The sequence below is a fragment of the Stegostoma tigrinum genome, chromosome 32 (assembly GCF_030684315.1).
Source record: "Stegostoma tigrinum isolate sSteTig4 chromosome 32, sSteTig4.hap1, whole genome shotgun sequence".
In the NCBI taxonomy this organism is placed as follows: domain Eukaryota; kingdom Metazoa; phylum Chordata; class Chondrichthyes; order Orectolobiformes; family Stegostomatidae; genus Stegostoma; species Stegostoma tigrinum.
Window position 1 is genome coordinate 257,397 of NC_081385.1, and position 61,247 is coordinate 318,643.

The following is a 61,247-nucleotide window of genomic DNA, read 5'->3' on the forward strand; positions in this document are numbered from 1 at the left end:
CAGAAAAGGGGGATGGGGAAAGGGTTCTGAAATAAATAGGGAGAGGCGGGGGAGGCAGACCGAAGATAGAGGAGAAGTTAGGTGAAGAGGAGAGTATGGGTGGGGAGGTAGGGAGGGGATAGATCCGTCCCAGGAGGACGGACAGGTCAAGGAGACGGGATGAGGTTGGAAGGTAGGAAATGGAGGAGCGGCTTGAGGTGGGAGGAGGGGATAGGTGAGAGGAAGAACAGGTTAGGGAGGTGGGCACAAGCTGGGCTAGTTTTGGGATGCAGTGGCGAGGGAGGGGAGTTTTGAAGTTTGTGAAATCCACATTGATACCATTGGGCTGCAGGGTTCCCAAGTGGAATATGAGTTACTGTTCCTGCAGCCTTTGGGTGTCCATCATTGTGGCACTGCAGGAGGCCCATGATGGACATGTCGTCTAAGGAATGGGAGAGGGAGTTAAAATGGTTCATGACTGGGAGGTGCAGTTTTATTGACACCCGGCACCTTCCCCTGCAACCGCAGGGAGTGCTACACTTGCCCCCACATCTCCTCCCTCACCCCCATCCCAGGCCCCTGTCCATCCTCCCCAGACTGACCTATACCCTCCCTACACTCTCATAGAACATAACAGCACAGTACAGGCTCTTCAGCCCTCGATGTTGTGCTGACCTGTCATAACCGATCTGAAGCCCATCTAACTTACACTATTCCCTGTACTTCCATATGCTCTCCTCTCCACCTATCGTCTCCTCTAGCCATGTTCAGGCCGCCTTCCCCTCTCCCTGTTTATTTCACAATCCTCTCCTCAGTCCCCTTTTCTGATGAAGGGTCTAGGCCCAAAATGTCAGCTTTTGTGCTCCTAAGATGCTGCTTGGCCTGCTGTGTTCATTCAGTTCCACATTTTGCTATCTCGGATTCTCCAGCATCTGCAGTTCCTACTATCTCTGAACCAGGTCATAGTCCAACATATTCGGAACACAAACAAGGTGCTGGAAAAGCTCAGCAGGTCTGGCAGCATCTGTGAAGGAAAAGACAGAGTTAATGTTTTGGGTCCAGTGACCCTTCCTCAGATTCTGTTCCTGATTTACAGCATCTGTAGTTTTTTGGTTTTTAATTTAGGTTTATTTGAAATCTGAATCTTTCAGAGCACAGCCCCTTTGTCAGGTGAAGTCCTGACACTTTGGTGTAAGGACATGGGAGAAGGTGCCTCAATATCAAGTTCAGTAATTTTAGGGCATGAATCCAAGTGGAAAAGACGTTGCTGTTCCTCCCGCTTCCACCGAGTTTCACTGGAACACGACAGCAAGCCTGAGGCAGATGTTGGCCAGGGAACAGGGTGGTGAAGTGGAAGTAACAGGAAGCTCGCAGTCATTTTTGCAGGCAGAATGTAAGTGATCTGCAAAGCGATTGCCCAGTCTGTGTTTTATCTTCCCCCTGTACAGGAGACCTTACAGTGAACAAGTGAATACATTAGATTAGGTTGAGTGAAGTACAGGCAAATCACTGCTTCACAATGGAAGGTGGGGCTAGGGCCTAAAAGGAATTATATGGCCAGGTGCTACACCTTCAGCAGTTGCAAAATAAGGTGCCAAGAATGGAGGAGGAGCGGACCTATGTGTCCTGGAAGGAATGGTCCCTGCAGATGGCTGACAAGAGAGGGAAGGGGTGGTGTCCGAGATTCCTACAAAATGGGAAAGGGCATAGAGACAGAACTGAAACCGAAAACTTAAAGATTTAGTTTAAAAAAACAACTTTATTTTTGAAGTGTACAAAATTCAGTCAGGAGTTCCGATCCCAGGACATACAATCTCAAATATTAACAAAACATCACCTAACAGAATAAGTTAAACTATGGAAGGAATTGGAAGACTGATATTTGAACCATTAAGTATGGTTTTTATTAATTATACAGTTAGTGAAGCTGCTGCATTAAACCCTTCCCCCGAACATAGGCCACACTCTGGAGCACACCCAATTCTGGTTATTTCCACTCCCCTCACTATCACAGATCATCTGAAACTTCAGGCACTGAGGACTAGTTTTATTTCTGAGACTTCACCCAACCTGTTCCAGGAGCCAAGAGCATTTCAATTTGCTTTCGTTTTTAAAATCTGTTCAGCCAACTGGCCTAATTCCTATTGTACTTCTAAAGTTCATAGCACGATTGGAGAGAGTGATTTAGAAATGACACCAATGCAATGATATGGGAACTGCAGATGCTGGAGAATCCAAGATAATAAAATGTGAGGCTGGATGAACACAGCAGGCCCAGCAGCATCTCAGGAGCACAAAAGCTGGCATTTTGGGCCTAGACCCATCAGAGACCATCTCTGCTTTTGTGCTCCTGAGATGCTGCTGGGCCTGCTGTGTTCATCCAGCCTCACATTTTGTTATCTCCAATGCAATGATAGCTGGATTTGGAGAAACCAAATCTATCACTGGCTAAAGCAGTAACATTCTCCCATTTTATGGCTGGAGACGAACTGTCTAACAGCCTACTCCATTCAGCTCCTAACAATTGAGGCTTCCTAAAGTTTGAAAGGAGGAGTGGAAATAGAACCCCGTAGTTCTCCCATGCTCCTGACCCCATCCCTGTTACCATTGAAAGGAGGATTGTTACAATGGGGTTCAGAGGCAACAAGCTTGGGATGAAGGGTCGAGGCCCGAAACATCAGCTTTTGTGCTCCTGAGATGCTGCTGGGCCGGCTGTATTCATCCAGCCTCACATTTTAATCAACAAGCTTGGGAACTGATTTTTGTATTGCTTGCATTCTATTTCAGAGTGGTACATCCCTGTGGCACAGGATCTGCTGAGTAATAATGTGTTTCCCCAATCAAGTTCAGTTATTTACAACTATCCTCAACCACAGAACATAAAAATGACATAAGTGAGACAATTATTCATGGAACATGCTATTGTACCATACACATTGGTAATGCTTCACTTTCTGAAAGCAAGTAATAACTTCATGTAAAGATATACACATTTATTGAAAAAGGACATTTCATAAAGAACAAGATTCAAAGGATGCAGAAACACTTCAAAAAGACCTAGTCATGATAAATACAATCACTTTCACTAGGTGGACACTGTTTTTAAAAACTGAGCATTGAATGTGCTTGCAGCAGGAACAGAAGGGTCTTTTATTAAAGAGTAATTAAATGAGTGGTAAATGTAATAGTTACTTCTCAAACAAACAGGTAGAACTGGGGAATAATTCCAACAATGTCAATGTTAAAAAGTCAGTCAAAGTAGACAACACAACATGCAGTGGAATAGATTCAGCAGGCAGACCTTGCAAACCAAAGCCAAGATAATAGCTGTAGTTTTATATTGTAGGGCTAAGATAAACGATTAGAAGAATTTCATCCACCCTCATGATGCTACTAGTTTATTACATGTTCTACAGGCTAGGGAACAGTGGCACATGATAATTCTAGGGCAACTGTCTGGGCCAGAGGTGAATACAGTCTGGATGGGACATTAACGGCTGTGATTACAGCCTCGGAAGGTTGGCAGAATTGTTCATGTTTATAATGGTGAGAAGGTTGAATATGCTAAGACTATTTAATAATTAAGCTTTATGTAGATTTCGAAGATCCAGGTTTAACATTAGAACCCTAGACTCAATTTTTAAACTTAAAAATAGATTTATCCTGTGACCACTCCTCCCTGGTGTACTTTATTAACACAGACGGAGCTAAACCAATCACAAATACAAAGGCAACGGCAGTGATGCATACAATATCAAATTCTAATTTAAGTAGAATGGAGTTCACCTCAATTAGTTGGAGTTCCTTAAACACCACCTTATGTTACATGAAATGCAGGTTTAGGCCCATACAAAAAAATTGTTATTCGATATTAATAGCAGATGGTAACAGTTTTAATAGCTGATTGGACCAGAAAAAAATAAAAATAAATAGAGTGCACATTGATGAATCCAATGGAGAATTACCACTAACTGCTTTGCATTCTTTTCATAAAACTCATTCTAAAACTCTGGTACAAAAGATGGTTTGTTGTGTGTCGGTTTGGTCCAAACATTCCTCACTGAATGACTAGACACTGGACATGGTAGAAAGTCGAAGGCTAAAAATAAATTAAAAAGGTGTTGATGAGATGGAGCCAGAATGTTCAATCCTCAGTGCAAGAATGAGGTACCATTCCACCAGAAACGTGAGCTGGAAAACAAGATAAATAAGCTGTTTATAATGGAGATCTATACTGCGTGTTGCCATAGGATCTGGAAGCTAATTAATAAAGGGGGATCTGCAGAGATCATCCATAATTTGACAGAACTATCCCTCCCGCCACAAAAATAGGAGGAGACCATTCAGCCCCTTGAGCCTGTTCAGCCATTCAATGTGATTATAGCTGATTATCCAATCTATAATTTATTCTAATTTTCTCCGATCCCCTATTAGCTTTTCAGGCTAAAAACACCTTCCTGAAAACATTTAATGTTTTGGCCTCAACCAGTTTTTATGGTAGAGAATTCCATGTGCTTACCAATCTCTGGGTGAAGAAATTTCTCCTAAGCTCAGTCCTAAATGATCTATCCTATATCCTTAGACTCCGATCCCTGGTTCTGGACTCGATTGTCAGGAACTTCCTTCCTGCATTTACCTTGTCTGTTCATGTTAGAATTTATAGGTTTCTAGGGATCTACCCCCTCATTCTAAGCTCCACTAAATATGGTCCTAACTCAGTTGTGTTCATACATCAGTCCTACTACAGCAGACCATCAAAGACGTCGGAGGAATGCTCACTGGACCAAAAACATAGCATCTGAAGAAAACAGGGTCAACCAGAGCCAGAGCCTTTCCAGCAACTTCTGCTTTTGTTGCCAATTTACAGCATCTGCAGTTCTTTCGGTTTAGTAAACTTTAATTGCACTCTGTATGTAGCCAGAACATCCTCTCTCAGATCAGGAGATCAAAACTGCACACAGTACTCTAGGGTGTGGTCTCAAGGCCCTATACAACTGCAGCAAGACATTCCTGCTCCTGCACTCAAATTTTTCTCACTATGAAGGCCAAAGTAACATTTGTCTTCTTCACCACCTGCTGCATCTGCATACTTCTTTTTAGCATCTAGTGCACAAAGACACCTAGATCTCACTGCACCTCCCCTTTCTAGTTGCCAGAGAGTAATCCATCTTCCTGTTTTTTTTCCCTCTTTCCAATGTGAATAACCTCACGTTATACTGCAGCTGCCACACATTTGACCACTTGCTCAGCACGTCCAAACCACACTGAAGCACATCTCCATCCTGCTTACAGTTCACCAGACCACCCATTACTGGGTCATCTGAAAATTTGCAAGATATTATATACTAGTTCCTTCATCTCATTCATATTTTGGGAATTTCTGAGCTCCAAAGCACTGATCGCTGCAGTACCCCTTAGTCACTGGCTGCCTCTAGAAAACAGGCTTGTTTATTTCTGCTTCCTGTATACCAACCAGTTCTCTATCCATGTCAGTACACTATTCCTAATTTCATGCACGTAGGCAACATCAAAAATGACAGCCATCTCACTCCCAGCCCTTCCTGGTTTGATGGTGACTGTGGCAGGGTCAGAAGTGTTTGAGCTCGGTGTCAGTACTCTCCCGCTCACCTGGCCTGCCACTTTCTTCTTCAGTTTTATTTTTCCCATTTTGTTTCTTCATTTTTCCTGAGTATCAATGCTCACCTTTTCTTCTCAGTAGAAGAAGGTGGCAATAGTGAGGGCGTGTCTCAGCACCAGCGTGATGGATCCAGATGTCTGTTTTTGGTGGCCATCTTGGCTGCAGCTTTATCGCAGGCCTCACTGCCATTGGGTCTGGTCCGTTGCTCCTGCAGCAGTGGTAGTGGCAGCAGCATGGTGGTTCTGGTACATTCCTCATGGATACAGCAGCAATGTGGCAGCAACTGAAGTAGTGACAGCTTTAGGCTCAGCGACTTGGTGGATCCATTCTATCCCTCCTTGCTATGGCAGCAATGCAGGGGCTTTAGCAGTGGCAGCATTATGGTTCCAGTCAGGACATCCTTGCTTTGGCAACGTCACAGGCAACTTCAACAGTGGCATCTTGTAGTCACTCCAGAAACCCAGAAGCCATGGTCGGGGGGGGGGGGGGGGGGGGGGGGGGCAGGACAAAAAAAATTGACTTTGTCCTATCTTTGTCGCAATTATTTCTTTTTAAAATTGCTGTAACTAAAATGGTGCTAAATTGTGATGACATACACATCTTGCTGTATTTTCTTACATAAGTGGCAATAAATTGCTATTTTACTTCAATTTTGCATGCTAATTTCTTATGCGGGACTTCATTAAAAGTCGTCTGAAAAGTCCAAGTAAACCACCTTCACCGGTTTCCCCTGATCAATTCTACCAGTTACTTCCTTGAAAAACTGATTCTATTTGGTAATTAGAATGGGTGGGTAGTACAGTCAGGTTTACACCTTTGAGAAGCTAAAGCCAATTGCATGTAGTGTGTGCAATCACAGTAACAGCACAATAAAGTACACACTGACTTTTCAAGTCATTAGGGACATTTCTAAAATCAGTGCTCTCAGCTTGTTTGCTTTACAAAAATGCCACCCTTGTTGGGTGAAAGAGGCGGAGGTCAGTTGTGAAAGGTTTAAGGTACAGAACAGTTGGCCTATTTTCCCTAAAGGAAAAGTGAAAATTGATCTCGTCAAAACAACATTCAAAGAGCTCATCTCACTAGGCCACAGAGAAAAGTATTTTCATGACTGGGGAATCTTCAACAATGTAGTTGTCTTACAGTAAGGGACAGGCATTTAGAACTCAGGAGATGAAATGTCTTCATTGAAAGGATTGAGAGTCTTTGTATTTCTGAAGCTCACCACAGTAAAACATATTCAAGTGAAAGTTGACAAGTTTTTGTGTTAAAGAGATATGGAGATAGTGTAGGAGGATGGAGTGGAGGTGAAATCCAGCCACAAGTTTAAGATGAGCAGAGTTGGCCAAAGGACCAAATGATTTTCCAACTCCCACTTCCTATATTAACAATTCTTCAACTGTGTAGCTCCTTACCTTGGAGTGGTGCTGAGCCCAGTCTGACTGCTCAGTGAGGTGTGGACATTCCCAGTGGATGCGGTGACTGGTGATGGTGGTCTGCTGGATAAACTAGAAGAAACTGCTGAGAGGATTGGGGTGGGGGTGGGGGAGAAAAACCCATAGAATCACCCTCTATTTGAAAATTGAATGTCAGGGAGCATAATCTTCTCTGTTACATATAAACATGCAAATTATGAGCATGAGTAGGCCATTTGGTCCCTTTAGCCTACTCTGCCATCTGTAAAGATCATGGTTCATCTGATTATGGCCTCAACTCCACACTCCTGCCTATCCCAATAACCCTGGACTCCCTTGTAATCAAGAATCTAATGCCACCTTAAAATATAGAACAACCTTGCATCTTCCACAGAATCTCAACCCCAGAAAAGAGTGCCTCTGTCTCAAATAAGATTCCTTTTTGAACAATGTCCCTTAGTTCTAATCTCTCCCATAATGGGACACCTCCTTCTAGCTTCTATACTGTCACGCCCCCTCAGAATCCTGCATTTTCATAAATAAACTCATTCTTCTAAATCCCATGGATACAGTACCAAAATTTCCTCATAGAATAACCCCTCATTCCAGGAGAGAGGGGAGTCAACCTTATCTAAGTTCTTCACTTGCATTTATATCCCCTTTTAAGTAAAAGGAGAGGGGAGAGGAGAGGAGAGAAACTGTCCAGAATGGGCCAGATGTGTCCTTACCAAAACCTGCATGATCATAGCAAAACATTCCCTATAGCCATTCCCCTTGTAATAAATTACAACATTCCATTTGCTTTCCTAATCACTTGACATGCCTACATACATTTTTTAATTTGCAATTCAAGTACCAGGGCACCTAGATCCCCCTGTTCAGAGTTTTGCAATCTTTCTCCATTTAAATAAGATGCTGCTTTTCTATTCTTTCTGACAAAGTGGCAGAGTTCACATTTTCTCACACTATACCCCATCTGCCATCTTTTTCCCCACAAATGACAGAGTCTACAAATAGATATAGATTATAGATATAAAAGAAGGAGTGTAAGTTGTTGATAGGGTGTAACTGATTTGTCATTAGCAATATCTCTTCATCCAAGTCACTGAATATGACAAGTCAAAGTCCTAGCACTGATCCCCAAGGCATTCCAATGGCTACCTCTTCTAAACCTGAAGATGATCTATTTATGCCAACTGTTTCCTGTTAATTAATTATCCTTCTATCCATGTTAATATATTAATCCCTACACACTGAGTTTGTAATGTGCAGTAACCTTTGGATTGGCACCTGGTCAAGCATCTTCTGAAAATTCACCTATACCACACCTACAGGTTCCCCTTTATGCACTATTAGTTATTTGACGAAGTAGCTATCAATGTTAGTCAAAACTGGTTTTCTTTCACAAAACCATGTTAATTTTTCCCAATCGCATATTGATCTAAGTGCCTTGCTTATAACCATCTTAATGCATTCCACCATTCCTCCCCCCACCCCCACCTCAATAAATTCAGTTAACTGGCCTGCAGTTTCTTACTTTGAGTCTGCTGTCAAAGGTCAGAATGACACACAGTCACTATTTTCCAACCTGATGGAACTCACAGTTTGGAGTACTTTGTAAAATTGAAACCAATGCATACTATTTCTCAGCAGTCACATCTCTTAGACCCAAGTCCAACAAGATGTGGGACTGGTCAGCCTGGTAATTTGTTCAGTACCCTTTCCCTGATGACTAACAGTTTTCAGTTTCACCTCCCTGTCCTAGTTAGCAGATCACATTTTTCTCTTATTCTGCAGCAGCTGTACCCAAACAATAAAGGAACTCCCTTGGTCAGGGCAGGAGGACACCAACAGGGAAATTAGTTACCCCCAGTTTGATGACTGAAGGATATTGTTTACAGCTGAGCCAGAAATATTTATCATCCTCACAATCTTTGTCCAGTTAGAACACAAGACACCTAGTTCTGGTTTTAAGTGGATCATAATAAATGATAAATCTACACTGTCTCATCAGTGAATTTCTGACCTGAGGTTCGATAAACCAGTGATAATCAGAGCAGTTTTTACCTGTTGCACTCAGACTGTTGTGCACTTGTGTCACAATCAGAGGGTCGAGGGATCCTGACGCAGAAACCTACAACAGTGAAGTTCCAACTCAATTAGGCCGTAGGTTAAATACATTGTGCTTTATTAAATCAGTTCATTGGAAAAGGCACAGTTCCTGCTTTGTGAATGAGCAGCAACATGGACCTAATAACTGAGGTAGATTCCACATTTAACTAATTAGTGGCAGAAATGTAATTCAGTTTGAAGCAATGTAGAGTCATAGGAATAATGCCAATGGGTTAATCACTGCCAGTCCTTCCGGGATAGAAAATTAACCATTACAAATGTGCATTCCTCCAAGTTTTAATTGTGGAGACTTTTTGTACAAAATGTGATTTTTTAAAAAATGTATCATAATCAAATCTCATCCCCATGGTATATCTGATTGTTTTTGTTCAGATGTGCCAATCTAGAATGTAACAGTCAATCAAATTAGATTGGAGGCTTAAAAAAAACTGTAATGATCAACTAGCTTCAGAGATAACGGGAACTGCAGATGCTGGAGAATCTGAGATAACAATGTGTGGAGCTGGATGAACACAGCAGGCCAAGAAGCATCTGCGATAGCTCCTAAGATGCTGCTTGGCCTGCTGTGTTCAAACAGCTCCACACTTTGTTATCTCATGATCGACTAGCTTGCCATGTAGAGGTTAATAAAATGTGAGGCTGGATGAACACAGCAGGCCAAGCAGCATCTCAGGAGCACAAAAGCTGACGTTTTGGGCCTAGACCCTTCATCAGAGAGGGGGATGGGGGGAGGGAACTGGAATAAATAGGGAGAGAGGGGGAGGCGGACCGAAGATGGAGAGTAAAGAAGATAGGTGGAGGGGGTGTAGGTGGGGAGGTAGGGAGGGGATAGGTCAGTCCAGGGAAGACGGACAGGTCAAGGAGGTGGGATGAGGTTAGTAGGTAGCTGGGGGTGCGGCTTGGGGTGGGAGGAAGGGATGGGTGAGAGGAAGAACCGGTTAGGGAGGCAGAGACAGGTTGGACTGGTTTTGGGATGCAGTGGGTGGGGGGGAAGAGCTGGGCTGGTTGTGTGGTGCAGTGGTGGGAGGGGACGAACTGGGCTGGTTTAGGGATGCAGTTGGGGAAGGGGAGATTTTGAAACTGGTGAAGTCCACATTGATACCATTAGGCTGCAGGGTTCCCAGGCGGAATATGAGTTGCTGTTCCTGCAACCTTCGGGTGGCATCATTGTGGCACTGCAGGAGGCCCATGATGGACATGTCATCTAAAGAATGGGAGGGGGAGTGGAAATGGTTTGCGACTGGGAGGTGCAGTTGTTTGTTGCGAACTGAGCGGAGGTGTTCTGCAAAGCGGTCCCCAAGCCTCCGCTTGGTTTCCCCAATGTAGAGGAAGCCGCACCGGGTACAGTGGATGCAGTATACCACATTGGCAGATGTGCAGGTGAACCTCTGCTTAATGTGGAATGTCATCTTGGGGCCTGGGATGGGGGTGAGGGAGGAGGTGTGGGGACAAGTGTAGCATTTCCTGCGGTTGCAGGGGAAGGTGCCGGGTGTGGTGGGGTTGGAGGGCAGTGTGGAGCGAACAAGGGAGTCACGGAGAGAGTGGTCTCTCCGGAAAGCAGACAGGGGAGGGGATGGAAAAATGTCTTGGGTGGTGGGGTCGGATTGTAAATGGCGGAAGTGTCGGAGGATAATGCGTTGTATCCGGAGGTTGGTAGGGTGGTGTGTGAGAACGAGGGGGATCCTCTTGGGGCGGTTGTGGCGGGGGCGGGGTGTGAGGGATGTGTCGCGGGAAATGCGGGAGACGCGGTCAAGGGCGTTCTCGATCACCGTGGGGGGAAAGTTGCGGTCCTTAAAGAACTTGGACATCTGGGATGTGCGGGAGTGGAATGTCTTATCGTGGGAGCAGATGCGGCGGAGGCGGAGGAATTGGGAATAGGGGATGGAATTTTTGCAGGAGGGTGGGTGGGAGGAGGTGTATTCTAGGTAGCTGTGGGAGTCGGTGGGCTTGAAATGGACATCAGTTACAAGCTGGTTGCCTGAGATGGAGACTGAGAGGTCCAGGAAGGTGAGGGATGTGCTGGAGATGGCCCAGGTGAACTGAAGGTTGGGGTGGAAGGTGTTGGTGAAGTGGATGAACTGTTCGAGCTCCTCTGGGGGGCAAGAGGCGGCGCCGATACAGTCATCAATGTACCGGAGGAAGAGGTGGGGTTTGGGGCCTGTGTAGGTGCGGAAGAGGGACTGTTCCACGTAACCTACAAAGAGGCAGGCATAGCTGGGGCCCATGCGGGTGCCCATGGCCACCCCCTTAGTCTGTAGGAAGTGGGAGGAGTCAAAAGAGAAGTTGTTGAGTGTGAGGACGAGTTCAGCTAGGCGGATGAGAGTGTCGGTGGAGTGCTCCTGAGATGCTGCTTGGCCTGCTGTGTTCATCCAGCCTCACATTTTATTATCTTGGAATTTCCAGCATCTGCAGTTCCCATTATCTCTGATGCCATGTAGAGGTTGCTGTGTCATTTCTAGCTTCCACTTGCAGCAACTTGAAGAAAAAATGGCAGACTGAAGGGACAGGATAAGTCTGATTCACGCTGGACAATGTATTTACTGATGACATGTCCCAGAAAGGTGTGTAAATATTCAACAGGCAATATGGGAATGGAACAGTTGCATTACAGAAGGTAGGTATATCTAGCGAAGCAAATTTTAAGAGGACAGAACACAGTACAATATAAACGCATCAATAACAAGAGAGCAAGACTCACCAACCGCGAGCTATACATTGGAGGTTTGATGGCTGGAGTAGCTGGATAGTTGATCCTCTTCTCTTTCTGGCGTCGGTTACAGAACCAGACGCGAACAACTTCCTTCTCCATTGATAACTGCTCTGCAATCATCACAATTTCCTCAGAGCTGGGCTTCGAGTTCTAATGTGAACCAGATATACAATTAGCTAATTTCAGAATTATAAACTGTTATGATCTGCCTAACAGTTTTACTGGGGGCCTGAGGTCAGGAGGGAAAGACATGGTAAACATGCAAGGGAGATTACTTGGAAGCATATAGCTGCATTGCAGGCAGTTCACAGAAGGTTCACGAGGTTGATTCCAGTGATGAAGGGTCTTAGGTTGAGCAGTTTAGGCCTATACTATGAACAGTAGAAGAACGAGGGGAGATCTAAATGAGGTATAAAAGATGACAAAGGGAACCGACAAAGTAAACAGAGAATGCGGTTCCTCATATGGGGCAATCTAGAATGAGAGCTTTGGGACAAAGGGTAGCAGATTTAAAACAGATGGGAAGAAATTTCTTCTCTCAAAAATATTGTGAATCTGTGGAATTTATTACCAGAGTGTGGTGGATGTCAGGACAGACTAAATTTGAGGAGATTATGGTGAGTGGGCAGGAAAGTGGAGTCCAACCAGCAATGAAATGAACCATGAATGTATTTAATGGTGGAGCAGGCTGAAGGGGCTAAATGGCCTACTCCAGTTCCTAGTTCTTCTATTATGTTCTTAGAACAACCTTCCTTGTTCTTATATTCCATGCTTCTATTAACACTACCTAGAACACCATATGTTTTATTAGCCACACTCTCAACTATCTTTAATGATTTATGCACACTTATGGGGGAATGTGGTGAATAATGCTTAATTTTTTTACATCCTTGTTTCTCTGAAATCTTTGTACCCAAGTACCTTGGTGAGATCTGAATCCCAGGTCTTAAACAAAAAGCTAGTGTAATGGTGACAACCACTAATTGTTGCAAAAACACATCTGGTTCACTGATGTCCTTTAGGGAAGGAACTCTATTATCCTTGATAATGGGAACTGCAGATGCTGGAGAATCCAAGATAATAAAGTGTGAAGCTGGATGAACACAGCAGGCCAAGCAGCATCTCAGGAGCACAAATGCTGACGTTTGGAGCCTAGACCCTTCATCGCCTAGACCCTTCATCAGAGAGGAAACCCCTCTGATGAAGGGTCTAGGCTGGAAACGTCAGCTTTTGTGCTCCTCAGATGCTGCTTGGCCTGCTGTGTTCATCCAGCTTCACACTTTATTATCTTGAACTCTACTATCCTTACCTGGTTTGGATGACATGTGACTCCAGACCCAAAACAATGTGAGTGACTTAACTGCCCTCTGGGTAATTAGGGATGGAAAGTTCAGAAATAATCACATTTCCTAGTGTTCGCCTTTAACCAATTTTTTTTATTACCCCTTCAAATAATTCTAATAAATTTCTCAGGAATGATTTCCCTTTCTTGAAGCCATGCTGACCCTGACTGAACATCTTATGAATTTCAAAATGATCTACTATTACATTTCTTATAACTGGTCCTAACACTTTTCGCAACGGCCAATGTTAGCCTACCAGCCTATAGTTACCTTTATTTTCAAAAAAACTCACCTTTTGGAATAAAAGATGTTATACTGAGTTTCCAATTGTCAGATTTTGGCAGAAGCTAAGGATTCCTGGAATATTACTCCACTGTATCCACCATCTCTGCAGGTATTTCCTTTAAAGCTCTATGATGCAACCCATCAGATCCAGAGGACTTATTGACCCTCAGCCACATTAATTTCCACTTGTACAAGCTCTATACAGATAGTTACTGTATCTATTCCCTCCCCACCTTTCCCTTTTCTTTACATATTTAGTATTTTTGGAATTTAAGTATCTTCTACTGTCAAGATTAATGCAAAGAATTTATTCAACTTCTCTATTATTTCCTGGTTCCCCATTATTCTTTTCCCAACCCTATTCCTTAAGGGACCTATGTTCATGTTGGTATCTCCCTTCCTTTTTATATAAAGATCTTACTATCATTTTTAGTATTACTTGATACTTGACCTTCAAAGTTTACTTTCTTCCTCTGTAATTTTCAGTCATCTCCAGCTCATTCAGAAAACATTTCCAATCCTTTGGCTAAAAAGTGTTTTTTTTTTTCTTTCAATGTGATACCACTCTCAACATCCCTGGCTAACCATGGTTGGTTGATTACCTTTCATCCATCCTTCTTCCACACCGGGATATAAATATTTCTTGTGGTTCATTAACTCATGTCTGCCATGGTTCAACCACCATCTTTTCTGCTAAACTCCAGCTGGTTCTACCATCTTCCTTTTTAAATTACTCTTACTTAGAAGAGTAGTACTGTTGTTTCTGACCGAAGTTCCTCCCTCTCAAACTGAATACCAAATCCTAATACATTATGGTCACTGTTTTCCTGGGGGTTTTTATAAGCCTGCTTCATCACACATTTCTAGGTCCAAAAGAGACAGATCCCTGGTCCCATTTACACCATATTGTTCTCAGAAAGTGCATACATTTCAGTAAAGAGTCTTTATTTTAAAAAAAACTAAAATACTACCCCACCCCAATTTTGCTTCTCTCTTTTGTTTGCACACTGTGCCTTCCATTCTATTCTAGTTAAAATACCTAAAAAGCTGATCTGCAATGCTTCAATATCCTTTACTTTGTACGCCTGTGTATTCCTCTCCCCCTGCAATTTAGATTAAAACACTCTTTACGGCCTTACCTATTCAGTTTGCTAGGACACTGGTCCCAGTATTATTCAAATGAACCCTGTCCCCCAAGAACAGCTCCTTTCAACCCCAGCGCTAGTGCCGGTGCCCCACAAGCTGAAACCCATCCCACTCACACCAATCTTGGAGCTCCGCATTTATATTCATTGATTTTATTTACACTCTGCCAGTGCCTGCTGCTCAGATAGCAATCCCAATGATTACCTTGAATGTTCTGCTTTTCAATTTAACTTTCAACTCTTCAAATTCTTTTAGTGAAACCTCCTTTCTAGTCCTCTCCACAGAGGCTGCCAGATCCAGGTTTTTCCCCAGTATTTTGTTTTTATAATTATTACTAATGGAAAGTGCAGATAAGGGTCACAGAGGCGGAAACACAGACTTTTCAAAAGCCATGAGTCAATACATTAGTCGGAACAAATTTTTTGCCATGCAAATAAGAAATCTATTCACTCCCTTATCCTGGAGCTGACCAGGGATAAATATTCTTGATCTGTTCACCTCACGAAAACGCTTCTCCAGTGTTACCCGAATATTGGTCTCAATGCTCGTCCGTTTCTTCCTTTTGCGGCCAAGACCCTCCAACCCAATCAGTTGTGTGGGGAGAGAAGTCAGGCTGTTCAGTGTGGAATCAGAAGGAACGTTTTCTGCCAAAGGAAACAACCATCCAAGTATGAATATTGCGTATGTAAAGGTGGGAGAGAACAGGAGAGCACAAGAGTTGAAGAGAATGTGTGAATTCATCCAGTTAGAAATAACCGAATTGCTGACCAGGATGCTGGTAACAGCTAAGGTCACAGGGAAGAAAGTAATAACTGCACAAAACCCGAATGACCCAGCAAAACAAAATCCCAGCCCTGAAGAGAATGCAGGGCAGGTCCCAGTGTGAAAAGGGGCAAAGATCAGGAAAACATTAATAGGGAATTAAATGAAAGGATTAATCCTAAATAAGAATACAGGAATGTCATTTAGATTACAGAAGGAAAGACAGGCATGCATTCATGTGGCACTTTTCATGTTCACCGGAAGTCTTATTTAAAGCCAATGAAGTACTTCTAGAATGTAGTCACTGTTGGCTGTTGTCACAACATGCGTTTCGCAGGATTCCACAAACACAGGACCATGCAATTGCAAGCGGTAAGTTTAAACCTCCCTCCCACCACCCCAAGGTAAAAATATTTCAATCAGGGCAGTTGACTTTGGAAGAATTTGCTGCAAGACATTTCAGAAATACCAATGCGAGAGAATCAGGAAGGTTAACTCTAATGGTCGACCGGTACCTCCCAACTAGAGTTTGCATACCTGCGTCACTCAGCCATTTCTCCAACAGCGGCTTGAGTTTACACATGTTCTTGAAGCTCAGGTTCAAAGCCTCGAAACGAGAAATGGTCGTTTGACTGAAATCGTTTCCATAGAGTTTTCCCATTGCTAATCCCACATCACCCTGCAAAGAATCAAAAAGGATTGTAGCAACACAGAGACTAATTGTAAATTTTTTCGTGATGACATTGCCAGTTCCCTCCCTTAAATGAGGGGAATGGGTTTTGACAATGTTAACAATCTGAGCAGTGTAACTCTGATGGGCATTGACTGTAATTAAGTACAGAAGGAAGCTCCTATAGGCTACAGCCCAAATTTAAATTTGTGGGCAGGCCGAGTTAACTGATGTCACACCAATACAAATTTGCACATGGGAAATTATTTAACCTAGAGTAGCAAGTAATTTAAAACACAGGAGGCCATTCAGCTCATCAAACCCTTGCTAGCTCTCCACAAGCAACTCAGTTGGCTCCACACCTATACTTTTCTCCTCCAATATCTAACTCTTTACAATTACCCAATTCATTTTCTCAAGGCCACAATTGATCCAACTCCACCACACCCAGAGTGCATGTCCAATCCTAGCCATTTGTTGTATAAAAACATTTTGGTTTGTTTGCCATTCCTTTAAAGCTGTTTTCTCTGGTTCTCCATTTTACCACTCAATTTCTCTTCAAGTGTGTTCACACCACTCAGGATTTTGAGCACTCCTATCAAATTTCATATCCATTTTCTCCAAAGTCAACAATCCCAGCTTCATGGATTTATCCACATAATTTAAAGCCCTCATCACTAGAGCCACATTACAGAAAAGATCAGACGCTGTCTCTAATTGCCTTCACATCCTTCCAAACGAATCATGGTGCCCAGAATTCGACAATATTCAAGTTATGGCAGAACCAGTGTTTGATGACCATAACCGCCTTTCTTTGGTACCCCCATGCCTCAATATTAAAATCCTATCACAACACAGTGGGGGACCATTCTGGAAATCACAAGCCAACACAAATGTGGAATTGTTTAAATCAAACTATTCAAAATCCCTCATGTAGTTGGCTGTCAAAAAAAACTCCCATCAGGTTTTTGCACTCAAAATTGTTTCTAGTCAGTCCTTGGTTAAAATACAGATTGTTTATGTATAACTCTATGATGCCACCCCTTTATATTAAACAAAATACCTGCACACATACAGTCAGATATGCAGAGACAAAGCATATCACAGGCAAGAAGGAACAAAAAAAATACCCAATCACCAAAGGCACAATTCTAGCACAAATCTTATTACAGATGTTGATGGAACATTTACTTTTGATTCCGAAGTCACAAGGTTGCATCAATTCTCAACCTTCCATTCATCAACTGATGATTCACCAGTGTCTCTCAGGATGGAAAAGAAAACAAAGGAGAGTAGTTAGTTGCTCTGGATTTTCTTTTACTTCTCTACACAGAAAAGGGAAATGTTTTAACTTCATATGCTTCTGTTGTATTATCCAAACCACGCTGTAGCCATTTACCAAAAGAACCAATCAAGTTGTTACTGTGTTTGAACACTTCTACACACACAGCTCTTCGGTTTTTCAAACACGATCTGTGAAACTGAACACCCCCACAGAGGAGAGGTATCTAACATCTCTCCAAGTGAGTGTGATGGCATCGCAGGCAGAACGCAGAGTTCAGATAACTTCCTTCAAACTGTACATCTTCCTTGGACTAAAATCTGTATCTTTTTCCACTTTAAGTCTACAGTCCAGAAAATGAAAGTGGTGTTCACAATCCCAGAATTGTGTACAGCTTGTTAATCACTTTCTCAACCTGCTTTACCACCCTCCTTTATCTGTGCACATGTATCCTCAGGTCTCCTTGCACACTGTTTTAACATATTAAACTTTATTTATAGGATCCTCCACTGTGCTTTCAGTAAAACTATTTCAGACTTCTTGGCATCAAATTTCATTGGTCACATGACTGTCGATTTCACTAATATGTCAGGTGTCTCAGTCACGGGACATGGGTGGCTGGGCCATTGCTTACTGTTCTTGTAAGGAGATACTGGGAACTGCAGATGCTGGAGAATTCCAAGATAATAAAATGTGAGGCTGGATGAACACAGCAGGCCAAGCAGCATCTCAGGAGCACAAAAGCAGACGTTTTGGGCCTAGACCCTTCATCAGAGGAGGCAGATGCTGGAGTGGGAGACAACTCAGGGTGGAGCTGGAGGAACACAGCAGGCCAGGCAGCATCAGGGGAGCAGGAAAGTTGATGTTTCGGGTCAGGGCCGTAGAATCATACAGCACAGAACCAGACCCTTCAGTCCAACATGATCCCAAACTAAACTAGTCCCATCTGACTGTTTCTGGCCCGTATCCCTCTAAACGCTTCCTATTCATGTACCTATCCAAATGTCTTTTAAAAGTTGTAATTGTACCCACATCCACCTCTTCCCCAGGACGTTCATTCCACACGTGAACCACCCTCTGTGTAAGAAATTTGCTCTGCATTTCTTTTTTTAAACTCTCTCTCCTTTTGTCTTAAAAGTGTGTCCCCTCACCTTGAAATCCCCCATTCTAGGAGTAAGATGAATACCATTAACTCTATCTATACCTCTCATTATTTTATAAACTTCTATCGGGTCACCTCTCAACCTCCTACACTCTAGTGAGAAAAGTCCCAGCCTTTGTTCATAATGCAAACCTTTCATACCCAACAACATCCTGGTAAATCTCCTCTGAATCCTCTCCAGCTTAATAATATCCTTCCTATAACTGAGCAATCTGTGCTGGACACACTACTCCAGAAGAGGCATCACCAGTGTCCTGTACAACCTCAATGTGACTTCCCAACTCAAACTTTTAGAACAACCAGTAATCAGAGTTTGAGTGGCAGATGACTTGGAGCCAAAGGGTGTTCAGATACAGCATTTGCAGGCAACAAGAGGTTGATTGGTCTATGGACTAGTGACAAGTATCAAAGACACAGACTGCTTCACATGCCAAGAACAGAGCAATTGGTTCCCAGGTAAGTGAACAGCTTAGGGCTGGAACGGGCAAGAGGGGATGAGAAAGAACGAAACAAATGCTATTAGCATCCATTTGCTGTGCATAGATCCTCACAGCAGCTATATATACACACACAGTTTAGACAGAATGTTGGTTGTGAGGACCACTTTAACCATAGAACCTGGGAACAAAGACAACTGGAATGTCTTTCCAGTTTGTCCTCCTCTGCCCATAACTCTCAAACAGCATGAAATAGTTTCAGAGGATTTGCGTTTTAATTAATAAAGTTGCCTACTAACAGTTGTAACCATTTGCTGGCAGCTGAAGCCTAATTACTTGTAATAAATAGTGATTTCTCTTCAGTATGAAATCCTGGTCTTGTTTTCTGTCAATTTGGGTCTGAAAGTTGGTAAATTAAGAAACTGTGTGTACTTTTTAAAATCTTTACTTTCAATGGCGACTCTGGATGTAGCAGGGTTTGATTTCCAGCACGGCACCCCAGTGACTCATAATCACCCACCCTAGCTGCCCTGGAGAAGGTGATGGTGACCTGCCTTCTTCAAACTGTTCAGTCCACAATGCAGTTCAGGAGGGAATTTCCAGGATTTTGACCCAGCAACAGTGAAGGGAACAAGGGTGGTTTGTGGTTTGGAGGGGATCTTGCTGGTAGTGCTGTTCCCAAATATCTGTGTACTTCTAGATAGTAAATACCATTAACTCTATGTAGGACTTCTGAGGAAGGGTCACCGGACCCGAAACGTTAACTCTGTTTTCGCCTCCACAGATGCTGCCAGACCTGCCGAGCTTTTCCAGCAACTTTGTTTTTGTACTTCTACATAGTAGTGGTTGTGGGTTTGAAAGGGGCTAAGAGTACTTGGTAAATTTCTGTGATGCATCTCGTAGAGAGTAGATACTGCTACAACAGCGCCAATGGGAGCAGGAGTACCAATCAAGCAGACTGCTTTACCCTGGATGGTGTCAAGCACCTTGTGTTGTTGGTGGAAAGCAGGTTTGTAGATAGGGGACAGGCTTGAGGGAAGTCAGGAGATCAGTCACTCAATCCAGGATTCCTAGCTCCTGACCTGCTTTAGTAACTACATTATTTAAATGGCTGTTCCAATTCAGTTTCTGGTCAGTTTCCTGGGTCTGGATGGAGGGAATGTCAGCAATTGTAATACCATTACAAGTCAAGCAGTAATGGTTAAATTCTCTTCTGCTGTAGATAGTCATTGCTTTGCACTTGTGAGAATCAAATGTTACTTGATACTCATCAGCTTAAACCTGGATATTGTTCGGAGCTCGTGCATTTGAACAGGGACTGCTTCAGAATCTGAGGAGTTGCAAATGTGCGATCATCAGTGAACATCCCACTTCTGACCTTATGATGGAGGGAAGGTCATTAATGAAACAGGTGAAGATGGTTAGGCCAAGGATACTAAGCTGAGGAACTCAGGGAGATATTCTGGAGCCGAGGTGACTGGCCTCCACAACAACCACAATTATCTTCCTGTGTGCCAGCGACAACTCCAACCAATGGTGAGTTAGAGATGGTGATTGAATATAATTCTTTTGCTGCTGATAGTTCAAAGCACTTCATGGACAACCAGGTTTGATTCGTTACATTAAAAGTTGGAACATATCCCAGTTAGAGAACAAATGGGAAAGTCTCTGGAACTTGGCTCTCTCCTGATTGGTCAGGCATGATCAGCAGGTTGACTGGCCCCGACTGTGCCCAAGCATTCCTCAGAGTGCAGAATGCTACCGAGATAACAAATCTCCACCATTCACCAAGTTTAAAAGGTTCCAGTTAATCAGATACAAGTAGAGCCCCTATAGTTCCCCAAACCCCCAAACGCCATCCTTTTACCTGTGTGAATCCCAGTTTAATCCGCCTTTGCTTGAATGTTTTTGCAAACTGTTCGAGCTCCTCCAGGTCACTGGGTTCATCTGTCTGGACAGATGTAACATGCTTTGGGGCAATGTGTTTTGGAACCTGAAGTGGAGGAAGAGTTTCCAAATGTGGCTCCAGGGCTGAGCTCACTAGACTTGGCCGAATGACTGCCTGCAAAACCAGAACAAGTTCAGTTCACCAATTCAGAAAGATTGCATGAGCAGAGTCATGCAGAGAAATTTCTAACTGTCAAGTACTTAATTATATTCAAACAGATTGATACCAAAACAGTCATGTCTGGTATTACTCCCACCCACTACATTTGTGCATGGTCAGTGGGCACTGGCACCTTAACTTTCCAGACTATGCTGCAGGATCCCATTGTGCCAAGAGTCATGCAGCAGGTGGGAGGGTCACCACCAGGTGAGCTCTCAGAATTTAGGTCGAGTTGAAAATTGTCCCCTCAACTCTGAGCAAAGCTGCTTTGGATTGAAACTGTTATAGAACAGATTGTGTGGGTCACTGACCTGTGGTGTGATCCCCATGCCAGGCTGGGGTGGCAAGAGGCTGCTTTGTGATTGTGAGGACAACGGCAACAGATTTGGAGATTGCAGTGAACCTGGAAAAACATTTACAAATTACAAACTATAACAAGCATCTCCGAGACAAAAATCAATTAAACAAGTACATAAAAATCCACTGGAACGTCTGTCTTGAATATCCTCAGGATCGGTACCAGGATGGGTGGGTCTGGGGAATTGAAATGATGAGGAAGGTGTAGGACCCTCCTGTTCCAATTGCTCCTGGTGCTGCTGGAGAGCCCAGAAAAAAGAGGAGGCCAATAGGCAGCCTCCTACTGTTCCTGCCTCATTTTCACTCAAATGAACTGAAAACTGAAAAAAGTGTTAGAAGAATCCTAGAGCAGGAGTAGGTATTCCCAAAAGTATACCAAATTGTCATCACCCCTCAGCAAGAACGGAGAGATTTGCATGGGCAGGGAGGGGGTGGGATTATTAGCGGGTTTGAGATTATTTTTAATAATGTGCAAGGCCTAATATTTTGAACTGATATAGGTCCAGACCTTTTCGATGTTACCATTTAAACCACACTCACAATTTGCAAAAAGGTGCACATTTTAAATGAGCCACACAGCTGGTCACTCAGTTGGCTGTCAATGGCTGCCTCAGAGCCCCTGTCTAGGGTCCACCACATTGCTGACGCACATCTATCCCATTCCCATCACGATGTGGGCTCTAGGGCAAAGACGTTTTACAGTCTGTTACTAGGGAAAGCAGGAATGGACCTTACCTTGTTGGCTTTGTTGTGTTTGGGGGAGGAGGAATGTTGCTGCTGTCTGTATGTGATGTCCAGGTACCACCACAAGTTGCTGCAGGGTGTGAAGTGGCTGCAGGTCCTGAACAGCACACAGCATGGTTAAAAATCAGGCTAATGCCCCCAGTTTCCAATCAGCACTCTTCACCCCACACACACCACCCCCCCCCCTCTCACCAAACCCCCACCACACTCACACCCAATTAAAAACAACTTCAGGTCTATGTAGAAATCTTAAGACAATCCACCTGTGATGAAGGGGCTCATTTTAAAGAAGGAAAATTTCCTACTGTGGGGATGTTAGGGATTCTAATGCAATCCAAACACTTTTCCTGCAAATCTCTGTACTCTGTAAACCCAGTATCTACATCTCATTGTCCATTAGAAACATTTAGCAGAGAAAAATCACAAACGAGTCAGAAGAATTCAGATACTCGCAGCAAGAAAAGACCACAGGACAGACCATCTGTACAAATGGATCGCAGTGACCTGTACAAATACTCACTGTTGATATCGGACTGCCCGACACAATGGAAGGAGCCTCACAGGAGCGAAGGTGGCCTGCCTCTGCTGGTACCTGTGCAGGAGAATCACTCTGATCTTCAGTTTTGATCTAGAAAATGGAAGGTAGTTGTGTTGGACTTCCCACAAAAGGTTTACACAAAATAGCTGTCTTGCTTCAGGCCACGGAACATAAGCACATCTACTTATTTCCCTTTTTCCACCATCCTCAAACACAAGTTTAGAAAATCTGATTTCCTTTTTGTGAAACCATGTTGACTTTGCCTGATTGTATTATGATTTGCTAAATGTACTGTTACTACTTTGTAGAACCAGAGAAAAATTACAGCACAGAGAAAAGATCATTCAACCTAGTGTTTTAACAATAGATTACAGCATTTTCCCCAAACGCAGATGTTAGGCTAATATACCTGAGTTTGGTTCTTTGCATCCTCTTCCTTTCTCAAATAGAGATGTCATGTTTAGTTCTCCAGTCTGCTGGGATCTTTCCAGCAGAGGAAATTTTGGCAGATTTACCACCAACACATTCGCTATCTCAGTAGCCTCTTCTTTTAAGTCCCTAGAATGCAGGCCATCAAGGTCAACAGGCTTAACAGCCATTGATCTCATCAATATTCCATGTACTTTCCACCCTCCCTCTACGTCTACTGATGATAATTCCTCACATCCTTCGCCCCTGCATTTTCTATTGTTTTTGAGATGCTTTTAGTATATTTTAAAATGATGACAGACGCAAAATATCCTTTTCCTAATACAACTCTCCCTGTTTCATCATCTAAGGAACAAACATTTAGCTATTATTTTCTGTTTTATATTCATTAGAAGCATTTGTCATTTTTCTTGCTAGTTTACTCTAAATGCACTTTTTATATTTTTAGTTATTCTTCATTGGATTTTTAAAATGTTCTCAGTTTTTGGACTACTTGCAACCTTCACAAAATTAAAAATAAGATTTGACTATTATTTTTAACTTTAGTTAGCTGCAGAGGGTTCATCATTCTTATTTAAATCTCTCTCAATGGAGTACATCTTTTGAAAAACTAAACACAACCATCACCATAAATTTTGGCCTTGCTCATCAATCATCTTATTCTTAATCTATTCTCTACTCCTCTTAAAGTTTATGAAGAGGAAATTGACTTGAGGTAATTACAAAATTAAGATACTACTTTTGGAACCAATTTCTCAGCCTGAGACTGAACGCAATGTGTGTTAAGTATCAACTGGATGTAGTCACAGGTCCGGAAGCAAACTGGTTCGACTGGGTAAACTTGGGCCCTACCTTCTTTCTGTATGCAAATTACAGCTGCTCCAGGTGCTCATTTCCTGAGCTTAACCGCAGCCACTCGAGATCACTATAGCAAACCATTCACTGGTGATCTGAAAATAAAGGCAAACACTACCAAAATAGCCTAAAAATCCAAACTACAGAGGCAGCCTCTCTTCAGGAGCAGAGGGGCTTCAGCTAACTAATCAGCTCAACATGTCACTTTGCTTCCAATTAGAACTACCTGGATTTACTGGTAACAGTACAAGGAACCTCTTACAGAATCTATAGAAACCCCCATTCCTCCAAGGCACCAATTCTTTTTGGATGAATTTCTATGAAAACAAATATAACATGAGACATTTAAAATAATCAGAGGGTTAGATAGGGTGGATAGGGAGAGCCTTTTTCCTAGGATGGTGACGGCGAGCATGAGGGGGCATAGCTTTAAATTGAGGGGTGAAAGATATAGGACAGATGTCAGAGGTAGTTTCTTTACTCAGAGAGTAGTAAGGGAATGGAACGCTTTGCCTGCAACGGTAGTAGATTCGCCAACTTTAGGTACATTTAAGTCATCATTAGACAAGCATATGGACGTACATGGAATAGTGTAGGTTAGATGGGCTTGAGATCGGTATGACAGGTCGGCACAACATCGAGGGCCGAAGGGCCTGTACTGTGCTGTAATGTTCTATGTTCTATGTTCTATGTACCCTATTATACTGAGACAGCAAAGTGAATACTGACTCCCCAGGTACTGGCTCTTATTACACCAAGCACAGTCATAGCAGGAGACTGAAAATTTCACTTACAATTTGTGCTGCCCTGTCAAACACTCCCACAGCTTGTACAGCCCAGGTCAGATAGAGTAAAATAAATCTGAAACTAAAACAGAAATACCTGGGAGAAACACAGCACCCTGGCAGTGGGAGAAACAGTGAACATTGAGTTCATTGATCCTTTGTCCAAAAGTTCTACCAATGCTGCCAGACCTGCTGAGTTTCTCCAGAGAGAGTAAACCTCCCTCGAGATTGTTCCAAATGTTGGGAGAGTTGCTAAGCAGAATTTGGAAAGGTCGGCCATCCATGCCAACTCTCCGAGTTAACAAAATAATAAACTTGATCTGAAACTTACACAACTTGATTGAATATCCCATTGTTTCCACCTTTTCTTTGTTAGTCAATTACTTTCTCCCCCTCATTTGGGTTAGAATAAAATATAAATTTGTCAAAAGGTTGATTCATAACCTCACACTGCACATCCACTCACCTGCCGAGTAAAATCCAGGCCATTTTGTTCAATACCTGATAGAGAAACAAGAAAAATATAAATACAGAGCACGAGCTGGAGCTCAAGCCTCTGACGTATGGGTAAAGAGAGTGTAAGGAGTTCAGCATCTGACAGCACAGGACATACAGTTCCTCTATGTTCAATCCATACAGCCAGGTATCAAAGGCAAGTATCTATTTAAACTAATGGAATTAGGATAATTACAGTTCATCAAACTATTCAACTTACTGTGTCCATGCTGGCGTACTTGAGGAGCTGTACTGCCACATCTCCATTCCCTCCGACATCCCTGTACCTTGCTCCTTGTCAGATATTCAGCCAAATTTGACCTCTATTCTTAACACCAAGCCAATCATTCAATATTCATACTAAACACTTGGTGCTATCAGCAAATACGAGGCAGGTGGTGTGTGCCTGTGCATGTGTGTTTAAGTGTGGGGGGTGGTGGTGATAAATGATAGGTGGATGTAGTGCTCAAAGAGAAAAATAGTTGGACAGACAAAGGAATGGATAACGCTCAGCCTGGGAGAATAAATGGCTGCTAATGGGGACTGTTAGGAGCTGACAACTGGGGGGTGTGTGTAGCAGCCCATGTGATGATAAGGCCTGGTGCGTGGGACAAGGTGTCTCGAGCCCTAAGATTATTGAACTCCATGCTGAGTTCTGAAGGCTGCAGCAGTGTTCCAAAATGAGGCTCTGTTCTTCCAGCTTGTACTGAATTTTGCTGGAGCACTACAGCAAACCTGAGACAGAGATGTTGGCCGGGGAATGTGATGGGGTGTGGAAGTGGCAGGCAACTGGAAGCTCAGAATCATTTTTGTGGACAGAACATAGCATTCACCCAGTCTGTGTTCCGTCTCTCAAATTACAGAGGAGACCACATTGTGAGTGGCAAATGGCTAGATTGTGGGAAGTGCAGGTGAAGCATTGGTTCACCTGGAAGTTATGTTTGGGCCCATGGATACTGGGAAGGAGGTAAACAGGTAGGTGTTACACCTTCAGCAGTTGTGGGGGAAGGTGTTGTTGAGGTGCGGGAGGGTGTTGCGAGTGAAGGAAGAGTGGACCAGTGTGTCCCAAAGGGAATGGCTCTTGCAGAAGGCAGAAAAGGGAGGGGAGGGGAATATGTGTCTGGTGGTGGCATCTCACTGGAGGTGGTAGAAACAGTGGTTTGCTGGATGTGATACTGGTAGGATGGTAGATAAGGACAAGGGGGGCCCAATGCTATTGTGAGTGGGAAGAGAGGGTGTGAGGGTGGGAGTGCGGGAGATGAGTCACACCCAGTTAAGTGCCCTGTTGATGATGGTCCTGGGGAATCCTCAGCTGAGAAAGAAGGTGGACATTTTTGAGGCTCCCTTGTCAAAGTTGACATCATCAGGACAGATGTGGCAGAGGAGGAGGAATTGAGAGAATAGAATCTTTACAGGAAGCAGGATGCAAGAATGTGTAGTCAAGGTAACTGTGAGAGTTGGTTGGTTTATAGTGGATACTAGTGGCCAGCCTGTCCCCAGAAATGAAAGACAGATGTTGAGAAAGGAAAGGGAGGAGTCAGAGATGGACTAGGTGAAGGTGAGAGCAGGCTGGAATATGGAAGCAAAAAAAATAGTAAAATTCCAATTCTGGATAAGAGAGGGAAGCAGTACCGATGATTTCATCAATATACCAAAGAAAGATGTGGGTGGGGTCCAGAGTAGGACCAGAACAAGGAATGCTCCACACAACCCACAAATGTACAACCGTAACTGGGGCCTATGCAAATACCCATAGCCACACCATTGACCTAAAGTGGCAGGAGTTGAAAGAGAAAAGTTATTCAGACTGAGAACGAGTTTGGCCAGGTGGTGAGCGTGGTGGGTGCTGGATAATTTCTGGATGATGTTTATTGTGTATTTGGGTGATTGCATGGTGTGTGGTAAATAAAGTGGTTATTGAGCTGCAGGGATGAATGTGGAAATATGCTTTTGTGTCAATTATGAAAGCCTGGCTCAAAGAGCAGGACTAGATCCTAAATATTTCATGATACAAGGAGTTTAAGAAAGATAGGAAAGGAAATAAATGAGCATTAAGATAACTAAGGAATGCTGGAGATGATGATAAAAATGGACTTGGTTCGATCAAAGAAACAATGAAGACAAAATCACATTCCTAGGTGTTTTCTGCAGACCATCAACTGGTAGGAGAGAGAAGAAAACAATTTTTTTTAAATTGCAGAAAGGCTCAAAAACAATAGAATAACTCTAATGACTGGATTTGATTTCTGGTCTGTCAGGATAATTATCGTGAATGGAAGAATTTCTGAAAAAGCAGAAAATGCTGGAGATGCTCAGCAGGTCTGACACCATCTACATTCGGGGGTGGGGAGAGAGAGAAAAACAGGATTAGTTTTCAAAATCCAAATTTCCAAATTGAGTTCAGGATAAATTTCTGGTTGGGTGTGTTTGAGTCTAATTAGGATGGAAGCATTCAGGTCAAAATATCAGAGGGGAACATTTAGATAGAGCTGTCAGTACAAGGTTTGGGTTAGATTTCGAAAAAGGACAAGGAATAATCCAGAGTAACAGCAATTAAAGAGGGCTCAGTTTCAGAGTGAACATATTTGGCGCAGATTAATTGGAATCAGCAATTGGCAAGCAAATTGAATAGATCAATGATAACAAGGTGTGGAGCTGGGTGAACACAGCAGGCCAAGCAGCATCTCAGGAGCACAAAAGTTGATGTTTTGGGCCTAGACCCCTCTCAGAATGCTCTCCAATAATTTTTCCACCATAGAAGTAAGACTGACTGGTCTGTAATTTCCAGGATTATTCCGATTCCCTTGCTTGAGCAAGAGAATGACATTTGCCACCCTCCAACCTACTGGCACTACTCCAGTGGACAGTGAGGACGCAAAGATCATTGCCAAAGGGGCAACAATCTCTTCCCTTGCTTCCCCTATAAACCTTGGGTACATCCCATCTGGCCCAGGGGACTTATCTACCCTCATGTTTTTCAAAATTTCTAGCACATCCTCCTTCCTAACAACAACTTGTTCAAGCATATCTGCCTGTTTCATGCTGTCCTCACAAACATCAATATCTCTCTCACTGGTGAATACTGAAGCACGGTATTCATTAAGGACCTCTGCTACCTCTGACTCCACACCCAAGTTCTCTCCACAGTCCCTGATTGGCCCTACCCTCAATCTGGCCATCCTCTTGTTCCTCACACAAGTGCAGAAAGCGTTGGGGTTTTCCTTGATGCTACCCGCTAGGTTTTTCTCATACCCGCTTCTAGCTCTCCTCAGGCCATTCTTCAGTTCCTTCCTGGTTACGTGTAGACCTCAAGAGCCCTGTCTCGAGGGCTTTCTGAACCTTCCTCTTGACTAGGTGTTCAACATGTCTTGTCATTCAAGGTTCCTTCACCTTCCCATCCCCTCCTTGCCTCAGTGGGACAAACCTATCCAATACTCGCAGCAACTGCTCCCTCAAAAACTTCCACTTTTCTGTCGTGCATTTCCTTGAGAGCATCTGATCCCAAATTTATGCTCCACAGTTCTTGCCTAATAGCATTGTAATTCCCCTCCCAATTAAATACTTTCCTATACAGTCTGGTCTTAATCCTCTCCATGGCTGTGGTAAAAGCCAGGGAGTTGTGATCACTATCACCGAAATGCTCTCCCACTTGCACTTATGTGCACTTATTTTGTTTCAACTAATTCTGTGCCTTTCATACACCTAGGGAATTGTGACACTTTGTCCCATCTACCCACCACCACCACCAGCACTCCTGCCCGCCACCCCCCGGGTCTGAAGAATGTATTCAAAAGCAGTCCATTGAAAAGTTGAAAAACATGAGGATAGATAAGTCCCCTGGGCAAGATGGGATATATCCAAGGCTCACAGGGGGCGCAAGGGGAGAGACTGTTGCCCCTTTGGCAATGATCTTTGCATCCTCACTGTCCACTGGAGTACCGCCAGTAGATTGGAGGGTGGCAAATGTCATTCCCTTGTTCAAGAGACGGAACAGGGATAATCCTGGAAATTACAGACCGGTCAGTCTTACTTCTATGGTGAGCAAATTATTGGAGAGGGTTTCGAGAGATGGTATTTATGATTATTTGGAAAAGCACAGTTTGATTAGAAATAGTCAGCAGGGCTTTGTGAGGGGCAGGTCATGCCTCACAAGCCTTATTGAATTCTTTGAGGATGTGACAAAACACATCGAATTAGGTAGAGCAGTGGATGTGGTGTATATGGATTTTAGCAAGGTATTTGATAAGGTTCCACACGGTAGGCTCATTCAGAAAGTAAGGAGGCAAGGTATTCCGGGAAATTTGTCTGTCTGGATACAAAACTGGCTGTCCAATAGAAGACAGAGGGTGGTAGTAGATGGAAAGTATTCAGCCTGGAGCTTGGTGGCCAGTGGTGCTCCACAGGGATCTGTTCTGGGATCTCCGCTTTTTGTGATCTTTATAAATGACTTGGATGAGGAAGTGGAAGGTAGGGTTAGTAAGTTTACAGGTGACACAAAGTTTGGTTGGGTTGTGGATAGTGTGGAGGGCTGTTGTTGGTTGCAGCGGGACATTGACAAGGTGCAGAGCTGGGCAAAAAAGTGGCAGATGGAATTCAACACAGAAAAGTGTGAAGCGATTCATTTCGGAAGGTCAAATTTGAATGCAGAATACAGGGTTAATGGCAGGATTCTCGGCAGTGTGGAGGAACAGAGGGATCTTGGGGTCCACGTCCGTAGATCTCGCTAAGTTGCGACCCAAGCAGACAAGGTTGTAAAGAAGGCATATGGTGTGTTGGCTTTCATTGGCAGGGGAATTGAGTTTAACAGCCGTGAGGTGAAGACTCTGGTTAGACCACACTTGGAGTGCTGTATTCAGTTCTGGTCACGTCATTACAGGAAAGATGTGAAAGCTTTAGAGGGGGTATAGAGGAGATTTACCAGGATGCTGCCTGGACTGGAAGGCAGGTCTTATGAGGGAAGGTTGAGGGAGCTCAGGCTTTTTCATTGGAGGGAAGAAGGATGAGAGGTGGTTTTATAGAGGTTTACAAGATGATGAGAGGCAGAGATAGAGGGGATAGTGAGAGATTGTTTCCCAGGGCAGAAATGACTATTATGAGGGGGTATAATTTTAAGGTGATTGGAGGAAGGTATAGGGGAGATGTCAAAGGTAGGTTCTTCACACAGAGAGTGGTGGGTGTGTCATAGTGAAGTCATATACTTTACAGACTAGTAAACAACTCTTGGATAGGCACATGGAGGATAGTAAAATGTAGGGTATGCAAGGTAATAGGATAATAGGTAGGCACAACATTGTGGGCCAAAGGGCCTGTATTAAGCTGTACTGTTCGATGACAGATGTCATACTGGTAAAGAACACAAGATTTTGGCTGAATATAGAAAGTTTAGAGATGATGGGAATGAAAAAGTAATGAGGAACAAAGAGTAAGTACGAAGAGATTAGCAATTAACGAAAAGGAAATATAAATATTTTCTTACAGATATCTAAATAGTATAAAGCAATAGGGTTAATTAGGGCCCTGAAAGGGGACTTGCCCATTGAGCCTGGAGCATGGCTGAGTTCTTGACATCTAACCTAACCAAGAAATTAGGTCATCCAAGTTACAGTTAAAGATGAAGGATCTAAGAAACTGGATTAAACTGACCTGAAAGAAAAGCAGAGATAATGCGAACTGCAGATTCTGGAGAATCCGAGATAACAAAGTGTGAAGCTGGATGAACACAGCAGGCCAAGCAGCATCTCAGGAGCACAAAAGCTGACATTTCCGGCCTAGACCCTTCTGATGCTCTCTGATGCCCAAAACGTCAGCTTTTGTGCTCCTGAGATGCTGCTTGGCCTGCTGTGTTCATCCAGCTTCACACTTTGTTCGCTATGAAAGAAAAGCAGCTGGCTGTGTAATGTGCCCAACCAAACCCCCTCAAAACCTTAACATAATCTAGACCCTAGCCTTTTCTAATTTTAAAGGTAAGTGCCAGGCATTGCATTTTGGGTGCAATTCAATTGGTCAAACTACCAGTCTTGAAGCAAAACACATTTCATTCATATACATTAAAAATACAAAAGAAATAAGAAATGGGAAGAACTTAACTCTATTAGAAATTCTCTTTTGCAAAAACTGAATTATAGATTATCTGACACGCAATTCTAGCAGCAGGAAGGGTGCTCCAGCTTTTAGACTATAAGACCATAAGACCATAAGACATAGGAGTGGAAGTAAGGCCATTCGGCCCATCAAGTCCACTCCGCCATTTAAATCATGGCTGATGGGCATTTCAACTCCACTTCCCTACACTCTCCCCGTAGCCCTTCATTCCTTTTGAGATCAAGAATTTGTCGATCTCTGCCTTGAGGGCTTCCAACGTCCCAGCCTCCACTGCACTCTGCGGCAATGAATTCCACAAGCCCACCACTCTCTGGCTGAAGAAATGTCGTCTCATTTCAGTTTTAAATTTACCCCCTCTAATTTTAAGGCTGTGCCCACGGGTCCTAATCTCCCCGCCTAACGGAAACAACTTCCTAGCGTCCACCCCTTCTAAACCATACATTATCTTGTAAGTTTCTATTAGATCTCCCCTCAACCTTCTAAACTCTAATGAGTACAATCCCAGGATCCTTAGCCGTTCATCATACGTTAAACCTACCGTTCCAGGGATCATCCGTGTGAATCTCCACTGGACACGCTCCAGGGCTGGTATGTCCTTCCTGAGGTGTGGGGCCCAAAATTGGACACAGTATTCTAAATGGGGCCTCACTAGAGCCTTATAAAACCTCAGAAGCACATCGCTGCTTTTATATTCCAACCCTCTTGAGATAAACGACAACATTACATTCGCTTTCTTAATGACTTTTTAGCTGTAACAGAGAGGAATAACAGCTTCTACATGCAGATTCAAGACCCCAGATATTGCTACTATTGAAAAACAAACTAATTATACTGGTTCAGAGATAGTAGGAACTGCAGATGCTGGAGAATCTGAGATAACAAGGTGCAGAGCTGGATGAACACAGCAGGGGAAGCAGCATTGGAAGAGCAGGAAGGCTGATGTTTCGGGCCTAGACCCTTCTTCACTTGACCCCACTGATTCTTGCTGCTTCTATTGTTCCAACTTGAAAAACAACCCCAAGGCCTCACAAGCTGTTTTTTGGCTTTGGAGCAGTCAGCTCATCACCTCAGTCTCAGTCTATCTTCACAAAAGACAAAACTAGGACAAAGTATACCTCTTAAAGCCATTGTATTATCAAAGCTGTACAAAAGTTGTTAAGTCATCAGAACAAGATCAGATGCAAGCCAGGACACTGAAAAGCAAGAGTAAAAAGAAAATCACAGAGACAGACAGGCCACATTTTCCAACCCTCAGAGAACTGGGAATTGAAAGTTACACTTGCTCAGAAAAGGGTACGGGGAAAAAAACCCATCAATTATAGGCCAGTGAGTTCAAGATAAAGTTATGAAAGATGTCATTTTAGGAGAATTTTTTAAAAATTTAACAGTCTCTTAGACAAACATGAGTCAAATTCAGAATGGATTTAAGTCATAGAACATAGAACATTACAGCACAGTACAGGGCCTTCGGCCCTCGATGTTGTGCCGACCTGTCATACCGATCTCAAGCCCATCTAACCTACACTATTCCATGTACGTCCATATGCTTGTCCAATGACGACTTAAATGTACCTAAAGTTGGCGAATCTAGTACCATTGCAGGCAAAGCGTTCCATTCCCTTACTACTCTCTGAGTAAAGAAACTACCTCTGACATCTGTCCGATATCTTTCACCTCTCAATTTAAAGCTATGCTCCCTCGTGCTCGCCGTCACCATCCTAGGAAAAAGGCTCTCCCTATCCACCCTATCTAACCCTCTGATTATTTTATATGTCTCAATTAAGTCACCTCTCAACCTTCTTCTCTCTAAATGAAAACAGCCTCAAGTCCCTCAGCCTTTCCTCATAAGGCCTTCCCTCCATACCAGGCAAAATCCTAGTAAATCTCCTCTGCACCCTTTCCAAAGCTTCCACATCCTTCTTATAATGCGGTGACCAGAACTGTACGCAATACTCCAAGTGCGGCCGCACCAGAGTTTTGTACAGCTGCAGCATAACCTCTTGGTTCCAGAGCTCGATCCCTCTATTAATAAAAGCTAAAACACTGTATGCCTTCTTAACAACCCTGTCAACCTGGATGGCAACTTTCAAGGATCTGTGTACATGGACACCGAGATCTCTCTGCTCATCTACACTACCAAGAATCTTACCATTAGCCCAGTACTTTGCCTTCCGGTTACTCCTACCAAAGTGCATCACCTCACACTTGTCCCCATTAAACTCCATTTGCCACCTCTCAGCCCAGCTCTGCAGCTTATCTATGTCTCTCTGTAACCTACAGCATCCTTCCGCACTATCCACAACTCCACCGACCTTAGTGTCGTCTGCAAATTTACTAACCCATCCTTCTACAGAGTGTGAAGATAGATAAGTCCCCTGGGCCGGATGGTATTTATCCTAGGATCCTCTGGGAAGCCAGGGAGGAGATTGCCGAGCCTTTGGCATTGATGTTTAACTCGTCATTGTCTACAGGAATAGTGCCAGACGACTGGAGGATAGAAAATGTGGTTCCCCTGTTCAAGAAGGGGAGTAGAGACGACTTTGGTAATTATAGACCACTGAGCCTTACCTCAGTTGTTGGTAAGGCTCAAGGATTGTCCCACAATCGCATTCCTCCGCATTTTGTACAATAGCCTACTGTGGGGAACCTTATCGAACGCCTTGCTGAAATCCATATACAACACATCAACCGGTTTACTCTCGTCTACCTGTTTGGTCACCTTCTCAAAGAACTCAATAAGGTTTGAGAGGCACGACCTACCCTTCACAAAACTGTGCTGACTATCCCTAATCAATTTATTCTTTTCTGGATGATTATAAATCCTATCTCTTATAACCTTTTCCAACACTTTACCAACAACTGAGGTAAGGCTCAGTGGTCTATAATTACCAAAGTCGTCTCTACTCCCCTTCTTGAACAGGGGAACCACATTTTCTATCCTCCAGTCGTCTGGCACTATTCCTGTAGACAATGACGAGTTAAACATCAATGCCAAAGGCTCGGCAATCTCCTCCCTGGCTTCCCAGAGGATCCTAGGATAAATACCATCCGGCCCAGGGGACTTATCTATCTTCACACTCTGTAGGATTTCTAATACCTCTTCCATGTGAACCTCAATCCCTCCTAGTCTCGTAGCCTGTATCTCAGTATTCTCCCTGACAACATTGTCGTTTTCTAGAGTGAATACTGTCGAAAAAAAAGTCAATTATGTTTAAGCAATTATGTCTTTTTTGGATGAGTTGAGAGGATTGCTGAGGGAAATATGCTTAATGCACTTCCAAAATATATTTGATACTTTGCTCCATCTGATGTGGCAGCAAAGAAATGTCAAGCAATAAAAGGGATAGTGGCAGAACACACACAAAACTGGCAGGCAGGAATCAATAGTGAGCAATAGAGTATGGAGCTCACACTGTGTTGTCTCTAACTCCAGCATCTGCGATTCTTGCTATGTCCAATATTGCCCATTAATTGTTTTTCAGACACAAGAAAAGTATGTAGTGGGAGATCACAGGGATCAGTATTTGGACGACTGTTGTTCTTGATCTATCCACTGACCCTATCGCTTAGAGTTTCCACAATAACATAACAGGCAGAACAGCCTCCTCCTGTGCTGTAACCAATGATTTTATTCAGCCCTCTTCTCCAGCTATCATTCACAAAACTACACCATATGCCAGTTTCAGCTATTCAGCTACAAAAGACACAAGAGCTGAGCCTGGTCTTTTGACATCCACATCTCAACAATAGTTCCCACAAATCTACTCCACCTTCTGAACCCACTTGCACAATGTTGGAGGCTAGGCTGGGGTTCTTCATACTTGCTTGTTCAAATAATTTGAGAAGACTTTTCATTCAACTTTGGCTCATGTAACATTTTTCAGTTGAGCATTTTACACTCCAAGTGCTTCAATCCCAATACCTGTGAACATTTAGTAAACATGTCAGAAACTATTTACATCCCAATATAAGCTATTGTTACAACACAGTGTAGAGCGGGAGGAACACAGCAGGCCAGGCAGCAGAGGAACAGGAAAGTTGATGTTTTGGGTTAGGGCCTTTCTGAAGACATCAACTTTCCTGCTCCTCTGACGCTGCCTGCCTGTGTTCCTCCAGCTCCATGTTGAATTGTCTTGGACTCCAGCATCTGCAGTTCTTGCTATCTCATAAGTTATTGAGTTGGGTTGGGGGGGTCTGGTGGCGGTGGTGCAAGGTAGTGGGGGAAAGGTGTGAGTTTCTTTAAGTTAATGGGCCCTAGGGATATCACGGACGAAAGACCTTAGAGAGAGTGGTCTTTTCCCACTGTCCCTTGGCATCAGCTGCTGCAAAGTTTAATGCATCCCTCAGCATGTAGTCCTGAACCTTGGAATGCGCCAGTCTGCAACACTCGGTCAGGGTCAACTCCTTGCTCTGGAAGACCCACAAGTTTCAGACTGACCAAACAGCTTCTTTCACTGAATTGACTGTCCTCCAGGGACAAAGTTTTTCTCTGTGCGTCTCCTGGGGAACAGCCTGTAGAACAGAGTCCTAATATCAAGGAGCTGCTCAGGACAAACCCTCACAAAAACCGTTGCATCTTTCTCTAGACTTCCTTTGTACATCTCCTGCTGGAATGTGCTTTTGCAACAGTCTCAACACCGCCCACCCCACCACACTCCCACTCCGGCCTCTGGGAGTGTGTGCGTGACACACAGCAAATGGACATAAATATAGGGTCTCACAGGTAGTGCTCTTCTCACCACCCACCAAGTGATGTCTTGGTGTCTGTTGGAAAGATGTGGTGATGATGCGTTTTGCCGAATGACTTTGACAGTCTGCTGAGGGAACAACATGACAGGTTCCACCCATCTCCTCCTCTTCTCAGGATCTCAAGGACGCTCTGTGCTGATCACGGCCTGATTAAAGTGCTCAAAGGTGTTTTTCTTTGCACATTTCTCCACAAAGGACGGGTGATACGGAACAGTGCAACAACTTGGAGGGTTCCACGGCAGTGAGGCCAGCCCCATCCTTCACGACACGGGGACAGGTAGAGCCTCAGTATGTAATCACGCTTGATGTTTGTGCACTGAAGGTCTACGCACAGCTTGATAAGGCCAAACACATTTGGGGCCATCAGGATGAGGGTGGCATTGGATATGTCCTTCCTCCCTTTATCCAGAGTTTTGTACAGTGTTCCTGTGGACAGTCCAGCTTAGATATCCAGATGAAGTGGAAGATGGCACAGGTTCAGGGAATGGGCGAGACCCACACCATGTACTACTGTGAGAGAGAGTGCCTCACACCCAGGTTTTTACCTGCAATGGAGAAGGAGCACTGCTCCTAAAAACCCAGCTTCTGCTTCACTTTTGCGATGCGCTCTTCCCAAGATTTTGTGCACCCCCTGAACCATACTCCCAGCATCTTCAGTTACCTGTCCTGATGGTGAAGAGAATGAAGGATCGGTCAGCCCAGCTTCGAAAGAACATGGCCTCGCTCTTGCTTCAATTTACCTTGTTCCCCCACCCCCCCCCCCCCACCTCACCTCCTGAGGCCAGTTTGAACTAGTCACAGATGCTCCTGAGTCTGTGCACTGACAGCTGACCCCAGCAGAAAAAAGGCAATGTCCTCCACGTAAAGGTAGGCTTTGGCCTTTGGCCTTCAGGCCTCCACTGCCTGGAACAGTCACTGCCACCACCGCCCCCCTCCCCCCTCCCCCCGCCCCCCCCAAACTTCCTAACGGACTCAGCAAGGGGCTCAATGCAGCACAGAAACAAGGCAGGAGAGACTGAGCAGCCCGGCCTGACTCTGGATCAGATCGGGAAGCTTTCTGAGTCCCACTCGTTGATTGAGACTATGTTGGTGTACAAAAGTCAGATCCAATTGCAGGTTCCCTCCCCAAAGCCCATTTTGAAAAGCATGTCCCACATGTAGGTGTGTGATATCCTGTCAAAGGCCTTCTACTGATCCAGGCTGATGAGGCAGGCATCCACCCCACTGTCCCGCATGTAGGCGATTGTATGCCGGAGGAGTGTGAGGCTCTTAGAGATCATCCTGCCTGGTGTGGCACAGGGTTGGTCAGGGTCAATCACTGATCCCAGGGCAGACCTGACTTGGTTGGCAATGACCTTAGACAGGATTTTGTAATCTGCATTCAGAGATGATATTAGTCACTAATTTCTAATTTCCTCCCTCCCACCTTCTGCTTGTAGATGAGGGTGATGATACCTTTCCTCATGGATTCTCTCATGGTACCTGCCAGAATATGCTGTTGTATGCCTCCAGCAGGTCCTGGTCAATCACGTCCCACCGAGCCCACTATAACCCGTCTGGTAAGGTATCACTTCTGGGAGGCTTATTCCTTCCTAAAGGACTCAAGGGTCTTAGTCAGCTCATTCCGAGAGGACAGCTGGTCCAGCATCCTCCACATAACGTCATCTAAGACCTCTATGATAGACAATAATAACAACTGGAAGGTTGCACTGTCAGTGGGCTCCGTGTATTACAGACTGGCATAAAAGGATTTGCTGATCCTCAGGATGTCGGTCTGAGATGGTGTTACTGAGCCAACTTCTTCCTTCAGGTTGCTGAGCACAGAGCTCTCCCCGTGCACCTTCTGGAAGGAGAAATGTGAGCATGTCTTATCCTGCTCCACGGAGCGGACCCTGGACCGGAAGGTTATCTTAGAGGCTTCTGGAGGCAAACAGAGAGGCTTGCTGGTTTTTCACCTTCTGGAGATCCTTCATAACAGCAACCCCCATCATCATCTGCAGGAGTAGGTCTTGTATGTTTTCCTGGAGTTTGGACAGTTTTCCCCATATCTCTCACATCATGAACAACTTTAAAAGGTTAAAAAAAAAGTTTTGATGTTATTGGAAAGTTTTAGTGTTGAGGCATTCTGCCTAAATGACTTTGACAGTGTGCACTGGGAGCTATGCGACAGGATCAGCCATCTCCTTTTCCCTTCGGATCTTGTGGATGTTGCGTGCTGACCACTTCCTGGTGGAGTTACGGTCAAATGTGCTTTTCTTTGCACATTTCTCCACAAAGGACAGGTGATACAGAATAGTCTAACTACTTGGTAATTTCACGGCAGTGAGGCCAGTCCCATCCTTCGTGACACGGGGACAAGTAGAACCTCAGTATGTAATCATACTTGATGTTTGTGTCCTGAGAGATGACAGCAGCTTTGGTTACATTCTTCCCCCATTTCTCCAGAGCTTTGTATAGTGTCCCTGCGGACACGGTGAAGTGAAAGCAGGCTCAGATGATGCAGGTTGGGGAATGAGCTAGACTTGAACTTTGTATAACAGACAGTGCCTCACTCCTGATCGCCAGGCTTTTACCCACAATAGAGGGGGAGCAGCGCTCCCAGCAAGCCAGTTTCTGCCTCACTTTGGCAATACACTCCTCCCAAAGTTCTATGCAGAACATTCCCAGCACCTTCAAGTAATCTGTCCTGCTGGTGCAGAAAATAAAGGGTTATTTGTTTCCAAATAACATGCTACAGAAGACAATGGGAACTGCAGATGCTAGAGAATCCGAGATGACAAAGTGTGGAGCTGGATGAACACAGCAGGCCAAGCAGCATCTTACGAGCACAAAAGCTGACGTTTCCGGCCTACAAAAGGTCAAGCTTTTGTGCTCCTAAGATGCTGCTTGGCCTGCTGTGTTCATCCAGCTCCACACTTCATTAACATGCTACAGGAGGTCCCCAGCCACCATCCAAAACCAACCTCCACAACCCAAGAGTCAAGGAAAACCCCACCCTCTGGTGACACTCTGTGTGTGTCAGCGCACATCAGGGTGAAGGTGACTATCCCATATAGAGTCACCTTTGACCATCTGTGAAGATGTAGATGGCTCAGATGAGCTCAGTTTCTGTTTACTTATTTCAGAAATATTCTTCATTCAAAACTTTTTTTATATACATAGTCATTAGAGCAGTTTGATTCTGTACACAAGTCTTTACATCTGTAGAACAAACTTAGCATTCCAAGGGTGACCTTAGTGGGATGGAGATGGGGGCCCTAAGACTTACTTCTGCTGTAGGACCAATGCCTCTGCGTTCATTCCACAACCAAATGACCCACTGACTGAAGAGGAGACAGTGATCAGACGTGAAGGGCTGAAAGGAAACGAACCCAAACCGTTTGCACAAGATGGAATTCTCCAGAAAGGCAGTAGCTGGAACTGGTTTCCTGATTTGAATTTCAAATGAGCTCCCCTTTGCTCGGACACGGCCATGCCGCCTCCAGCTCCACTATGGAAATCAGCTCCAACATGCAAATCAGGCCGGAGGCCACTCCGCCCCTCCAACCAGGGGAGGGTTCGGGAGACTTGGAGCAAGTAAGACCCGCAGGGAAGAACAGTGACCGCAAGGTATGGGGCGTTTGTGAACAGGACCCTTTTCAGAGTGGCGATTAAAAACGATTTGGGCGAGTTGTGACTCGAGTGCTCCTGAGCCAGAGACAGAGAAGTTAACAAAGTAAGAAGCCGTGCTAATTTCACAGAACTGAATAAACATGCAAATGAGGAACTGTCAGTAAAAACAATGTGTTTAGGATCCGGTTATCGAGCCTTTCCCTAAAGACAGCTTCAAACTAAAACAACGCCTCATTCTCAAATTCTATACTGGAACCCCAGATCCGCCCAGCGGGAACATGAGGCCATTCGGCCCGCCAGCATTGCTCGCTCGCTTGCTTTTCAATTAGATCATGGCTGATCAACTCCACACTATCTCCATATCTCTTAGTCTTCAGAAACCTATCGATTGCGTTGAACATGCTCAATGACTGAGCTTCCAAAGCTTTCTGTCGTACAGAATTCCACAATTTCACCATCCCCGAGAAGAACTTCTTCCCCATCTCGATCTTAAGTGATCTACTCCTTGCCCTGAAACTATGTCTCCTGGTTTTAGACTCACCAGCCAGGGGAAGATCTCTAATCCCTACCCATTCAAGCTGTTGAACAATTCTGCAGGTTTCAATGACATCACTCCTCATTGTTTGAAAGTTGAGAATACAACTGCAGTTCCTTCTTGTTAAACAATTCCACCAAACCAAGGTTTTAACTCGTTCCCAATGCCGCTGCGTTCATTTCACAGTTTCCTTCCACAGCCAAATAACCCACTGACCCAAAGAAGAGAGTGATTGGGCATGAAGGGCTGAAAGAACACAACCCCAAACTCTTTGCACAAGATGGAATTCTTGGGATATCTAATTCACATTTTCTATGGTAATTAAAACCTTCTTTTGTTAAGTCCTAGTCATAGAGCCTTTTTCCATGCTGTAGACTGCTTTGGTCCATCAAGTCTGCGCACGTCAAAAGTTGCCCTTTAACTATTCTCATCTTACTTACCAACATCTGGGCCATAGCCTTGTGCATCTTGGCATCGCAAAGGGACCAGAATTGTACATAATACTCCAACTGAGGTCTCACCAAGGCCCTATACAACCTCATTCTTGCACTTAAACACCTTGTAAATGAAGGCAGCATAACATTTAGCTTGCTGATTCTCTACTGCACCTGAATGTCAATTTTTAGTGACTTGTGGACAGACACCCACATTTCCCAACTACTTGCTCATTAAAGAAATATTCTGCCTGTTTCCTTTATACGAAAAGGTGAATAACTTCAATTCTTTCCAGCTGGCATGTTCAACTCACCTGTCAAAGTCTTGCAATTCTCCTCACACCCTCATCCTGACTTATGTTGCCACCCAATTTGGTTCCTACAGCTAAAACATTTACGTAGATTGTGAAGAGTTGTGGACTTCACATGGATCCATAGAATATCCCAGTGCTAAAGCCAAAAATGATCTGTTTATTCATCCTGTTTTCTGTTTATTACCAATTCTCAATCCATGCTATATTTTCACAATCCCATGAGCTTTAATTCTGCTTAAGTTCCAGCATAGAACCTTATCAAAGGCCTGAGAAATCCAGATACATTATTCATTTCATCAATGTTGCAAGTAATAAATGCAAAACAATCCAACAAATTTGTCAGACTTGATTGCCCTTTCATAACTCCATATTAACCCTGCCAAAATATACATTTATAAATGTCCAGTTATCACATTCATTACAATAGAATCTAAAATTTTCCCGAAAAGTAAATTAAAATGAACAGCTCTATAATTCTTGCAGGAGGCTTGGGTTCAAATCCCACCTGCTCCAGAGGTGTATTCTCACGTCTATGGTTCTTCACTTCACACTCTGGCTCTGGCACCCCATCTCCTTTGTAAATAGTGGTGTTATATTCACCACTTTGCAGTACTCAAACATTTCTAGAACCTTTGGATTTTGAAAGATTCACCACATCCACCATTTCTGTCTAGCTGCCTTCTTCAATGTACTGGAATGAAGCTCATCTGATCCAGATCATTTATCAAACTTCAATCCAGTTTCCTTTTCAAGCATTACCTCATTATTATAACAAAACTTTTATTTGCATAATAAGTAGAACACGAGAACTAGCAGAAGTAGAGAAGTAGAACCTGCTCCATCATTTAATTTTCTCAGTTTCATAAGTCCTTCAATCACCTAGTATTTCTGGCAGATTTTCCTGCAACTCCTCTGATGACAAAACCAAACAAACTTCTATCATTTTCCTATTCTTCACTAAATATTCTTCTGTGTCTACCTGTAATTGGCCTCATTTCCCTTCCACAATCTGTATGAGGACCAAGGCACTGATAAAGAAAATCATCCCAACAGAATTTTATCATAAAACCAATATACTGGACCTACCAAGATAACAAAGTGTGGAGCTGGATGAACACAGCAGGCCAAGCAGCATCTCAGGAGCACAAAAGCTATGGCCTGCTGTGTTCATCCAGCTCCACACTTTGTTATCTCGGATTCTCCAGCATCTGCAGTTCCCATTATCTACTGGACCTACCAACACCAGCATGGCCCTGGCAATTTGAAGAAGGGCATTAGGGCCCATGATACAGCTTCAGCTCATCTAAGGTTAAGGAAAGCACCTGATCATCTTTTGCCTCCACTAGTTAACAAATCAGTGGCCCCTCAGAAGGGAGGTGGAGGTTATGAAGTAGTAAGGATTAGGCAATTTGTTGCCAATACGTCAGCCTTCCATATCATTGCTAGTAATCAAACTATTTATAAAAGTTTGATTAAAAAAACAGTAATTTCTGAAAGAGCTCAGCAGATCTGGCAGCATCTGTGGAGAGAAATCAGAGTTAATGTTTCAGGTCGAGTGACCCTTCCTCAGAGCTATTCATAAGGACCGTTATGGCATGGTGGTAATTTCCCTATCTCTGAACCAACAGACCTGGGTTCAAGTTCCACCTGTTCACAGAAGTCATTACACACCTTTGGAACAAGTTGATTAGAAGGTAAGTAATAAGAATGTCTGATCTTCACATTGAGTACAGTAAATAAGATGGATATATTCAACAAATATCAACCCAAAGCTGGGCATCCATGTAAGACAATAATGCCAGTAGATTAACTACCTGGACTGGATCAGTCGTTTTTTTTTATTCAGAGCCTAGCATCTGCAGTAATTTTCTTTGCCATAACAATGACAGACTTATCTTCAGTGTTAGTGTAACTTTAGTTTCTACTGAAGCCATTTTGAAGATGTAACGTGACCATGCTTGCAAATCCAAAACAAAACCACAGCAATGAGCCATAAACTATCAAATGCGTTCTCAAGCAGATTCTTGACAGTTAACAGTTTTGCATTAATTGGAGTCTGTCAGTGACTGTTGCCCTGCCATTCTGTTGTTTCTGTTCTGAGATTGTTTGCCTTACAGAGGTTGTGTTCTATTCTGTTGAGCTCATGTTCTTCCAGCACCAATAGTGTCCAACTGTCCTGTCTTATCAAAGATCCAGTCAACGGCCCTGCACACTAGAATTACTGGGCAGGAAGAGGCAAGGCTAACCTTGTATAAGGCCTTATTCAGGCTGCAGTTAGAGGATGACAGCTTGGCCTTTGTAAAGGGTCCATTTATTAAACTTGTTTCACAGAACATGACTGTCACTGGCAAGTCTGACATTTACTGTTCTGGAGAGGATGATGGTAAGCTACCTTCTTAAACTATTGTCCTGCTGTTAGGAAGGGACAGGGTTGTTCCAAATCAGGATGGTGTATAGCTAGCGGGAAAGGTGCAACTGCTGGTATTTTGTCCTTCTTGGTAGTGGGGGTTTTGGAAGACGCTGAAGGGATCTTGGTGAATTACTGCAGCATATCTTGTGAATGGTTCACACTGCTGCAAAAGTGGTTGAGGGAGTGAGTTTCAAAGGTGGTGGATGTGGTGCCAATCAAACTAGCCCCTTTTGAAATAGATGATGTTAAATTTCTGGAGCTGCAGTCATCCAGGCAAGTGGGGAGTATTCCATCACACTCCTGACTAGTGCCTTGTAGATAGTGGACAGGCTCTGGAGAGTCGGGAGGTGAGTTTGGAGGTGAATTCTTCACTGCAGGATTCCCAGCTTCTAACGTGCTCATGTGGCCACAGTATTTACATGTCTTGTTTAGTTCAGTTTGTGATAAATGGTAACCCCAGGATGTTGATAGTTTGGTGGGGGGGGGGTTCAGCGGTTATGACACCATTGAATGTCATGGGGTGGTTAGAATGTCTCTTATTGGTGATTATCACGGCCTGGTATTTGTGTGGGTGAATGCCACTTGCCACTTGTCAGCCCAAGCCTGGAAGTTGTCCAGATCTTAGTCCATGTCTAAATACAATGTTTCAACATCAGGATAAAAACAAAAAAAAATACTGGAAATCTGAGGTAAACAAAATGCTGGAGAAACTGAGCAGGTCCATCAGCATCTGGGCAGATAAACAGTTAACGTTAAAACCAATAGGACTGCACACTGTACTTAGACCCAGCGATGAAGGAGTTTAAACTTTGGATGGCTCAGCACCAAGGTTTCAGCTGGAATGAGAGATAATGGGAGGTAACAAGGTGTGCAGCTGGATGAACACAGCAGGCTAAGCTGGAATGGAGGGTTTTGGTCTGGGGAGGGGGAAGTCCAGGGAGCGGTTCCTGCAGCACTTTGAGAGCAGCAGTTGTCGGGTCGGACAGGAATTGGTCTGGGCTTCCTCTGAGAAAGGGACAGCTCGAAAACCTAGAGAGTAAATCATCATGTTCAGGCCTGATTGGAGGGACTGTGATGTCACTCACGATCGAATAGTTGCCAATCTCAGGCAGGGCTCTGTCCACATGAAGTGGCCCAGAAAGTACTGCTGTTCCCCCGACCCCCACAAGCCTGGGGGCTTCTAAACCCCAGAGTGAGACCTGGCTGCGATGGTTTCTTCGCAGAGAAAACCCCCGGGCCCAGGGACAACACCGGGTTATGCCCCACCTCCACCCAGGACAGCGGGTTACCACGCCACCCCCCCCCCCCCCACCACCACCTCTCCCGCCAGGTCAGCAATGGGGGGGGGGAGGTGTGGGAGGGTGAGGAAGGGGGCGATGAGGGATGAGTGGGAGGGGGAAGGAAAGGGAGCAGGAGGGGGCATGCGATCGGGTTGAAGAATGGAAGGGAGAGGGGGAGGAGGAGGAGCACGGGGCGGGGGGGGGGAAGAAAGAGGTTGTGGGGGGCAATTTTCTCCCCTCCCCTTCCCTTCCGTCACTACAAAATGCTCCTATTTCTCCCCGAGTCTCCTCCCATCGCCTACCCCCCGCTGCTGGGCTCGGTACAAATCCGAATCCCCGGCAGATTGCCCTGTTCACATTCCACCAACAAAACAGAGGGTCCGCTTTAACAGCGGCATCCACCTGCTCTTGCTTGCTAAGGCAGGTCAGCCATGGAGTGCATCACACGAAGGTTCCCAGCTGGGAGGGTGAATTGAGAGGGAGCCTGTAGCCTGACCCTAACAGCCGCTTCCCAACCAGCACATCTTAAGAAGGACAATACCCGAAGCTCCTTTCCGCCAGATGCTTGCTGTGTTTTTCCCAGCCTCCTGTTTCTCGAAGCAGACACCACATCTCCAAAGTTTTTACCTGCTCGCTCCTGCCGCTGAGGCACCACGGTTCCACCATCTGAGCATTTTTCGGAGACACTCATCCTCCAGGCGTGAGAGCAACGGGCTGATCTCGTTCAAAGAGCAGCTGCACCCGGCCCTGTGTCTAACCTGCCCAGCTCTCCTTGTAGCTTCCGCCACTGCAGCAGCAGGCTGTACTAACTCGCTCTACTTTAGGCAAATTTCCCTGCAGCTGGGACGCAGGAGGTTCGGTTTTACTCGATGGGAGGTTCGGGACTTTGATGAAGAATTATTTGCATATCACCATCACAGGTTGTAGAACTCACCGGCTCTCATTTGTTTAATTCAACAACTCCCAGCTCCGAATAAACAGAATTAACTCAACTCCCAATTCCGGAGCGCGCATTGGCTGAAGGCGCCTGTCTGTTTGGGGTCAGTTCTGACCGAAATCCTCGCTCTACAATAAATGCTTCCAGCGGTGATTCTACCTGGCACCTTCCTCAATAGCACACCTCACCTCCTCCTGGAGATTGTTCAGGGTCATCCCCCGGGCAGCTGGCCCGGCACCAGGGCCCAGAGCTGGCCTCGAAATGATCCTGTCCAGTGTGCACACCGACCGACTGGCCGCTCAGCCCATCCTGCACGTGGGCCAAGCTACCGACAGAAACTTCACTCAAAGATTCGAATAAAGAGTCCCCACAGGGAGCAGGAACAGTTACAAACTTCGGAAGCCCAACTCAAACCAGACATTATTACCAGCAAGTGAACGCGTTGTGTCTCTTTCTCTCATTCTCCCAGCACAGGTTTCTACCTTTCTTGGCACCTAGCTAACGCGATTCAATTAAACTGGCTTCACCGGATCAAAAGTGAAGAATAGCCAATAGGATTTAGAGTAAGCCCCTCATGCCTGTGCAATTATTCAACAAAATCATTTAAAGTTTTGGCAAAGATCTGTAGCTCAGTTTGTGGGTCAGGCTGTTGACTTGCTGGCTTACATCTGCCTGTCACTGCATCTTGTAGATGGTACACACTGAGCCTCCATGGTGGAGGGAGTGAATGCTTGCTGGTAGATGTGGTATCAATCAGATGTGCTGCTTTGTCCTTGATGGTGTCAAGCTTCTTGAATTTTGAAGCTGAACCCATCCAGGCAAGTGGGTAGTATTCCAGCATGCAGGTTGTATCTTGCAGACGGCAGACAGGCTTTGGGGAGACAGGAGAAGAGTTTCTTAACCATTGAATTGCTAGCACTCCCCCACCCTGGGGAAAAAATGACCTTGACTATTCCCTCTCTCCATGCCCCTCATGATTTTATAAATCTCTACAAGATCACACCACAGCCTCCAATGCTCCAGGGGAAAAAGCCCCAGCCTATTCAGCCTCCTTCTATAGTTCCAACCCTCCAATCGCAGTGACAGCTTGTAACTATTTTCTGCACCCTTTCAAGCTTAACAACATCTTTCCTACAGCAGGGAGACCAGAACTGAATGCAGTCTTACAAAAGTGGCCAAACCAATATCCTGTACAGCCACAATACAATCTCCCAACCCCAATACTCAATGTGCTGATGAACAGCCTTCTTCACTGCCCTGTCTACCTGCAACTACACCTTCAAAGAACTATGAACCTGCACCTCCAGGCCTCTTTGTTGGCAACACACACCCGGACCTTACCATTAAATATATCAGTCTTACCCTGATTTGCCTTTCCAAAATGCAGCACCTCACATTTATCTAAATTAAATTCCATCTGTCACTTCTTGGTCCATCAGCCCATCTGATCAAGGTCCTGTTGTACTCAGGTAATCTTCTTCACTGTCCACTACACCCCTAATTTTGGTGTCACCTGCAAACTTATTAACCATTCCCCCTATATTCACATCCAAATCATTTATATAAATGACAAAAAACAGTGGACCCAGCACTGATCCTTCTGGCATGCTGCTGGTCACAGGCCTCTAGTCCAAAAAACAAGCATCCACAACCACCCTCTGTCTCCTATCTTTGACTCAGTTTTTATCCACATGGCTAACTCTCCCTGGATTCCACATGACCAAACCTTGCTAACCAGGCTATTATGCAGAACTTTGTCGAATGCCTTGCTGAAGCCCATATAGTAAACATCCACCACTCTGCCTTCATCAATCTTGTCAATTCTTCAAAAAACTCAATCAAGTTAGTGACACATGATTTCCCATGCACAAAGCCATATTGACCAGCCCTAATCATCCGTGCCTTTCCAAATATATGTAAATCCTATCCTTCAGAATCACCCCTGATGTTGTACCCACCACTGATGCCGGCCTCACTGGTCTATAGTTCCCTGGCTTTTCCTGGTCACTTTTCTTAAATAATTGCAGCATATTAGCCACACTCTGGTCTTCCTGCACCTCACCCTTGGCTATCGATAATACAGATATCTCAGCAAGGATCCCAGTAATCACTTCCCTACTTTCCCATTTCTCACTGATTTTCAATTTTTCTGTAACTTCTTGATCAAAAGCAGAAACAATGATGAAACTTGTAACAATAATACAGGTACAGCATGTTCCCTTGGAACCTGGTGAGATGGTACAGGGAATCAGAACAGTCAAGAAAATTCTTCCTCAATCTTTGACACTGGGAATCTGACCACTGGAGACTCTGAATGTTTTGTTTGTCAGGGAGAGGTATTCCAGAAATCGGTATTCTTCAATTTGAGTACAGGGACAGGGATGCTTTGCTGCAATTATGGAGGGTATTGGTGAGGTCGCACCTAAAGTATTGTGCACAGTTTTAATCTCCTTATCTGAGGAAGGATGTTCTCGCTATAGATGGAGTGCAGTGAAAGTTTACTGAATTGATTCCTGGGACTGATGCATAAGAAGAGGCTGAGACAGTTAGGATTGTATTCACTGGAATTTAGAAGAATAGAGGGGACGGATCTCATATAAATCTTTAAAATTCAAACAGGACTAGATAGGTTAGATGCAGGAAAGATGTTCCCACAGGTGGGGGAGTCCAGACCCAGGTTCGTACTTTAAAGATGAGGGGTAAACCTTTTTGGACTGAGATGAGGAGAAATTTCTTCACCCAGGGAGCAATGAGCCTGTGGAATGCACTCCCGCAGAAAGCAGCCAAGGGTAAAACAGTGAGTGTTTTCAAGAAGGACGCAGTTATTGTTTGGTCGCTATAGGGATCAAGGGACGTAGGGGACGGGCAAGATTCGGGTATTGAGCTCAATGATCAGCCACATGGACCACTCCAACACCTATCTTCTATGTTTTGATGTTTCTATGTAATCAAAGAGATTGTATAATAAAGACATTGAAAGATACTGGGACTAGTGAGGTGCTGATGCTAGCTGATAGTACAATTTCACTTTCAGTTTGCTTAAATGAGGTAAAAGTATTGGAAATGTTCATAGAAGTTATGAACTTAATCCCATTGGTTGGCTTAGAGAGTGACTTAGTAAATGGGGAGGCACTTTCTTTTTCTGCTGCAAATTCTACAGATATCTGAATCAGCTTCTTATTGTTCCTAAACTTTAAATGACAAGGTCCAGGGATAAGTTCGTAGCACTGAGTATAGTTAATTTAAACAATGTTCATAGTCTGCCGATTGCATTCCAGACAAACTGCTGAACATGTTCACAGGTCTATCTAACACGACACTCTGTAACATTAAGGCCCAAAATCTTTTGGTCACTTCAATTTCCCAGGTATCTTTTCCAACAATGTAAAATATTTTTCACCCCATCCTCTGTAAATTTAGGTACTACTATAGATTTCTAGTTAAATCAATCATCCTGTCAGGCACTATATTTTCATTCCTCTTTTAATCTGAGCTTTTTTTAAAGCTAATTCACAGTTTGATTTCCCTCTTTCTTTTCAGAGTTCAAGATTATTGATTTCCATTTCCCTTTCCATTGTTCTCTGCTTTTCATTCTCCTCTCAGAGTCAATCTTTTTTCCCATCTAGTTCTGACAGGTGACAAGTGATGACAAATGCCAGTCAAGGACCAACTCTGAGAAGAGAGAATGTCATTATTGATTCTTGACACTCAATGACATTACCATCACTGAATCCCCACTATCAACATCTTGGTGGTTACCATTGACCAGAAACTCAACTGAACTGGACATATACACACGGTGACTACAAGGATAGGTCAGAGGCTATGGTTTCTATGGCAAATCTCCTCCTGATTCCCCTCCATCTACAAGGCACAAGTCAGGAGTGTGATGGAATACTCCGCACTTGCCTGGATGGGTGCAGCTCCGACAACACTCTAGAAGCTTGACACCTTCCAGGACAAAGCATCCCACTTGATTAGCACCACATTCACAAGCATCCACTCTCTCCACCACTGATGCTCAGTAGCAGCAGTGTGTACCACTTACAAGATGCACAGCAGAAATTCACCAAAGATCCTTAGACAGCACCTTCCAAACCCACAACCACTTCCATCTAGAAGGACAAGGGCAGCAGATACATGGGAACACCACCCTCTGCAAGTTCTCCTCTGAGCCACACACCATCCTGACTTGGAAATATATCACCGTTCCTTCACTGTCACTGGGTCAAATCCTGGAATTCCCTCCTGGCATTGTGGGTCAACCCACAGCTGGAGGACTGCAGTACTTCACCATCAACTTTTCAAGGGAAAATAGGGATGGGCAATAAATGATGGCCAGCCAGCAACACGCGCATTCCAGAATTGAATTTAAAAAAAAAACCTCTCCTCCAATGCTCCCATTTTTGTGTCCAGTAGCCCCACGCACTCATTTCCTTGCAAGATTCAAGATGCCACTTCAATTATTTTACTTTCTGATAAGGGGACTAGCAGGGATGGCAGTGCAGTTGGAGGAATGTTCCTCCTGCATGATGTTTGAGGTGAGGGACGCCAATAGTGTCCCATCCAAGTACATCTGCAGGAAGTGCACCCAACTCTGGCTCCTCCAAGACTGCTTTAGGGAACTGGAGCGGGAGCTGGATGAACTTTGGATCATCCGGGAGGCAGAGTCAGTGATAGAAAAGAGTTACAGGGAAGTAGTTACTCCTAAGCGTGAAGAAAGCTGGGTAACTGTTAGAAGGGGGGGAAAAGCAGTCAGTGCAGGGATCCCCTGTGGTCGTTCCCCTGAAAAACAAGTATACCGTTTTGGATACTGCTGGGGGGGGGGACTTACCAGGGGCGTGCACTGGGGTGCAGGTTTCTGGCACAGAGTCTGTCCCTCTTAGAAGGGAAGGGGGGATAGGAAGAGAGTGTTAGTCATTGGGGATTCAATAGTTAGAGGGACTGATAGAAGGTTTGTTGGGAGCGGAAGAGACTCACAGTTGGTGTGTTGCCTCCCGGGTGCCAGGGCCCGTGATGTCTCGGATCGTGTCTTTGGGGTCCTGAAGGGAGTGGGTGACCAGCCCCAAGTTGTGGTCCACATAGGTACCAACGACATGGGTAGAAAGAGGGACAGGGATGTCAGGCAGGATTTCAGGGAGCTAGGGTGGAAGCTGAACCCGTTATCTCTGGTTTGTTACCCTTCCCACTTGATAGTGAGGCAAAGAACAGGGAGAGATTTCAGCTGAAGACGTGGCTGCAGGGATGTTGCAGGGGGGAGGGCTTCAGGTGCATAGACAATTGGGGCTCATTCTGGGGAAGGTGGGACCCCTACAAACAGGACGGTCTCCACTTGAACCAGACGGGCACCAATAACCTGGGTGGGAAATTGGCTAGTGCTATTCGGGTGGATTTAAACGAGCTCAGAAGGGAGATGGGAAACTGAGGTGTAGTCCTAGTACACAGGAGGATGAGCATAGGGAGGACATGGACAGGACCTCACTATCACAGGAGTGTGCTGGCAGACAGCAAGCTGGGTTGAAGTGTGTCTACTTTAACGCCAGGAGTATCCAAAATAAGGTAGGTGAGCTTTCAGCTTGGATAGATACCTGGGACTTCGATGTTGTGGCCATTTCGGAGACATGGATAGAGCAGGGTCAGGAATGGATGTTGCAGGTTCCAGGGTTTAGATCTTTCATTAAGATCAGGGAAGGTGGTAAAAGAGGGGGAGATGTGGCTTTGTTTGTCGAGGACAGTATAACGGTGGCTGAAAGAACTTTTGACGAGGACTTGTCTACTGAGGTGGGATGGGCTGATGTCAGAAACAGGAGAGGAGAGGTCACACTGCTGGGAGTTTTTTATAGGCCTCTGCAAAGTTCCAGGGATGTGGAGGAGAGGATCGGCAAAACGATTCTGGGCAGGAGTGAAAGGAACAGGGTGGTCATTATGGGAGACTTTAACTTCCCTAACATTGACTGGAAATGCTATAACTCTAGTGCGACAGATGGATCAGTTTTTGTCCAATGTGTGCAGGAGGGTTTCCTGACACAGTATGTCGAAAGGCCAACAAGAGGGGCAGGGATGGGGGGGCACACTGGATCTGGTACTTGGTAATGAACTAGGCCAGGTGTTTGATTTAGTGGTAGGTGAGCACTTTGGAGAGAGTGACCATAATTCGGTTATGTTTACTTTAGCAATGGAAAGGGATAGGAACATGCCACAGGGCAAGAGTTATAGATGGGGGAAAGGGCAATTATCATGCGATTAGGCAAGACTTAAGAGGCATAGAATGGGTTAGCAAAATGCAGGGGATGGGGACAATCGAAATGTGGAGCTGGTTTAAGAAACAGATATTGCGTGTCCTTGCTAGGTATGTCCCTGTTAGGCAGGGAGGCAGCGATAAGGGAAGGGAGCCGTGGTTTACTAAAGAAATCATATCTCTTGTTAAGCGGAAGAAGGAGGCTTATGTGAGGATGAGACGAGATGGTTCAAATGAGGTGATGGAGAGTTACAGATTACCTAGGAAGGATTTAAAGAGAGAGTTAAGAAGAGCAAGGAGGGGACATGAGCAGACATTAGCAGGTAGAATAAAGGAGAACCCTAAAGCTTTCTATTGGTATGTGAGGAATAAGAGGGTGACTAGGGAAGGAATGGGACCAGTCAAAGACAGAAGTGGGAAGTTGTGTGTGGACCCTGTGGAGATTGGAGAGGTGCTAAATGAATATTTCTCATCTGTTTTCACTGAGGAACAGGAGAATATTGTACAGGAGACGACTGAGTTACGGGCTACTAGAATTGAAAGGATTGAGGTTCGTAAGGAGGAGGTGTTATCAATTTGAGAAGCTGTGGATGTAGATAAATCCCCTGGGCTGGATGGGATTTTTCCGAGGATTGTCTTGGAAGCTAGGGAGGAGGTGGCGGAGCCTTTGGCCTTGATCTTTGAGTCCTCATTGTCTACAGGTTTAGTACCAGAGGACTGGAGGATTGCAAATGTTGTGCCCTTGTTCAAGAAGGGCAGTAGGGACAACCCAGGTAATTATAGACCAGTGAGCCTTACATCTGTTGTAGGGAAAATTTTTGAAAGGATTACAAGAGATAGGATTTAAAATCATCTAACAAGCAACAATTTGATTGGAGATAGTCAGCATGGATTCGTCAAGGGCAGGTCGTGTCACACAAACCTCACTGAGTTTTTTGAGAAGGTGACCAAGCATGTGGATAAGGGTAGGGCAGTTGATGTGGTGTACATGGACTTCAGTAAAGCCTTTGATAAGATTCCACATGGTAGGCTATTGGAGAAAACACAGAGGCACAGGATTGAGGGAGATTTAGCAGTTTGGATTAGAAACTGGCTTTCTGTGAGAAGGCAACGAGTGGTGGCTGATGGAAAATATTCAGCCTGGAGTCAGGTCACCAGTGGTGTGCCTCACGGATCTGTGTTGGGACCACTGCTGTTTGTCATTTTTATAAATGACATGGACGCAGGTATAGGTGGATGGGTTAGTGAGTTTGCAGATGACACTAAAGTCGGTGGAGTGGTGGACAGTGTGGAAGAATGTTGCAGGTTGCAGGGAGACTTGGATAACTGCAGAATTGGGCTGAAAGATGGCAAATGGAGTTCAATGCAGATAAATGTGAGGTGATTCACTTTGGGAAGAATAATAAGAAGGCAGAATACTGAGACATTGGAAAGATTCTTGGTCGTGTGGATGTGCAGACGGATCTTGGTGTCCATGTACGTAGACCCCTGAAAGTTGCCACCCAGGTTGATAGTGCTGTTAAGAAGGCTTACGGTGTGTTAGGTTTTATTGGTAGAGGGATTGAGTTCCGGAGCCGTGATGTCATGCTGCAACTGTACAAAATGCTAGTGCGGCCTCATTTGGAATATTGCATGCAGTTCTGGTCGCCCCATTACAGGAAGGATGTGGAAGCATTGGAAAAAGTGCAGAGGAGATGTACCAGGATGTTGTTTGGTCTGGAGCGCAGGCCCTATGAAGAAAGGCTGAGGGACTTGGGTCTGTTCTCATTGGAGAGAAGGAGGCTAAGAGGGGATTTAATAGAGACATACAAGATGATCAGAGGATTAGATAGGGTGGATGGTGAGAGTCTTTTTCTGAGGATGATGACGTCGGCTTGTACGAGGGGGCATAGCTACAAATTGAGGAGTGATAGATTTAAGACAGATGTCAGAGGCAGGTTCTTTACTCAGAGAGTGGTAAGGGCATGGAACGCCCTGCCTGCCAATGTAGTTAACTCAGCCACATTAGGGGCATTTAAACAGTCCTTGGATAAGCATATGGATGATGATGGGATAGTGTAGGGGGAAGGGGCTTAGATTCGTTCACAGGTCAGTGCAACATTGAGGGCCGAAGGGCCTGTTCTGCACTGTATTGTTCTATGTTCTATGAACTCCTAATGCCACCAACAGCCTCCAACTTTATGATTCAGCTGATTGTAATAACAGACAAGTCCAATCCCAGAGTCAAACCTGGCTTGATAAATCAGACTTTTATTTTCACAGTTAGTTGCTGTGGTGTTTTGTCACTGAACATATTCACATGAGGCTATCAATGTTCTTCTAACGTAAGGTCATGTTTATTGTACAAAAGAGAAAAAGTGAAAAAAAAATTGCCCTCTTTCATACGTAAAATCAATTTGAAAGTATCTTGACACAAACTGCAAAAACAAAGATTCAAACTTATCCCCCACAATACTCTTTTCAGATACTCAATCCCGGTGATTTGACAGGAAAAGACAGGAGAGATGAGTTCTAGATTCTAGAACTAAGAACATAGCTGAAAAATTCAACCATTCAGAAGAGCTGTTAGGAAGCACTGATATACTCTGTGAAATATTATATTATGATTCTCTTTACCAATTCACTCACGAGTGCACTATGTTTACTAAACCATGTTTTGATTCACTCATTCATAAAACTGCATTAAGCTAAGTTAAGCATCCCTTCCAACCTATTAATGCTACTTTACACCTTTCAGTTTTTATTTACTCCATGCTGCAAGCAGCATTTAGACCTGTTTCTGTATCAAAGGCTACCTCTGAATAAGTGTTAATACAGTAACCTACTCAGAACAATACCATCCCTGCCATGATAATAAAATGTGAGGCTGGATGAACACAGCAGGCCCAGCAGCATCTCAGGAGCACAAAAGCTGATGTTTCGGGCCTAGACCCTTCATCAGACGATAGGCCCGAAACGTCAGCTTTTGTGCTCCTGAGATGCTGCTTGGCCTGCTGTGTTCATCCAGCTTCACACTTTGTTATCTTGGATTCTCCAGCATCTGCAGTTCCCATTATCACCATCCCTGCCATTGTGTCTCCATAACTCACTCAAAACTATGGAAAGATTATAATATTAATTAGCTCTTAGCAATTGTCTCTCAGGACCTGAATAGATGACAGAACATCAAATAGTCCCCTCCACGAGTATGTACTTTTTTGATGTATATTAAATAAGGCTACTACCCCCTTTAAGAAACTTACTATCAAAACAGTGCTTTTGTAAAACTGCATGAATGAATGTGTAAGAACTGTCAAAACCAACAATAGTTAATGAAATCTCACAACCCAGCTGCGGGAGATCAGTTTAATATCCTCTATACTTTTATTTAGTACATGTATAATATTTCACTTATTTAGATCAAAAAGGTTTGGTATTTTTACTAACATTACTAACATTAAAGATAATAAGACTAACACCTCTTAAATATGCAAGCTCAGACTGGACAGACATTGTAATCCCATCAGGAGTAACATCCAGCATTTGGCAAGTGCTTAAACCTAACCTGCTTCCCCAGGACAGATGTGACACAAATTTTTGTGCATATTAGATTTAACAATGTGACACCATAATGCTAGAATTTTAATGCACGTAAAAACTGTGTATAAAAAGAGGCTACTTTAAAACTGTACTCCATTGCCACGTCAAACTGTGCCACTGCAGATGCTTGATAAAGAGGCTTGTGACAGCTGAGTTATCCCCAGAAACTTTCGCTATTGCTGCTCCAATGCTTTTCCTGCAAGGCTGCCCTCCTAATCCACCCTGACCAGTGCCTCCCTCATATCGGCCAGCCACTCCCTCTGTACCACCGGGCCATACACGGTAATTAGCCTCGGGGCGGGGGGGCATTTCTGTACAGAATGTCGACTACAGGGAGGCTCCTGCCCACCACTTCCTTAACCTCAGAGATGGTGAAGTTGCCTCCTGGAAGCAGATTGGTGGAGGAACGGCTGTTGTTCCTGCCTGAGCAAATCGAAGGCCCATGGGCCCATAAACTCCACCATTGCCTTTAGCTGCTGAGGTTCAGTATCTGACATTGCTGCAGAAACAGGAAGTCTGCTTTGTCATTGGCCAGAAAAGCCAACTTGGAACTACATTGTGTAGTAGATTTAACAGTACACACATTAATGCTGGCAATTTTAACACCCATTTTGAGAATTTCTAGAATTACTCATAAACCCAATGTCCATTCATTCATGATGTGATAATGGGAACTGCAGATGCTGGAGAATCCAAGATAATGAAATGTGAGGCTGGACGAACACAGCAGGCCCAGCAGCATCTCAGGAGCACAAAAGCTGATGTTTCGGGCCTAGACCCTTCATCAGAGTGGGGGATGGGGTGAGGGTTCTGGAATAAATAGGGAGAGAGGGGGAGGCGGATTGAAGATGGAGAGAAAAGAAGATAGGTGGAGAGGAGAGTATAAGTGGGGAGGTAGGGAGGGGATAGGTCAATCCAGGGAAGATGGACAGGTCAAGGAGGTGGGATGAGGTTAGTAGGTAGGAGATGGAGGTGCGTCTTCCCACTAGGGAATTCCCCTGTGTCCCTTTGGTGTGGGTAGACTGTTGGACATTCTCCACACTGAGGTAACCGTTCTATTCATCCCTGGGGGTGGGCTGTGGGAGTTGCCCTGATTCAGTGTCTCAGGGTGAGGATGAAACCAGGAAGGTCCAGTTCTGTGTCCGATGCGGGGACAGTCGTGCTCAGCTCCTTATTAAAACATCACTGCTCCTGGTTGCCCGGCGCTGAGCTCCAGTGGGTGCCTCCTTGGTACCCAGCGGCTGGAGGTTGGGTTTTACTGGGCCGCTCAGGACAGCAGAGGTGGGGGCCCTGCTCCATCTTCTCTTGATGCTGTGCCTGTTTTTGTTGATGGCCATCCCTCTGCACATCCCCATTGTCAGAGGAGCTGTTACTGCCCCCCCTGCCCCCTGCCAACACAGGTTACAGTTCTCGGACTCCTTGCAGTCCTTAGTCAGGTGCCTCTCCTGTTTGCAGTTCCTGCAAACTCCTGTCCTGTCACTGTGTGTCCGGACCTCCTACAGGTCAGCATGCTCTAGGCTGCCTGGGAATTGAGCACAAGAGTCAAGATGTTATGTTGCAGCTTCATAAGTCTTTGGTAGGCCACACTTAGAGTATTGTATTCAATTCTGGTCACCACATTACAGGAAAGATGTGGATGCTTTGGAGAGGGTGCAGAAGAGGTTTACCAGGATGTTGCCTGGATTAGAGAGAATGAGTTATAAGCAGAGGCTGGAAAAACTTGAGTTGTTTTCTCTGGAGCAGCAGAGGTTGAGGGGAGACATGATAGAAGTCTATAAATTTATGATATGCATAGAAATGATTGACAGTCAGAATGTTTTGCACAGAGTTGAAACGTCTAAAACTATGGGGCGTGCATTTAAGATGAAGGGGGAAAGTTTAGAGGAAATATGAGGGGCAAGTCTTTCATACAGAGACTGGTAGGAATGTGGAATGCACTGCCAAATGTCATGGTGGAGGCAGATTCAAAAGAGGCATTTAAGGGGCTTTTAGATAAGCACATCAATATGCAAGGGAATGGAGGGGTATGGATCAAGGGCAGGCAGAAGGGATTAGTTTAATTTGGCGCCATGTTTGGCACAACATTATGGGTTGAAGAGCGTGTTCCTATGCTGTACAGCTCTGTGTTGTGATTTTTTTTCTTTCTTTATCCTGTTTAAAAGATGAATTGTATCATCAGGCATCGACTAACTTGCTCAGTGTCTCTTAGGACCTTCAATGGTTTTCCACCTTGATTAGAAGCAGATGGAAATACATTTCCCTTTTAAACAAAATATTTGGAACCTCCAGTGGTCTGATTCTCTTTACCAGTAAGTGAAGAATAATTTTCTCGATGATCTTGAATCACCTTTCTCCATTTCTCGATTTTTGATCCTTGAAGCTCGTCTGCATAGATCTTAGGGATTACAGGAATACTATTTTGGAATTCTTTTGATAGTGCTGCAAAAGGACAAAGATGAGCAGGGAATAAAAGGTCTAAACTGGTGAAAAGCTAACTTTACTAAGATTAGATACAATTCGGCCCAAGGAATTGGGAACAATTACTTGCACATGAAAATATGCTAGAGCGGCGGGAGGTTGATTGTAACATGCATGTAGATTGGAAGAATCAAATTGGCCAGGGTAGCCTGGAAGCAGAGCTCATTGAATGTTTCAGAGACTGTTTGTTGGAGCAGTATTTTGTGGAACCAAACAGGGAGCAGACTATTCTGGATTTGGTATTGTATAATGTGGAGAGATTGATTGATGACATCCTAGGTAAGGATCCTCGAGGGAGTAGTGGCCATAGTACGGTAGAATTCAAACTTCAGTTTGGGGGTGAGAAAGAAAGTGCATTCCCACAGTGATGTTCTGGAATTAAACAAAGGAAATTACAGAGGCATGAGGTCAGATTTGGTCTGAGGAGATTGAGCAGAAAGGCCAGCAAATGAGCAGTGGCAGCTGTTTAAGGAGCTATTCAATTCCTCACAACTGAATTTATCCCCCTGAGGAAGAAAGATGGTAAGGGAGGTAAAAAAAAAACATGGCTAAACAAGGAGGTCAAGGACAGTGTAAAGTCAAAAACTAAGGTATACCATATTGCAAAAGCCAGTGGCCGGCTGGAGGATTTGGGCAACTTTCTAACATAAATAAAGGGATACTAAAAAATTAATAAAAAGAACTAAAAATAAACAGACAACTAGCACAAAATATCAAGAAGGATAGCAAAGCTTCAATAGGTAATTGGAAGGGAAGACAGTTGCTAAGGTGAATGTTGGTCCCTTGGAGGATGAAACTGGAGAGTTAATCGTGGGGAACACTGAAGTGGCAGAGAAACTAAATCAGTACTTTGCCTCAGTTTTCACAGTGGAGGACAATTATACCATTCCTATTAGAGCGGGCAGGTAGGAGGCAGTAGAAAGGGTCAAACCGAGACCAATCAACATCGCTGGGGAAAAGGTACTCAGCAAACTATTAGGATTGAGGGCAGACAAGTCCCTGGGGCCTGATAGCCTACAGCCTGGGGTGTTAAAGGAAGTGGTGGTGGAGATAGTGGATCCATTGTTACATTATACCAAAATTCCCTGGACATGGGAAAGGTTCCAGTGGATGGGAAAAATGTTAATATAACACCCTTATTCAGAAAGGAAGGGAGGCAATTTGTGGAAAATTACAGACTAATTAGTTTAACATCTGTTGTTGGCAAAGTGGTAAAATCAATTATCAAGGAAGAAATTTTAGGTCATTTGGAAAGTCAAAATGCTATCCATCAGAGTCAGTTTGGTTTTATGAAGGGCAAATCATATTTGACTAATTTGCTAGAGTTCTTCGAAGATCTAACAAACAAAGCGGATAATGGGACCCTGTAGATGTAATATATCTGGACTTCTGGAAGGCACTTGATAAGATGCCACACAGAAGGCTAATTGACAAAGTTGGATCATATGGATAGGTGACTGGCTGATGGACAGAAGAGAGAGTCAGGATAAATGGGTTTTATTTCTTGATGGCAAGAAGGAACTCGTGGAGTGCCATAGGGTTCAGTCTTTGGGCTCCGGCCGTTTACAATCTACATTAATGACTTAGATACAGGGATAGAAGGCTCTATAGCCTAGAACGACAGAAAAATAGGTGGCACGGTAAATCACAATGAGGAAATAAGAACCTTACAAATAGATATAGATAGGTTAGGAGAGTGGGCCAAAATATGGCTGATGGACTTTAATTTGGATAAGTGTGAGGTCATGCATTTTGGTCAGGAAAATGGTCAGGAGACCTTTTATCTAAAGGAGGAGAAACTTTGGGGTGTTCCGGTGCAGAGGGATCTGGGTGTCCTCGTTCATGAGTCACAGAAAACTAGCATGCAAGTACAGCAGATAATAAAGAAAGTGAATGGAATGTCGGCTTTTATAGCTAAATGAATAAAATAGAAAGGTAAGAAAGTATTGTTGCAACTATACAAGGCATTGGTGAGACCACATCTGGAGTATTGTGTGCAGTTTTGGTCCCCTATTTAAGGAAAGACATAATGGCATTGGAGGTAGTTCAGAGGAGGTTCTCTAGATTGATCCCAGAGATGATGGATTTGTCATATAAAGAGCCATTGAACAGTTTAGGCTTATATCCAAAATTTAGAAGAATGAGGGAGATCAAATTGAGGTATTCAAGATGATAAAAGGCATAGATAAAATAGACATGGAGCGGATGCTTCCTCTTGTGGGGCATTCTGGGATGAAGGGTCATGGTCTTCAGATAAAGGGTAGCAAATTTAAAACAGAGTTGAGGATAAAGTACTTCTTCCAAAGGATATATAGAAACACAGAACAGAGAACAGTACAGCACAGGACAGGCCCTTCGACGCACGATGTTATGCTAATCTACTAACTTACTTAGATCAATCTACCCTGCATACCCTACATTTTACTATCCTCCATGTGCCTATCCAAGAGTCACTTAAAAGTCTCTAAAGTATCTTACACATATCTTACAAATGTATTAACTTATAAACTTATTAACTTATATTCCACAGCTGGAATACTGTGTGCAGTTCTATCACTACACTAAAGGATGAATGTGATAACATTCAACAAGATGCATAGGAGATTTACCAGGATGCTGCACGGCCTAGAGGCTCTGAGCTATAAGGAAAGGGGGATTGTTTTTCATGGAGCAGTGAAAGTTGAGAGGATCTGGTAGAGGTGTGGAGTTGAGTCAGAAACTCTCATACCATTTAAGTAGCAGTACTCACTTGCCTGCTTTGCAATATCCTCTAGGGAAACAGGTCAAAAACTGGGAAATGGAATCAGTGTAGTCAGATCTTTGTCGACTGGCATGAACCCAATGGGTTGAAATGGCCTCCTGCTGCACTATAAATGTCTGAATCTGTAAGATTTCCTGAAGTGTTGCCTTCCAAATATTACAGCACAGGCTGTAGCAGAAAGGTTAGTTCAATTACTTTACAAGATATGGAGAATCAAAAGGAATATCATCAGATTAAGGTCCAAATTTTATGTCATGAATATTCAAGACAATAGGACCTTTTTTTACCTTAATCATTCACGGGATGAGGGAGTCGCTGGCTAGGCAGCATTTATTGCCCATCCCTAATTGCCCAGCGGGCAGTTAAGGGTCAACCACATTGCTGTCTTGTGTCAAAAGAACATTGGGAACTGTGTGTAAATGTGTAGTGACTGGCTGCAATAACCAACTGAAAACAAACAAACATCTGATGTTACTGGGATCAGACTTGTCCAACATCACAATCAGATGGAGGGGGGAGCAGTTAGTGTCATCACATACACATTTCTCA

The 61,247-nt window shown here is 44.2% G+C and overlaps 1 protein-coding gene across 3 annotated transcripts; it reads right to left on the reverse strand.

The window, feature by feature from the left end:
• Nucleotides 1-2,385: 2,385 nt before the first annotated feature.
• Nucleotides 2,386-45,457, reverse strand: pou2f3 (POU class 2 homeobox 3). Of its 3 annotated transcripts, none has more exons than XM_059638953.1 (12): nucleotides 45,333-45,457; nucleotides 25,241-25,275; nucleotides 22,688-22,795; nucleotides 22,159-22,264; nucleotides 21,378-21,469; nucleotides 20,827-21,021; nucleotides 15,946-16,087; nucleotides 15,172-15,290; nucleotides 11,861-12,022; nucleotides 9,097-9,163; nucleotides 7,030-7,135; nucleotides 2,386-4,170 (listed from the first exon to the last, which is right to left on the reverse strand). In XM_059638953.1, exons 1-12 carry the CDS (start codon nucleotides 45,394-45,396, stop codon nucleotides 4,131-4,133), a joined length of 1,236 nt encoding a protein of 411 aa, XP_059494936.1. In that variant the 5' UTR covers nucleotides 45,397-45,457; the 3' UTR covers nucleotides 2,386-4,130. The 3 variants fall into 3 exon arrangements, with proteins under 3 accessions (XP_059494936.1, XP_048418156.1, XP_048418155.1); XM_048562199.2 differs by having other exon boundaries at nucleotides 7,030-7,132; nucleotides 15,145-15,290; XM_048562198.2 differs by having other exon boundaries at nucleotides 15,145-15,290.
• Nucleotides 45,458-61,247: the final 15,790 nt, after the last annotated feature.

Excerpts from the sequence above, each read along its gene's own strand:
- pou2f3 (XM_048562198.2), bottom strand. The coding sequence starts at position 45,396 with ATGAGTGTCTCCGAAAAATGCTCAGATGGTGGAACCGTGGTGCCTCAG. Across the intron at positions 21,022-21,377 it reads GCATGGGGATCACACCACAG|GCAGTCATTCGGCCAAGTCT; the intron begins GTCAGTGACCCA and ends CTGGTTTTGCAG. Across the intron at positions 12,023-15,144 it reads TGGAGAAGCGTTTTCGTGAG|AACTCGAAGCCCAGCTCTGA; the intron begins GTGAACAGATCA and ends GGTTCACATTAG.